Below are 71289 nucleotides of genomic sequence, written 5' to 3'. Positions count from 1 at the left end.
TTTCCACTGGTAGAGACTTAAGCCATTGAAATTCAAAAAATCATTGGAAGAGATCTTTGCCAATGAATTTCTGATTTTTTTGGTAGAGATCTCTCCTAGCAAATATGGAATTTCGCTGGCAAAGGCTTATGGCAACAAAATTGTGAATTTCAATGGTACAGATATATAGTAACAAATTGTTGGAAGATGGACCCAAGCCCTCACGACCAAGGAAGGCTCACACATCCAAGTGTGTTGTACGATGGGTTCAAGCTCATATGACTAAGGACGGCCCATACATCCAAGAGATGTGGAAGACGGGCTCAAGGCCCAGAGGTCAAGGAGAAGGTACATAGTCCCATATAGTGATGGCAGGATGGTAAATAAAGAATCATCTCATAGAGGTGACATTGATGTAATTAGTTGAAGTTCTAGGGGTATTATTATAATATTATAACTTTATCAATCTATAAATTTAGCTTCAGGGGGAGGGTTAGTCCATAACCTCTTCTTCCTCTTGTTTTCCCCCAATGGGTGTCTTTTTTTTTCTCTATGAGCTAAATCCATAGTCCTGAAAATGAACATGGTATCAGAGCATAGATTTTCAAGATTCATTTTTTTCTTGTTTTTTTCATAGTTACAAGAACTTTTTTTTTGTTCCTCCTTTTTCCTGCTACGAGCATTACATAGTGCTGTTTTTTCTCCTATACTTCGGTAATTGCCACCAGTTCAGAAAACCCTGACTCCGCACTAGCTGCCTCCTGTGCTGCTGCTCTTCCATCGGACACGGCAATTTCGTCCGCACCGGCCGTCTCCAGTGCCGCTGCTTTGCCACCTGATGATGAAATTCCGTCCTCACCAGCCGCCTTCAGTGCAGCTGCTCTTCCACGAGACGATGCAATTTCGTCCGCACCAGTCGCCTCCAGTGCCGCTGCTCTGCCACCTGACGATGAAATTCCATCCACACCAGCCGCCTCCAGTGCCGCTGCTCTGCCACCTGACGATGAAATTCCGTCTGCACCAGCCGCCTCCAGTGCAACTGCTCTTCCACCAGATGATGCAATTCCCTCCGCCCCGGCCGCCTCTAGTGCCGCTGCTCTGCCACCTGACGATGAAATTCCGTCCGCACCAGCCACATCGAGTGCCGCTACTCTCTCCAAACCACTTCAAAGAACATTCTTTGAGAAGATCAAGATTGGACTCTCCTTTCGGAGCTCCATCTTGCAGGGGCATGATAGAGATAGAGATAAACATAGATATAGATATAAAGATAATGATAGAGATAAATATAACTAGTGATTGAATTAGATAGACTTAAATTGTAGAGTCCTAATCACCTACAATTTCTCTGTGTAATTCTATAAATAGTTTACACCTGATTAATAATAATTACGGCAATATAATTCTTCATTCCTATATTCTATAGAGTCATCGTGGATGGATCGTCTGCTTGTGGGTGAAGCTCATTCCAGAGAACATTACAGCTGATAACCCTATACTTTATGGTGGATGTCGGCTTTCTCCTTTCTATCCTTGAGAGTTGGGAGTTTCTGTGATGCCTTGTTAGCTCTGCCTCGTTCTGTTTTGGGCCTAGCACAAGCATGTTGGGCCCCAAGAGGGTTCTTGTTCTCGCTTTTGGTGTGAAATCTACGCATCGAATTCCATATGGATTTCTCTCACTTGAGAACGATGGCCTTCCATCAATTTCTGGGACAAAATTACCCGCTCAGAGTAGTCAATATATAGATCGTTGTCCTGTTCCAAATTACTGAAGGAAAATGATTGAGGAAGTGGACTTCTTCTCGGACGATATTAATCATTTGCGAGTTGAAGATGATGAGGATGAGGATGATGACGATGAGAACGTCAAGGACGGATCAAAACATGTAGAGGCACTAAGAGAAGAGCGGAGGCACTGATCATCTTCCCCGACATTGATTAACTCCAACGAATCGAAATAGAAGGTGTTGTCTCTTGTTTTTGAAAAATTCTCTGGCTCATCTCCATCACCAGCTCTGTCTCTGCGGAAACAAATATACGTTATAATATTTCTCTGTAACTCTCTGTTGACTGTCTTACTCTCTGGGCTTGAATTTGATCCGAAGATTGTCGGATTGGTTTATTTCTGAAAGTATGTTTTCTGCTAGAAACCTCCTGATTATCTCGGTTGTCTCTGATTAACAGCATAGTATTTCCCGTAAGCCTTAAACATGAATTTCTAATAACAACATGAAAGTCATTATAAATTAAACGAAAGATAAATCGTACCTCCATCCATACGCTTCAAATTCCTTCTCTCTGTTTTTTGTTTGTGTTCGGCGCTTCCGATCTCTGAGCACTCACGGCGATGGCTCAACTGAAGGGGCTTGAGTGACGGGACATGGGACCAAAAACCATTAACTGAAGCCAACCTTCCATCAAGGTTATTCATGGCTTCATGTTACCGAGGGAGTTGCAACTTCCGGAAGTTGCAACTGCCAGAAGTTTGAGACCACATTAATGAGAACACCGTTTCTCATAAAAACAGTTAACATTCTCCCACTTGGTCCAAACTTCTAATATAATCTTAAACCCATCGATAATCTGAATTTTAGTAATAAATACATGAATCATGGCGATAGGTCCTCTAATGACGAGTATTATCTTCCATGTAATTACTATGTATGTATTACTTATATTTTAACCCTATGTTTACTCTTGGTCCAACACATATGAATTTTCTCAAAATTAAAGTGCACATAAATATGAGAAAAAACATCACATTAATTAAGAATTTCACTGAAATAACATTGTTCATACAATGAAAAATTTACATAATGGATCCAAGTCGCATATTCACAACATGATCCTTGAATTTAAACGGTGGCATGCCCTTAGTCAAAGGATCTGCGATCATTAAGTCAGTGCTGACGTGCTCAATGACCACTTTCTTTTCTTTAACACGTTCTCTTGTGGCCAAATACTTTATGTCGATGTGTTTACTTCGACTTCCATTTTTGTTGTTCTTGGCCATAAAAACAGTAGCTGAATTATTGCAATATATTCTTAATGGCCTAGAGATAGAATCCATAATTCTAAGCCCAGAAATGAAACTCTTAAGCCATACACCATGTGAAGTAGCTTCAAAACAGGAAACTAACTCGGCTTCCATAGTCGACGTGGCGGTCAAAGTCTGTTTGGCACTCCTCCATGATATTGCTCCACTGGCCATCAAGAAAATGTAGCCTGATGTTGATTTGCGGGAATCAATACAGCCAACAAAGTCAGAATCTGAGTAACCAATGACTTCTAAATTGTCCGTCCGCCTATACATCAGCATGTAGTCTTTGGTTCCTTGAAGGTGCCTCATTACTTTCTTTGCAGCTCTCCAGTGGTCTAACCCGGGATTACTCTGATATCGCCCCAACATTCCAACAACAAATGCAATATTAGGTCTTGTGCAGACTTGAATATACATTAGGCTTCCGACAGTAGAAGCATATGGAATGTCCTTCATTTGTTCCCTTTCAAGGTCGTTCTTCGGGCATTGGTTCAAATTGAACCTATCACCCTTCACAATGGGAGCTACACTTGATGAACAACTCTTCATCTGAAATCTCTCTAACACTGTATTAATACAGGTTTCCTGAGATAGACCTAAGATACCTCGAAATCTGTCTCTATGAATCTTAATGCCAATGACATAAGATGCCTCACCCATATTCTTCATATCAAAATTGTTAGAGATAAATTGTTTCACCTCATGTAGAAAACCCTTATCATTGGTTGCTAGCAAAATGTCATCTACATATAAAACAAGAAAATAAATTTTACTCCCACTGACCTTTTGGTATATACATTGATCCATAATGTTTTCTACAAACCCGAATGAAGAAATTACACTATGGAATTTCAAATACCATTGGCGGGATGCTTGTTTTAATCCATATATTGACTTTTTTAGCTTGCAAAACAATTGGTCACCATCACTAGAGGGGAATCCTTCAGGTTGTTTCTTGTAAACCTCCTCCTCTAGATCTCCATTGAGAAATGCCGTTTTCACATCCATTTGCTGCAACTCTAGTCAAAATGGGCTACTAATGCCAAAATAATGCGCAATGAATCTTTCTTAGATACAGGAGAAAAAGTTTTCTTGTAATCGATTCCTTCCTTCTGAGTGAATCCCTTAGCAACGAGTCTTGCCTTGTATAGCTCAATGTTGCCTAATGAGTCTTTCTTTGTTTTAAAGACCCATTTACATCCAATGACTTTAAATCCACTAGGCAACTCAACAAGATCCCAGACTCCATTACTCTTCATAGAATTCATCTCTTCCTTCATGGCATTGTACCATAATTCTGATTCTTTGCAACTCATGGCTTCTGAAAAATACATGGGATCATTTGCGGTTCCAATGTCAGATTCTTGCAGATACACAATATAATCATCAGGAATTGCTGATCTCCTGAGTCTAGTAGATCTTCTTAATGTAGAACCATCATTTTCCTCAAAAGTATGTGGTTCAACTAGTTGTTCAAAAGTGTTTGGCAACTCTTGAACTACCTGATCTACTGGAATGTTGTCAGCATTTTGTGGAACTTCAATGATTGGTTGTTCAACACCAGTTTATACTTGAGGGGTGTTGTGAACAATAACCAATCTATTACTTGAGGTGGAAGGTTGAGATTCTGAATGATACTTCTCAAAAACTATGTTCCGAGTTGGATTTCTCCCATTGATCAAGTCATTTTCAAGAAATTTAGCATTTCTTGATTCCACATTCCTGTGTTGTGAGATGGACAATAAAATCTATAACCTTTAGACCTTTCAGCATATCTAATGAAATACCCACTAATGGTCCTTGGGTCCAACTTCTTCTCTTGTGGATTATAAATTCTCACTTCAGACGGGCATCCCCAAACGCGCATATATGGCAACTCAGTTTCCAACCTTTCCATAATCCAAATGGCGTTTTTGGAACAACCTTGGTTGGAACTCGATTTAATATATACATTGCCGTCTTAAGTGCTTCAGGCCACAAGGATCTAGGAAGATTAGAGTGGCTAAGCATACTCCGCACTATGCCTAATAATGTTCGGTTTCTTCTTTCTGCTACACCATTTTGGTCCGGAGAACCAGGCATGGTATATTGGGCAACAATCCCATGTTCTTGAAGAAACTTTGCAAATGGCCCACGTGCTTGTCCATTCTCTGTGTATCTACCATAGTATTCTCCACCTCTATCTGATCTCACGATCTTAATTTGCTTACCACATTGTGTCTCTACTTCAGCCTTAAAGATCTTAAAGGCATCTAAAGCTTCATACTTGTTATAAAGCATGTAGAGATACATGTATCGTGAGGAATCATCTATAAAAGAGATGAAGTATTTCTGACCATGTGAGTCCATGTCTGGACTACATATATCAGTATGTATGATCTCTAATATGGTTGAACTCCTATTGGCACCTTTCTTTGACTTGTTTGTCTACTTTCCCTTAATGCAGTCTACACAAGTCTCAAAATTAGTAAAATCCAGAGTATTAAGTATCCCTTCATTCACTAATCTTTTAATTCTATCTATGGAGATATGACCTAATCTCCAGTGCCATAATGTAGAGGAATCCTCATTAATAACACCTCTTTTATTACCAGTGTGAACATGCATTGAACCGTAAGTGGCATTGTTTTGTAAATTAATGCTATAAAGACCATCAGACAATGTACCATTCCCAACACAATCAAACCTATAATATAAACTGAAAGATGAGTCTGAAAAGTTAAAAGAATATCCATAAGGTACAAGCCTTGAAACTGAAATCAAGTTCTTGGAGAAACTTGGAACATAAAAGGTCTTTTCTAATTTTAAAACAAATCCACTACTTAAAGTTAAATAGCAAGTTCCTATAGCTTCCACATGTCAGCTCATCTGATCTGTTGAGAATATGTGATGCTCACTTCCCACTGGTTTCCTTAGGTTTTACAAACCCTGCAAGGAATTTGAGATGTGGATTGTTGATCCAGAATCAATCCACCAAGTGTAATTATTGACATTAACCATATTGGACCTCAAACATCATGGAAAGTCAATCTTGAACAAGCACCCTTGGAAGATGAAGACAAAGTGAAGACTAGAGTTTAGGATTTCCTAAGATATGTCAAAACTTAGTCTAAGTAAAACAGATATGTCCTACTCCTTCGATTTGAGGTACAATGTAAAATTGGAACTTGAGGAGATACATTGCATTCATACATGTTTTAAAACTATCATATACATCTTCTAAACACACTAGAAGCACTTAGGATCATTCGTTCTCATGCATTGAAAGTCATTTTAGATAAACTAGCACTGGAATGATCGATCAACATCTGTCAATGATCAATTATCTAGAAGTGCACACATCAAGATTGTAAAGCATAATCAATCAACCTAAGTTGATTGACTCGATCATCCATAACATGGTCAAATCGTGCTATAAAGCATGATCGACCATCCCACTTGGATTAATTGATTATCCCACTCAGACTAATCGATCAATATTGTCCAAGCAAGTGAATTTAACATTGAATGATCGATCAACCCACATGACTAATAGATCATACAAATCTTGCCACATAGAGACATAAAACATGAACGATCATGGGAAGTTCATTGATCAACCTTACATTGCACTGTTGAGGGAATTATGATTGATCAACCTTGGCAATGATCGATCAACTTAAAATTTCATAACCAATAGGAAAATATTGATTGATCATACCATTGATCAATAAAGACACATTCTAACAGAAAAATAATTGTTACACCCTATTGATCGATCATTCACTTACAATGATCAATTAGTGTAAACATTGATTTTTATAAATGGGCAAAAAAGGCTTGTTTGGCATGGGAAACTTATAAATACCCTCACCAAACCTCTCATAGAGAGGTTAATGAGAATATATTGGCATATTCATAAGCCTCCATTCTCAGTTACTTAAAAAACTTCTGAAATTTCTATTGGGAGAAAGAGTGGGTTTATCCTTTGAAAATTCCCATACTCTTTCCTCCATTTGACTCCTTGCATTTACATTATACAACCTCCTATCCTTTCATTGTCCTACAAAGTTAGATGTTTGTATCTTTCAAGGAGATGGTATTCTCCAAGTGTAAAGGGTGTAAGTTTTTTACCTTCCTTTATATTTTTCTTTTGTGAAAGGTTCATCTATAGCCTATGGTAATCTAGATAGAAAGCGCCTAGCTAGAGCTAAAATTTAGCCAATCTCTTAGGAAAATTGATTGTAAAAGTATGTACTTGAGCTACACATGGTTTATAGAGATCTGGAATCTCTTTGATGTAATTCCAGCTCTTAGAGCTAAAATAGTGAATTTTTTCATGCACGGTTATGGGGCAGTGAATACCAATAGGAGAACATCAATAATACATAATTTTGTGTTATCCCTATGGTGTGTGAATGTTTTGATTTTTAAATTGCATGATTGCATGTTTTAAATTTCCACACATTAGTTAAGTTTTAATTTTTAATCCTCAATTCAGCCCCCTCTTGAAGAAGTCACCTAGGCCAACAACAACCTCATGGAATTGTAAGGGCTCTCAAATAAGAGCAATATTAGATGGAAAAGTATAGTAGCTAGATGTACAATTCGTAAGTGTCAATCCATTTGAGATTGGATAAAAGAGTTTGATGGCTAGATGTGTGATTCGTAATGGCAATCCATTGGTCAAGAGAATAATTGCTGGTAGGAATACAACTAGATCATTTAAGTGGAGGAGCTGGTAGTGGTGATGGTGAAGGCATATACAAAAACAAATGATGGGGAAGAATCTAAGTGACTTGGGTAAAATGACAAACGATGACACTGGTAGAGAGGAACAATTAGTTGTATATGGTGATCATGGTTGTGGTACAATGTGAGAATTTGAAATAACCTATATGGAAAAGATAAGTAGAAGATGGGCTGAGATCTATGAAATGAGAAGTCATGCCTGATATGTGTAACAATGCACCTGAGTAAATGACCCATTAGAAAGTCGGATTCACATAAATGAAAGACGTACCTGAACTGGCAAGAGTAGCTATAGGCATTACATCTTGAGCTATAGATGTAGAGGAGGACAGCAATGCATTGGGCGTAGCTCATTAGAAGCACCAAGTAGAATACCAATTGCTTGACTAAAAGATATCTCATCGCTGTCCTAAATAGTAGAATTGGCCCAAGCTGGTTTTCCAAACATGGCAGCATTTGTTGGATAAGTGGTTGGTCAGTCTACAATCTACATGCCTATTTTTACCTTTACCTTCACCGCCACCTCTACCTCTACCTTTACCAGAACCATGACGACCTTTGCCTCTACCACTTCCACCCTGCCATGGCTGTCTTTGCATGCATTACCCGATTAAATATTTTGGAAAATCCCACTACCCCTAGTAATGGCTTTTATTACTCGTACCACTTGAGAATCGTTGTCTTGTGGAGAGACACGGTGGTGGACACTTCAGAGCAATGTCAATAGACACACTACCTACAGAAGACGGAGTGTGCCCTACATCTAGCATTAGGACTGGAGTATAGACCAATGTCTTACCGGCTAGGAGTGATTTTTAATCTCACTTATATTATGCCGGTAGGGCCTCATGGAAGGACGCAACAGTGTAAAGGGAAGTGTTGGAAGATGTGTCATTTTATACAAAAAGATTTTATACATCATTTGCAGCAAGTTGGGAATTCATGATGTTCTCTCACCCCCAGGTTCAGGGGGAGTGTTGTAAGATGAACTCCAACACACATGACCAAGGAAGGCCCACATATCTAAGAGCATTATAAGATGGGTCACATGACAAAGGAAGGCTCACAAAATGGGCCCCAAGTCCATAAGAAATAGGACCCACCATGATTACCACAAGCTAGCATCCTTATCACATAAGTTGGAAGATCAAGAAGGACTCACAAAGGCATCATTATCTTATTGTCACGTCCTATAACTGTTATAGTTTGAGTTATGTTTGTCTTTTATTTATATTGAGTTATTTAATTATGCTAGGACTTATCTTTAAGTGTTTGAGTTTGGGTGTAATTGGGACAAAGGTAGTTTTATTGTAATTGGACTCTACTACCTTCCTCTATTATAAATAGAGGTTCATGTACTCTGATTATAATAAGTTAATGAAGTCAATGAAGTATTTTTATTTTCCATAAATTCAACAATAAAATGGTAGTTTGGATTTGTTCTACTAACAATTAATTCAATACAATTAAAAACAACCCTTCCAACAAAGAATTTATTAATCTACGACAAATGTTTGGGTAAAAAAGTTAAAATTTTGATATGTCATTTCAATACCTTGGATCACAAGTTAGAAGAATTTTTTTATAAAGAAGACAAGTCATGTGGAAAACCTTTCAATGTATTTATTTTTCATGTAATGGTCAAATTTTCAGCTTCAAACTCAGCTTATTTCTACAAGTTTAAATGGACAATCCAACTTAGCTGATCAAATATAGGTTAGAATCAAAACTGATTAGAATGAAAAATTACAATAGCAATAATCTAGAATTTTGGAATTAGGCCTCTAGTGCCCTTGAGTTGAGTTTAAATCACAAATTAGATGTTGATTGATCTGAATCGATCCAAGATTTATTTGAATCGATGGAACAATCACTAAGTTTTTCTTTGGTCACCCTCTTGTCATATTGAGTTTCTAGAGGAGATTTTACTTCTATTGCTTCTTGACACCTCAAGTTGACTCAAGGCTGGGCCAAGGTGGCTCAACCACCCCATAGTCTAAAAATGGTTAGTTGTGTTTTGGTTATGCAGATACTCCCTTTGTAAACTTGAAGTAAGGATTGATTGTCTATCCATTCTAGGGCCTAAAATTGCTCTCTTAAGAAAATCCATGAATCTAAGTTGGTAAATGATTTAGTGTCAAGCTTCAAAGTCTTAATTCCAAGAGAACTTCAAGGCAGTAGTGTGTTTTTGTGTCAAAATCAACAAATTCTACTAGCTTGTAATATTTTCTTTGTATGTGCTTTTCTTCTATTTTCTTGTAGAAGACATAGTTGCTTGGGTGAAAGTTCTTAAGGACCTCAATAAATTATAATGAGCAATTCACTCTTCATTTTAGGTGATGTTGTGGACTCTATTAAGTTCCATGAATGCAGGTTAATCTCTAATAGGTAGCTTATGAATGATGTACTCCAACTTAAAAAAAATTTGTATGCTTACTTGTGATTTATCTATTAAGTTGTGCTAACTCAATTGCTAATTAGTGTACAAGTACAACCTTGTGTTTTAAAATATTGCATCAAGCTGATTGTATTCAACAATACAACATGTAACAACTATATTTGATACCTTAAAATGCTTCAAATATAGTCTTTTTGTATGACAATATATTAGGTCTCAAATGAAAAACATAAAGAAGTGAATAAATTTATTCAACTACCTTCAAAATTTTGAAACTCATTTTTAAACATCTCATCCAAATCTTTGAATAACGAAATATGTCCTTGAAATTCATGAGTAGAGGTTTTAATAATGCATAATCGAATAAGGTACAAAGATTTAAAGTAGTTCATGTTAAAAGACACCCACGTATGTAGGGGTGGCATGACTAATAAATAAGGAGAAGTTCTATAGAGAAGTTATAGAAATGTAATTACACAAGCAGTATTTCCTCTTATGTCTTTTTCCTTTTGAACCATGTAGCCCTAAGGGTATTAGTCATTGTAAACACCTTTCCACAACTGTACATACAACCTCAAGGTATGGGGTAAAGCATTCAAGTCTCTTCCTCTTGGCTCAAATTCGTCCTTATACCTCTCTCTCGTTTCTTCTTTTTTTTCTCCTTTAGTTCTCTCTCTCTCCTCTCTCCCAAGGGCTAGAGTTCATATCTTCTCTCCTTCCCTTGAGATCAACTCCTCTTGTACATTTTACTCTACTTGCCTCTTCTGATTAGTTGTTTGCACAAGATAATTTTCTCTTGTTGAAGAGCAAGTATGAAAGTGTCTTGTACACGACTCTCGTAAAAAGAAGTCTCATAAAAAAGTAATTAATATGGAAAAATGTTATAGGAGTTTCATGGGAGGAAGTCTCACAAGAGTGTCTTAGTTAAAAACATTTTAGTTATTTTTGTCTTTTATTTATGTTTAGTTTTTAATTATTTTATGACTTATCTTTAGGAGAGAAACTTTGGGTGTAACGAGGACATTAGTAGTTTAATTGTAATCTCATTGTACTTGTTTGCTCTATTATAAATCAAGGCTCATTATACTCAACTATAATCAAGTCAACAAATTATTTATTTTTTCAAAAAATTCAATATGGTAATCAGAGTAGGTTTTATGAATTGACTTGGTCAACCCACAGAGATAATGTGGTAATTTTCTTATATATCATCTCTATTAGTTTAGGTTTTTGTTCTTTTTTTCTTCCTCAATGATATTTTTCGACTCTAGTACCCAATTTTAGCTTGACATTCTTACCGCTATAATACTATTTTCATACTAAAAGTTATATATTTCAAGAAATTATTTTGAATCTATTTTCCAATTTAAAAAAAAATTGTCGATCAAAGTTTTCTAGAAAGAGAAATCGACATCAGATGTAGCAAAGGTCAGTTAGATGGGAAAGGTTGAGCAATAGCTGAATGCTTTATTTTTTTTTAAGCATTTTACGCCAGCAAGAATGAGACTTTATATGGATAGTTATATCTATAAAAAAAATATCTTTGAGTTTGGTTTCTTTTTAAATAAACCATTTGTGATTTTGAGCTATATTTTGGGAAATATCTATATTTGAAGTAGCAAAGGTCAATTCTGTCAAAGTCACTCATTTTTCCTATTTTTTTTCTCCTACTTACTTTTCCATGCATTGATGTGAATTGATTTTTCTTTTCTCATGAATTCGTAGTTTTTTAAACATATTTGCCTTCAAATCAAAGAGTTTTGGTCAGACTTAAGCACTCCATGTTGGCATCTATTAATTTGGTTTTGAGAAAAGATTGCATGAGGCTATTTGGCAAGGGGTCTTCTCTCTGGTGTTGGCTTACTTTTCTACATAGGTTGAATGTCTTCCACATTGCCATCTCCCCAGGCCCCCCCTCCCCCCCCCCTCCCTCCTCTTCGGTTGAAACTTCTTTGATGTCATATTGGTTCAACTTGTTTGTTATTTTTCCAGTTCAACTATTACAAGTTACAATCTCCCCTAATTTTTCAAAAAAAAAAAAGGTCACTCTGATCATTGATTTGATAAGCAAGTCCTTATTATTCTCTTTAGAAAACTCATTTTGAAGTAAAGTATTGCATTGTCCCCTCCTTCCATCTAAAGTTTCTAGAGTCAATTTTGAAAGAAGAGTATTGTATGTTTCCTCCTTTTGTCTGAATTATGATGTGATATTAGTTCCTTTAGTATTTTTTAAATTTATCAAATTTCATCACTTCAAAGCAATGCATAGACCCACTATCTACAAAGAATAGGAGAGCAACTAATATCCAGTCAAGTCTCTTTTTCTTCTCCCAATTGGTGATTGTTGTTTGAGTTACCCTAAAATTGTGAGTAATTTTTTTCATGCTTAAAATTAGGCATTTTTCCATGACTGGTGTATGGAGTTCTTGTCATATAGCTGGGAGTGATTTTCTTTTCACATATTTATTTTGTCCAAGTTGGATCTCTATGTCCTATTTATACCCAATTTGAGGGAATAGAAGTAGAAGAAGGAAATACAAAGATAGAGGTATTTTATTTTATGGGACTAAAATAATCAAAGGGGATAGAAAAAGATGAAGAGATTTTACAATTATGAAGAATTTTTTTAGCCAAAGAGGATTGAAGACCAAGAATATTTTTCCTTATAAGCTGAAGTAATCAACTCTAGCTTGAGAGGGAGTGTAGAAGAGTAAGTATGAAAAAGTCCTACATGACACTCGTCTTTGTTAAAAGCGTTTTAGTTATTTTAGTCATCTATTTATGTTCAATTATTTAATTATTCTAGGACTTATCTTTTGGAGTTAGACGTTAGTATAACTAGGACATGGGTAGTTTAATTGTAATTTGATTATACTTGTTTTCTCTATTATAAAGAGAGGCTCATTGTACTTAGTTATATCAATTAATTATTTCTCTTTTTGAAAAAATCAACATTGTCTTATTTAGTTAGATGTTGCTACTAGGTTGTTTGGTGTGGTTTCTAACATAATGAACTTGTTCCTTATTGTTATGGACCGTTCGAATGGTCTTTGGTCAGTCGAACCTTTATCCTTCCTTTGAAATTTTTTTATATACAAGCAATCTTAGTATGCATCATTAGTAATTTAAGTATTTGTTATCATAAAAACCAAGTAGAATGAGATGTTAAGACCATTTTCCTCCCAATATTGTATTTGATGGATTTGAAAGTAAGAATATGCATACAATTGGAACTTTGAAACCCAAGCCCTCAATAATTATTTGAACACATTAGCTAGATATTCAAGTATCAGATCTATAGTTCAAAAATGCCGAATTAAAATATAAGCATGTAGAGACTTGGCTTTTCTAAATATTTACCCCCAAACTTTCAATTTTATACAAAAGTCTCTTCAGTATCAAATTCCAAAATAAATTATGTAGTATGGAAGTATGAGAGCAATGATTCTATCATGTGAGATGTTGAACAAATAAAGATGTTGAAGAAAAAGACCAAAGATACCTTGCTCTTTGGGGGGGATGGTCTATTTGAAAGCCCAAAATCAATCTCCAAATCTGATTTCAAAGTGTAAGAGCCCTTTGGAGAGTTGGTGAAAGTTTTAGGAGTTGAATAATTATGTTTAAGGGCAAAAATAACCTAATTAGACAAGTTCTGTTCAAAATTTGAACCGTTGAACTAGGAAATGGACCTTTTGTCCATTTTTTTAAAACTCATTGACGTCTCGACTAGAAGTCATGATAAAATAATAGGTATTTCCTTTATGGCTAGTAATAACATAAATAGGTCACTAACAGATTTTGGTGACCTATCTTGGCCAAATCGAAAGTTTTAATCTTGTTATGTAGCTTGACTAGAATGTTGCATTCGCATGACTTTGAACCAGTCAAACGGTCATCTTTAGGAGCCACTTTCTTCTTTTCTAGGCATTTCAGCTTCCTTGGCATGTCTGTTCGGATCGTTTGTCGGATGGAAGCTTTTAAGGCTTTTCTCTCACAACACCATTTCGACGGTATATATCTGATTGGACAGCCTTCTTTGTAAACCATGTTTCTTCATTCTTCCCTTCGTACCTCTTCTTGTCTAACCCTTCGAACATTTGGACAGATATTCTTCTAAGATGGATGAGTTTGCTTGTTGGATGTGTTGAGCATTCTAAAAGGTCCTACAGGAATAAACTTAGGAGGGGAGAGGGGCAAATATATTTATCAAGTATTGATGGATAAAATTCAATTAAGCTTCAATAAATTAAGCACACCAAGCAATGATCACTATTCGCAAAGCACAAAAAACTTTTTATAGTGGTTCAAAATCTGACATTGTCTTTGATTACTAATCTACTCTAAATTTATTTTCACCTTAGAGTTAATTCCTTACATGCTTAAACCTAGTCAAATCTACAACACTCAACCTCTTGGATCCAATTATACTCCTACTCGACACTTGGGACTTATGGTAATTAGTACTAGGTAAAATCACCAAGATCTCAAAAGATATTCTACAATTATCAATAACCTTATCCAAGTCTTTATTACCTTACAAATTCAAGGGTTTCTTGCTTTTCATAATGAAGCCTCTTAATATGAAAATATTACAATCAAGATTAATAAATGATTACACCAACTCCCAACCTAAGGTAAATCTACCAATAGTTCAGAAGCTTCAAATATAAATTATACAAAATTAAGAGCACAAAATGATTGCTAAACTAATCTTATGAGGAAGTCAATTAATAAGACACACAAAATGCAAAAATTGAATTCAATATGATTTAAAAATAACGTGGCAAACCTCAACTATTAAGAGTCCAAGTATTTATATGTGTTTGAAAAGACTCGCACCGAAATACTTAGCTCTGTGTAGAGAACTAGGAAATCAAACTTCCATTTAAAGTTGAGAGGGAGCAAAAACTTTATAAAACATGTGGTAGAGCCTCATAGCATTCAAAATTACTTGAGCATTGATACAACCCTTTGGAACGGAGTTGAGTTAAATAGAACGCATGCCACCATTTAAGAACTAGTCATTATGACTGAAAAGTGACCATTCATCATGTAGTAAAAATGTATCAAATTCAAATCCAAAGTTTATATAACAAATCATTACATCCCATTTTTATTTTTGACACGATGGTAGGTCATTCACAAGTTTTAGAGACCAATAGCTTCTAGATCTTTGCCTGACAATTTCTCCTATTTGAATTTCTAGGGAAAGGGGTTGACTTCTTTGGAAGTACTATACTCTTTTAGTGAAATTTGCCTCTCTTCATGTGTTTGACTCAGATTTATGTAGTCGACTCATTTTGATGTGGTCGACTCCTGTTATTTCTTAACAGCTCTTTTGTATCCGTAAGGGGGCAACTCCTTTTGTATCCCAAGAACTCTTATTTTGTTTAAGGGGTCGATTCCTTTTAAGTTCAAAACTTCCTATTTTGAGGGATTGACTCCTTTGACACTATATTTTTATTAAAGGGTTGGACTCCTTTAACACTATCTTTTTTTTGTAAAAGGGTCAACTTCATTGTAGTGATTGACTCCTTTTTTATTATTTTTGTTGTAAAGAGGTCAACTCCTTTATGTGTAGCCGACACCTTTGAATTTTTAAACTTGAACACTTCAGCCTTCCTCCTGAAGCGGTCGGCTCCTTTTTAACTTCACAACTTACTATTTTTTTGTGGTAGACTCCTTTTAAATTTGGTCCTTTACTTTTTCACCAAAAAGAGTTGTCCTATACACATGTTGGACTCCTTTATGCATGTATACTTCAATTCTTCATTGTCTCATATAAGTTCTTGAATCCTTTATGCCTTTTTACTTCAACTCTTTATTTTTCTCATATATGTGCTCAACTTCTTTACCCAAATTTCAAAAAACAAAATCCTTTTTAGAAAAAATTACACTTGAATGTCCTAATTAGTTTGTTGGATTTGTTATCATCACAATTACAACATGTAGAGCATCTTGAGATCTTTCTCCAACATTCTCGCCCTTTTTTATGATGAAACACACTCACTAACCAATAAGGGAGTGTAAAATTCAATGCATGGTAAGTTTGAAAAAAGTTCCCTTCACTTTGCTACCTTTGATTAATTTTTGTAACTTCAACTCATCCTCATTCTGAGCTCTCAATTTTACTTTAGTTCATGATTTTAGCTTCTTCTTTTTTTAAAAAAAAAGTGTAGTCTTACTTTTTCCTCCCCCTTTTGGCATCATCAAAATCAAATAAGTAATGGAATAGAGCTTATGGGATATTGAGACATGATAAGAAGGCAAAATTGTAACAAGGTGTATATAAATAACCATAATAACACATCCATGTAAATACAAATGCTAGTATCATTAGGAGCTATAGACAAAACAAACAAATAGCTCCAAATACAAGAAGATTGTTGGAAGATGGGCTCAAGCCCACGAGCTCAAGACAAGAAGCCCACACGTCAAAGGAGTGGCATATGTGTAAAATATGGTACTTTCCATAAAGATGGCATAGAAGTATAAATATGTGTTCCTTTTATGTCTTTTATTTTATCAAGTTGTATCCCTAAGGGTTTTGTAAAGCTATAAATAAAAACATTGGCTAAGAGGTAGGGCATTGAAGCACTCTCCTCTCTTTCCACAAATTCGTCCAACCCTCATTTTTCTTTTTGACGCAACCCTCTTCTCCCTTAATCCAAACTCTCTTCTTCCACGTTCTTCTTCTTCTCCTCTTCTCCTTCTCTCTTCTTCTTCTTCTTCTTTCTTGTCGATTTAAAGTTCCTTTCATGAGATCCTAAATTCTACATGGTATTAGAGCAAGGAGTTTAGGATCTCTTCATGGAGTTATTATGAAATATGTTCAAGAAGTTGTAAAAGGAGTTCAGTCATAAAGAGATAAGTTCATTATCTTCTTATATACGTTTTTTTTTGTTTCCATTTCTTATTTACATACTCCTTTTTACTGTTTTTCTTTACTTCTTGAATTTTGAGTCACATCAAGTCAAGATAAATCTTTATATGTTGTAAAGATTTATTTCTATGACTAAATTGATGTTACAATCTTGACTCCTTGTAAATCAATTACAAGAGTGATCAAGATCATTTGTTGTTTGCATCTTATTAAGATTGATGGGTGAAATTCAATTACCTATATGTAATTTGGATCCATCTCATTTGAGGTAGAATTCCAGCACATGTTGTTGTATCTTCTCCTACTTTAGGTTGCTCATGGGTTTGTGTTGTGTTGTTGGATGCCCATTACATGTTTGATGAAATGTCAACAGCCATTTACCCTTTGTAGTTCCGTTTTTTTAACTTCAACAATTGAATTTTTTTCTTATGTTGAAGTCTCCCATGAGCTGAAGATAAATCTCTTCCAAGTGTCTTGGTTTGTCATTAAATCTTCTCTAAATTTTTGTCTATTGCTCGTTTGTGTTGGAGTTTGGATTAAGGCCTAATCAGTTGCATCTACTTTCTTCTCTTTGTTTTTATGAATACAAGAGAAGTTGAGTGATGGCTGGATGTTATTATCACTTTCTAAAGGCACAAATTTGTTGATAATTTGGTGCTTGCCCTTGTGAAAGAAATTGGTTCTTGTTCTCTTTTGTTGGTGATTGATTTGGTCTACGGGTTCTTCAAATTACATAGAGTAATTGTTCTTTGAAGAAGGTTTTTTCCCTTGACCTCCATATTTTACTTGCCTCATCATGGAGATTGGATACAATAGTAATAAGAGTGATATACTCCGTATTACTACTATTCCACTTAGAGGTCTCTCCAATTACATGAGCTGGTCACAATCAGTTCGGAGGGTTCTTATTACTCGTGACCTCTTGAGCCACGTTGTTAACTTTCCTCCTCCGATTGATGATGAAGATGCGTCCTACCACAAGTGGGTTAAGGATGATAACATGGTGATAAGTTGGCTCATTAATAGCATGGAAGAGCAGGTGGCCAACAATGTGGTCCACTTGGAAACTGCCAAGAACATATGGGACACTTGTGCCAAGCTTTACTCAAGCACTGCTTCATTACAAAAAATATATGATGTCTTACAAAACATGCTGCATACGAAACATGGAGATAATATTCACGAATTTTTGGCACGGTTTCGTGGTCTTCTTCAAGAATGGAAACTAGCTCAGCCATATTTCATTGATATTTCCGTTCAAGAACGACAAAGAGAAGCTTTGGCAGCAACCATTTGCTTATCGAATATTAAACCATACCTTGAGGTGGCCAAAACTCAACTTCTAAGTTCTTCTGCTCTTCCATCCTTCGATGATATTAGTGCTACATTACTTAGGATACTAGATCCATCCCCTCCTTCTCCTATTGATGCTCCATCGATGATGTTCTCTGGCAATCGGGGAACATCTTTCTCATCCCGAGGATGGGGCAGAAATATGAGAGGGGGTCGAACTATGAGAGGGGCTGAAAATAGAGGTGGTAGAATGGGTCAGAATTCTTTTCGTACTGAGCCTCAACTTTGCACTTATTGTGGTCGTCAGAACCACCTTGTGGCATCATGCTGGAAACTTCATGGCAAGCCTGATTGGGCCACAGCTAACCCAGTCTCAGTTAACGTTGAGAAAAATGAAGATAAGGCTGAATCATCATCCGAAAATGTGACTCTTACGGCTGAAGACTATGCTACATTTCAGAAAATGAAGTCCTTCATGGAATCATCTATTCCCTCATCATCTACTGCTGCCACAACTATTGCCTCAGGTATGCTTTCTTCCTCTTCTTCCTCTTCCTCTTGGATCATCGACTCCGGGGCCTCCGAACATCTATCAGGTAACAAACACTTGTTGCAGTCCTTATCTCCTTGTTATCCTCATAAATTCGTTACTATTGCTGATGGTACCCAAACCAAGGTCCTTGGCAAAGGTTCCTCCTCTCTTACTTCATCTATTCCCCTTCAAGATGTTTTGTTTGTTCCTCAATTTCCTTTAAATTTGCTCTCGGTTTGCCAATTGACCAAATAATTAAATTGCTCTATCACCTTCTCATCGTCTTCTTGTGTCTTTCGGGATCTCACTACAAAGCGGGTGATTGGTGGCGGCCATGAAAAGGGGGGTTTGTACTACTTCACTCTTCCACCATTAGCTGCATTATCATCCACTACACCTGAGGCCCAACTTTGGCACAACCGACTTGGTCATCCATCTACCCTTTCACTTCGTTCTTTGGTTCCATCTTTAAAAGGACTTTCTAATATCAGTTGTGAGGTTTGTCAATTAAGTAAACATGTTAGGAGTACATATTCTCCTCGTCTTACAACTACAAGTACTGCTCCATTTGAGCTAATACATTATGATGTATGGGGCCCTTTATGTGTCTCAAATATTTCCCAAGTTAAATATTTTGTCATTTTTGTTGATGATTTTACTCGAGTGACTTGGTTATTTCTATTTAAAGAGCGTTCCGAAATTCTTCCTTTGTTTAAAAATTTTCATGCTATGGTCTTGACACAATTTGGGAAGAAAATTCAAACCCTTAGATCTAATAATGCTAAGGAATACATGTCTCATGACTTCAAATCATTTTGTGAGAGTAATGGGCTTATTCATCAAACATCATGTGCATATACATCTCAACAAAATGGTGTTGCTGAAAGGAAGAATCATTATCTTCTTGAAGTTGCTCGGGGCCTCCTCTACTCCATGAAGGTACCCTATTTCTATTGGCCTCATGCTATACTTACAGCATGTTTTCTCATTAATAGGTTACCTTCATTAGTCCTTCATCATAAAACTCCTTACTCTGTGTTATTTAATGGTGAAGATCCTTTTTCTCTTCCTTTGAAAGTGTTTGGATGTACGTGTTTTGTTCATGTTACATCTCCACATAAAAATAAACTTGATCCTCGGTCTATAAAGTGCAATTTTTTGGGATACTCTCGCACCCAGAAAGGTTATGTCTGTTATAATCCTACCCTTCGGAGGATGTTTATCTCTAGGGATGTGACTTTCTTTGAGGACACTCCCTTCTACTCCTCCCATGATGCTCCTCCAGGATGGACTTGTCCTTCTACTACTCCTTGTCCGCTTGTGCCGTTCAATCTTGAAGTGGATCCATCCCCTGATGCACCGGCCGTACCTTCACCTGTGGAGTTGTCAGATCCACCCGAGGTAAGTCCTTCTCCTCCTATGTATGGGCCTGAATTTGATACTTGGCCTATTGCTTTAAGAAAAGAACATCGCTCCTGTACCACTTCGCATCCTATCTCAAATTTTATGTCTCACCATCGCTTGTCTTCCGAGTGTTTTCAGTTTCTTGTGTCCCTTTCTTCTTCTTCCGTTCCACAGTCGTATCAGGAGGCCCTGAGACATCCAAGATGGAAGGCGGCTATGGATGAAGAAATGCACGCCTTATATGAAAACCAAACCTGGTACTTAACATCACTCCCGAAAGGTAAAAGACCGGTTGGTTATCGATGGGTTTTTTCGGTGAAACATAATCTGGATGGATCGATTGCTCGTCTTAAAGCTCGACTGGTTGCTAAGGGCTATACGCAGTGCTATGGGATAGATTATGAGGAGACCTTCTCTCCGATTGCAAAATTGAATTCGATACGCATCATCTTATCTATTGCTGCTAACTCCTCATGGCCCGTCTATCAGTTGGATGTTAAAAATGCTTCTTTAAATGGTGATATCAGTGAGGAAATTTATATGGTTCAACCACCTGGTTATGTGGTTGAGGGGGAGTCAGTATGTCGGTTAAAAAAGTCTTTATATGGGCTTAAGCAGTCCCCTCGGGCTTGGTTTGATAAATTTAGTCAAACACACCTACGGTTTGGTTTTCATCAGTGCTCAGTTGATCATTCCGTATATTATAAAGATACGGTCAAAGGGAAAATATTACTGGCCATATACGTGGATGATATTATCTTAACCGGTGATGATGCTTTGAGCATACAAGAGGTGAAACATATGATATGTCAGGAATTCAAGACTAAAGACCTTGGTATGCTTAAATATTTTTTGGGTATAGAAGTTCTTCAATCCAAACATGGGATAATATTGTCTCAAAGGAAATATGTCTTGGATCTCCTTGAAGAAACAGGAATGAAGGGTTGTAAACCAGTTGACACACCTATGGATACAAATGTAAAATTATGTGCGACAAATGAAGAAGATATTGATATTGGCAAATATCAAAGACTTGTGGGAAAACTGATTTATCTCACGGTAACTAGGCCAGACATATCATATGTTGTAAGTGTGGTGAGTCAATTCATGCACAAACCACAAATTACCCACTGGCAGGCTTTAGAGAGAATATTACATTATCTAAAAGGAGCTCCAGGAAGAGGATTGCTGTATAAAAAACATGGGCACTTCAATATAGAAGGCTTCTCAGATGCAGATTGGGCTGGATCTCCTGATGATAGAAAATCTGCATCAGGATATTGTACTCTGGTTGGGGAAAACTTGGTTACATGGAAAAGTAAAAAGCAAAATGTGGTTGCAAGATCTAGCGCCGAAGCAGAATACAGAGAGCTATGGCCCATACCGTTAGTGAACTTTTATGGATTAGGACCCTTCTTACCGAACTAGGTTTTTATAAAAAGGGGTCCATGAATCTGCATTGTGATAATCAAGCAGCTATTCATATCTCTTCAAATTCAGTTTTTCATGAAAGAACTAAACATATTGAGGTGGATTGTCATTTTATACGGGAGAAGTTTCAAGCAGGAATAATCTCTTTCAAACATGTGTCATCTTAAGAGCAAGTAACTGATATTCTCACTAAACCCGTTACATCTAAAATCCTATCGTTTATATGTGGCAAGCTGGGTATTTATGATGTATTTTCTCCTCCAGCTTGAGGGGGAGTGTTGGAAGATGGGCTCAAGCCCACGAGCTCAAGACAAGAAGCCCACACGTCAAAGGAGTGGCATATGTGTAAAATATGGTACTTTCCATAAAGATGGCATAGAAGTGTAAATATGTGTTCCTTTTATGTCTTTTGTTTTATCAAGTTGTAGCCCTAAGGGTTTTGTAAAACTATAAATAAAGGCATTGGCTAAGAGGTAGGGCATTGAAGCACTCTCCTCTCTTTCCACAAATTCGTCCAGCCCTCATTTTTCTTTTTGACGCAACCCTCTTCTCCCTTAATCCAAACTCTCTTCTTCCACGTTCTTCTTCTTCTCTTCTCCTTCTCTCCTCTTCTTCTTTTTCTTTCTTGTTGATCTAAAGTTCCTTTCATGAGATCCTAAATTCTACAAAGATCAAAGCAAAATCAAATAGTGCCTATGGCGTGGTCTGAGATGAATCTGGCATGGCTCTAGTAGGCAAAGGTGGAGATGGTAGAACCAGGGTGTCTATGTGTTGCAAGCAAGCTCTGAATTGAAGTAGGAAGTTGTTGGGTTGCGGGGCTGCCAAAGGTGGGAGATTGTTGGACCTCGTCAAAAGTGTAAGTGATAATCATTGCATTGATCCTTAGTCTCCACTTCTCCATCTAGTAGATCAAACTCATCAGCTCTACCTAGTCCTTGACCCCCTTAAATTTTAAACTCTCCTACATCCACATCTACATACTCCCCCATATGGGGTCTATAAGGGAGTGTCTAATCTAGGGCTACGCCGTGATATCGATTCAAAGCAGACATGCCCCTCTCTAGTGTGTCTACTCTGGTATATAGGGAATTGAGGGAGGTAGTGCCTATCTCTCGGAAGTCTCATAAATCTATTGCCATCTGAGTGAGGGTCGGCAACATGAATCTCTCAACTAAAGTATGATCTCCATCTGTGATGACCTCATGAAGTAACATATCCACCTCATCATCTCCCACATCCTCTAAGCTCTCGTCATTAGAGCTGCTACCAACCCCATCATCTCTTCAGGTGACCCATTTGTGTGGCAGTGGAAGATCTTCTCACTAACACACCCTTGAGGACCACAGTACTAATAGAGTTGTAGACCTTCCGTAACTAAAACTTAGGAATCATATCATGCTTTCGTAACAACTCGGTAATGATCAAGCTATGTGCCAAATTTATGTCTTTCCTTAGCTGGTTAGTGTAGATGGCATGGAGAATATAGGCTCCAAGGCCAAGCTTATGTCCCTTCTTGATGTAGTATAGTTTATCCTATCTACCAAGTTAACCTTTTTTACATTCTTACTCCCTATACTATATCCCACCATGAAAGACAGCATTCTATCTAAAACACTCATAGCACTTGGGTCAAGGTTCTTCTTCCAGCATAATTCTTCTTTGATCTTAGAGGTAGTGACTCCAAATGTGTTGAACATGAGAATGTGTGGTAGAATGAGTTGTCACTCGTGACCAAAAAATCATTAAGGTCGTCTCTGATAATCCCAATTGTCCTCCGAGGTATGTGGGATTTTATCAGTTTCTCCCTAGGGGACATGTCAACGTGTTCATGCCACATTCACTACTGAATAATTTTTCAAAATAGTCATTCCGATGAGAGGGATTACCATAGAGTGTCCCAAGAAGAGTTTTGTATCTAGCCTAAAATTATGATATCTTCTTCCCAATGTTTAACCAAGTTGTGGCAGATGCAACATGAGATGTTATTGTAAGACGGACCGTCACTTAAGTGACCCATCCGTCGCCGGTTTTCCATTGAAGGTGGTCGTCGGTTACAACCTTACGGTTTTCCATTAGTTTGGTAGTCTCCTTTGATGGAGACGAGGCTATAAGAGGGGGTTTGGTCTAGCAGAGGCATGCATGAACGTTGTCATCGATGAGCTTTTGCGATAAATGAGACAATGCCATTCACTTTGTTCACCGGAGACGATAGACGCCACATGCCAAAAATTGACACCATGTTAGGAGGTATGTTCATGAGTTTCAATTATGTTTTTATTGAAGAATTCATGATATAAAAATCCTAAATGTAGTATCAAAGCTCCCCTCTCTGTGTATGCTCTTTGGTGTCCATTCTCGGGCCTCCGTGGAGAGCCATTGGCCGGTGTTGTGCGTCGATCGGCATCGTCGTCGGATGACAACAGTCAACGTCTAATGGGAGGCCGATGTCCGATAGAGGACCTATGGTGGAAGCCAAGTGTCCCCTCTACGCGTGGCTGGAGGTTGAAGACGACCTCCAGCAACGCGGAAATAAAAAAAATGAAACTTAGGTAAAGTTTCATTTAAATAACGAGTTGACTCAGTCTAGTTGCGTAGGATCGAACTGGTTGAGACGAGTCAGACAGGTTGAAGTGACTCTGACATTTAGGGTCGAATTGGGCTGGTTGGGTCGAATTGAACAAGCTCGCCCGTTCCAACTCGCTGAAGTGAGTCGCCTGAGTGAAGACCGAGCTGACTTGGTTCTCAAAATCAAATTTGGGCTAACGGGAATTCAAACCCACGTGCTGGAAAGAAATTTTGCGCCAGTGACCATTAAGCCCGCCTGGCTTTATGTGTTATGATTGGATACACATAAAATATATATTAAAATTATATTATTTTGTTTTTATGCATATTTTTGTTAATTTTTTAATTGTGAAAAAAAATTATTTAGGTTTTATGCATACTTTAGTTTTTTATGCATATTTTATGTTGACCTAAATATAAGTATTATTAATTGACATTCATTTTAGTCAATTATTTTATGTCATATTTTTTGTATACATTTGAATAATTGAGTAATTGCTACAACATTCTTAATAATGCAAATGTCTAGGGACATTAAGTTTAGTCACATAAAGTTAATGACATAAAAAATTATGATTAATCATGGAGATATAATTATTTAACCCTACAAGGTAAATATTCTATTTAATTGATTAATCAGGATGGGAAAGAATATTAAAAAAAATTATAGTTTGCCTACAGGCTTAGAATATTCCTTTACAAACAAATTTATGGGTCCCATCATAAAGAGACATAAATCGCATATGTGTTATAATCTAAGCCCACAAGAAAGATTATAACGACACGGTGATTTATTTGTTTGGATTATTTACATGGGTAAATATTCAAAATTTTGCTTAATTACATGTTTAGTAAGCTTGTTGTCTATTTTGCAGTGCTTCAAACTTTGTATGTCCCAAACTTTGATTCCTCTATTATTCCCCTAAATGGAGAAAATTATATTGAATGAAAGGAGAAACTTCTCCTCTTATTAGGGAGTATGGATCTTGACTTGGCACTTTGAATCTAAGAATGCAAGGTTCCTTGAGAATGAAGAGATTAGTGGGAGTATCTAACCTCGAAACTTAGTTTTTGAGGAGCATACAAGTCCTCCAACTGCTTCTACAACTTCGCATAAATTGGTTGTTGTTCATGATAATCATCAAGATTTGATTATTCAAGTACAACCAATAGTTGAAGAACCATTTCATCATGAGGATACTCCTATAGATCAGGTTACTCAACATTCTCAACCTGAAAATATTGAAGTACCATTAAGAAGATCTTCAAGAGTTAGGAAACCTGTAATCTCTTTAGAATATGAAGTGTACCTGGAAGAGTCTGACATGGACATTTGTGTTGAAGATGATCCTATTAAGTTTTCATAGGTCATGAGTGGACATAAATCCATATTATGGAATGATGCCATGAAAGAAGAGTTGGATTCAATGGCTAAAAACCCAGTTTGGGATCTTATTGAATTGCCTAAAGGGGGGAAGGTTATTGGCTGTAAATGGGTTCTTCAATCCAAAAGAAACTCTTTAGGCAATATTGAAAGATATAAGGCAAGACTTGTAGCCAAGGGATTTACTAACAAGAAGGAATTGATTATCACAATACCTTCTCTCCTGTTTCAAATAAGGATTCATTTCGGATAATTATGGCATTAGTAGCTCATTATGATATGGAGTTACATCAAATGGATGTCAAAACGGGTTTCCTCAATTGAGACCTAAAAGAAGAGGTTTACATGAAACAACTTAAAGGTTTCATTTCAGAGGGAAATGATCACTTGGTTTGTAAACTTAAGAAATCTATATATGGACTAAAACACACCTCCCATCAGTGGTATTTAAAATTTCATGATGTTATTTCTTCATTTGGTTTTACGGAGAATATCATGGATTAATGTATATACCATAAGGTCAGTGGGAGCAAAATAATTTTCTTAGTCCTATATGTAGATGATATTCTACTTGCTTCAAGTGATTTAGGATTACTTCATGAGGTCAAACGATTTCTCTCGATGAAATTTGATGTGAAGGATATGGGCGTAGTTGTTTATGTCATAGGCATAAAGATTAATAGAGTCAAATCCCAAGGGACATTAGGATTGTCTCAAGAACCCTATATCAACAAAATTCTATAGAGATATCGTATAATTGTTCATCTGGTGTTGCACCTATTGTCAAAGGTGACAAATTAAGTTTAGAACAAGGTCTATGAAATAATTTAAAGAGGGAACAAATGAAAAACATTCCATATGCTTTCGCGGTTGGAATGCTCAGATTTACATAAGACCTGACATAGCATATGCAATGAGAATGTTGAGCAGATATCAAAATAATCCCGGTTTGGACCATTGTAAAGTTGCAATGAAAGTCATGCGATACCTTCAGGGGGACTAAAGACTACAAGTTTACGTATAGACGATTAGATCATCTAGAAGTGATTGGATATTCAGACTAATTTTGTTGGCTGCCTTGATTCAAGAAAGTTGACATCGGGATACGTCTTCTTATTAGCTAGAGGGGCCATTTCTTGGAGAAGTGCAAAACAATCTTTAATTGCTACTTCTACCACAGAATTAGAGTTTGTAGCATGTTTTAAAGCGTTATCACAGGCTATATGGTTGAGGATTTTTATTTCAGGGCTTCAAATTGTTGACACTATTTCTAAGTCATTAAGGATTTATTGCGATAATTCCACAACAGTTTTTTTGGCCAAGAACAATAAGAGCGGGAGTCATAGTAAACATATTGACATAAAGTTTTTAGCTATTCGAGAACATGTCAAAGCAAACAAAGTGGTTGTGGAACACATCGGCACCGGATTAATGATCGATGATCCGTTGACAAAAGGTCTGCCACCCGTTGTTTATAAGGGACATGTTGAACATATGGGACTCAATTATATTAAGTAATTTATGTAATTGAGATTTTCTTTATGTTTGTATCATAATTTGTCAATTGAAAATTTTCATTAAGTTCATTTGTGTCTTCTCTTATTAGGTTGTATACATAAAGTTTAGAGAATGACAATATAAGATGATCCCAAATGAGCATTATGAAAGTTCATTCATAAAGAAGTGTGCCACATAAGGTTCTCATGCAAATGAGACAGTTGCATTATAATAAGTGGATACTTGCTCTAAAGGACTTACCACCATGATTCATGTGATTTGATCTTCTTTGTTTGAGTATTAGGATATTATATCTATGAAAAACATTCTTGAAGATGTATCAATAATCAATGATATATGTTAACTAGGCGTATGGGTCAAGTGGGAGAATGTAAGACGGTTCACGAACCGTCACTTAAGTGATCCATCCGTTCTCGATTTTCCATTGAAGGTGGTCGCCGATTACAATCTTACAGTTTTTCGTCGGCTTGGTGGTCTCCTTTGATGGAGAAGAGGGTCTGGTCTAGCAGAGGCATGCATGAACGTTGTCATCGATGAGCCTTTGTGATAGACTAGACAACACCGTTCACTCTACTCGTCGGAGACGATAGACGCCGCATGCCAGAAATTGACGCTATGTCAGTAAGTATGTTTATGAGTTTCATTTATGTTTTTATTGAGAAATTCATGATATAAAGATCCTACAATTGAAACCTCTGTGTCCGCAAACTATACCGGTCGAGGCCTCTAAAGAGGCTGGCATGGGTTGAGGAAGAGGTTGAGATGGCATACTTCCTTTGCTCCTGCGGGTAAGAGGAACCATGTCCTTTGTGCCCTCATATTCATTTTTTGGGCGAGCTCAGGTAATTCCCAATGGCTAAAGCATTATTTGTTCTCCACCTTCATGCTTAAAAATGGATTGGGAGGGGAAGTACAAATTTGAGAAGAAAAACACTCACGTTGGAGAAAGAGATATTTGATTATTATTTTTTTAGTAAAGACGTGCATTATATACCCTTAATAGAAGGAGCCAACTCATTGATATAGAATCAACTCCTTTGGGTCATAGTAACTTGCTATAAAACCATAGATTGTCAAAGTGGTCAACTCCTTCGGTTCACAATAACTTGTTATGAAACCAAACGCCCACAAAGTGGTTAACTCCTTTTGTTCACTCTAACTTGTCATGACTCCAAAGGTTGTCAAAGTAGTCGAGTCCTTGTCCAAGCAATTTGTCATTGGACTTTCAGCATTCAAATAAGGGTCAAGTCATATTTTTGAAAAACTTTTTGAGGGAAGAGATTTTGTGAAAATATCTTCAAGATGATCTTTTTTAACAAAAACATTTAATTTATAACCCCTTTTTGGACACAATCCCAAAGAAAATGATGTTTTATTTTTATATACTTTATTCTACTATGATGCACAGGATTCAATGACAAATTGATGGTTGAAGTATTATCACAGTAAATAGGGATAGAATCAAACTCTTGGTTTTAGTCTTGAAGGATTTGTTTCATCCATAATACTCTGCCTTGGTTTTTTTAAAGAGCCACACAATTTTTCTTCTTTGAGAACCAAGAGACTAGGCAACTCCCTAGAAAATGATATGTGTTTGATGTACTCTTCGTATCATTGAGATTTTCCACAAAATTAGAATCTAAATATCCTTCCAAAGAGAATTCATTAGTCTTAGGATAAAGCAAACCAAAATGAAGTGCTCCCCTAAGATATCTAAATACTCTCTTCAAAGCTATTACATGGGATTATTTTGGATATGATTGAACCTAGCACGTAAACAAACTACATATTGGATGTCGACTCTACTTGCTATCAAGTAGAATAGACTTCCAATCATCTCTCTATACTTGGTTTGGTCAACACTCTTCACATACTCATCCTTGCTCAATTTAGCTATGGAGCTCAATGCGGTAGTCACACTTCTCTAGTCGTCTATGTTGTATCCTTCAACAATCTCCTCATACATTTGGTTTGAGAGACATAAATTCCTCTATTGAGCTATTTCATGTGCTTGCCCAAGAAGAAATTAAATTCCCCCATAATACTCATTTCAAACTCTCTCTGCATTAGGTCTGAAAATTCTTTATAAAGTGACTCATTTGTAGACCCAAACACAATATCATCAAGATAGAGTTAAACAACTAGGATATGTGATCCTCTATTTTTATAATGTAGCATCTACTTTCCCTCTAATGAAGTGCAATCAAGAATAAACTCAGTCTTTCAAGCCATATAAAGCCTTTTTTGAGTTTGTATACATGATTTGATTTTCGAAGATCTTCAAAATATGGTGGTTGAGCTACATATACCTCTTTTTCTATATGGCCATGAGTGTCATGTTTGCCATTTCCTCTTCTAATTGCTCTTTTCCACTTTCCAAGGATGATCCCTTTTTGTCCCAAGTTTCTCCTAGGAAAGACTTCCTTGATTGCCTCTGTCACTCATCTGTGCTTGCTTCTTTCCTTCTCTCTTTTTTAGTAGAAAGTCAGCAATGAATTAATATTTATTGCCACATATGTAACATTGATTGTTTTCTTTTTTTAACTTTTTGATTGCTTACTCTTGGCAAACTTTTTTGAAATTTCTAACTAACATAGCAATTTCATGATCATCCAAATCAACATCATTAATGGAGTTGTCATTGTCCTCACATACCAATACATTTGCCTTTTGAGGCTTAGGTTCTTATTTATCATTCTTCTTGAGACTCATTTCATGAGTAAGAATATTACCCATTATTTCTTCAAGTGTAAGGATCTTGACTCCCCTAATTTCATTAATGACAGTAACTTTGGGCATCTATTCATTTGGTAGGCTCTTAATACTTTATCTAGTTTTTGCTTTTTAGTGAAGGTAGTATTAGCAGGGCCAGTTTGCTTAGGATTCCACTGAATCTTTCATTCATTATTTTAATTGTTTCTCTTGGTTCCGTCTTGAAGTTTTCATACTCACTAAGTATGTAAAATTTTGTCACCTTGACTTGTGAAGTACTCTCATGAGTTACTTCAAGTTTATCCCACATTTCTTTGGTACTAGATTTTCCAATCTCTCTAGAGTATCAGTTGCACTTAAAGAGTACAAGAGCAAGTTTAATGCCTTATCGTTTAAAAAATACTTCTTTCTAGTTTGGCAATGTACTCATTCGGGAATTTTTTTTTTTTTTTTCCTTATTTTGACATGTAGGAAAATGAATCTCCACAAATTATGAAAGAATATGCGTTAAATCTTATTTTTGAAATTGAACATAATGGTGGGTCACTTACATGTTTTGGAGACCTATCTTCTAGATTTAGGCCTAGCATTTCTCAAATTTAAATTTTTGTGGAAAGGGGTTAACTCCTTTGGAAGTGGTCTACTTCTTTTATGAATTCTACCCCTCTTCATGTAGTCAACTCCTATTGATGTAGTTAACTCCTTTTCTTTCTCAGCAACACTATTGTATGCATAAGGGGTTGACTCCTTTTTATGTAGTTAACACCTTTTGTATCCCAAACACTCTTCATATGCATTAGGGTTAACTCTTTTTAAATTCAAAACTTAATATTTTGCAAGAACGACTCCTTTGTAATGGTCGACTCTGTTGTTATTACTATTGTTGTAAAAGGGGTCAACACCTTAATGGGTGGTCGATACCATTGAATTTTTAAACTCAAACACGTCAACCTTCCTACTGAAGGGTCAACTCTTTTTTAAATTCACAATTTACTATTGCTAGAAGATAAGGTCGTAGTATAGTAGCATAATATAATTTTTTTCCCTCCTTAAGGTAAAGGGTAATGATGTAATTATAGCTTTTCTCATTATTATAAATATACATTGAGAGGGAGGATTAGGCACATCACCTAAACCTAATCCTCCTCCCCTCCTCTCACTCTCACTCTCTTAGCCGACCTCTCTTCTTCTCCCTCTCCTCTCACTTGATCATCTCTTCTTTCTCTCTTCTTCTTCTAACTCTCTTCACCTTATTCTAGTTCATTTATTACTCACTACATGGGATCCTAAATTTAACAACTATTTTTTGCATTCGACTCCTTTTATATTTGGTTCTTCACTTTTTCACAAGAAGGGGTCGACTCCTATACATGTGCTCTACTCCTTTTTAAACATAATTAAGTAACAAAATTAATTATTTCTCTCTTCCTCTCCCTATCCCCCAGTCTTCTCTCTCCCACTTAGACTTCTCTCTCTCTCTCTTCTTTCTCTCTCCCTCTCTCTCTTCCAAATAATACAACTCAAATAATCTACCACAATTATAATTAATATATACCCTATATTTTGGTCCCATTGCCCCCTACTTGCTGCTCAATCCACCATGAATCATTTTTTCCTACTATCTTTTTTCACTAGCTCCTATTTAATTGTTAACTCTATTGAGAAAATGAATAGTTCTTATTATATTACGAGTATTATCAGTCATCAAGCCATAACTAGATTGGTATCGACCCATAACTAGGAAGGTATGTTCCCTTGCTCGGGTGGGTAGGATCAAGAGTAGCAGATGTGGGTGCAGAAGATGCAACCATTTGGAAGAGTAGAAACAGAAAGACAAGGGAAAGAAGACAGTGATTTCGTTAACCTAATTCACAATTTCCGACTTTGAGAAATTTGCGTACATCACTTGCCATTACCAGGAGAAGTGGTTGGAACTTCCCAGCCATGAACCCACCCACTTCATCAAACCTTCAAATTTTTCAATCCGAAACTCAAAAAACCTACATTTCTGCCATTTTTCTCCATTTTTAAGATACGTGCATAACAAAACCAGCCAAACAAGAAAATCTCGGAAGACCCAAATTCCATGAGTTTGGTTTTTCCATTAAGCGGGGAGATTGGTTATCATGGGGGGGGGAAGCATTCAAACTGTTAAAGACTCACACGACCAGCTTTGTTGCTTATTTTAAGGGAAGCTTTGTTACACGAAGCTCATTCAGGTTTGCTCGTTTTAACCTTTTTTTTCCCTCCCAATCACACTCACCGTCTTTGTCTTTCACTTCTACGTGCTTTTACTAATCTGTAATTGATTTTACTTGACCAGCGTTTCGCCTGCTTTAGAGTAGATTGCTATTTAAACTGAACATTGGTTTCCGTCTTGGGGAAACACGAGGGAGAGGGACGCACTTCTGCATGTCAGCATAACCGGGAGATGCAGGTGTCTGGGGGTTCAGTTTACGGATCGGCCGGGTTGGATGATTCGTATCGCCCTCTTCCGTTTCTTTACTTGGGATTTCTGGTGATTTGGTTTGTTTCGGCTTCAACTTGGATGATCAACACCTGGAGAAATCGTCATTTTCAGGTATTGTTTGCTTTTGACCAGTTCTGCCTCTGCTTGCTTTCTGATTCGGATTTTACCCTCTACGAAAGTCGAAGAATTTGACGCGATAACGCATCGTTTCTGTTTTTTATTTGTTCCTTCTTTAGCTGTTACATAGATGCTGGTCTCTGTGCCTTCTCTTCTTCGACTTTGAAAGAGTTCTAATGTACATACCGGCCTATAAATTTTCGCTTTTCTTGTTTCTGGTTTTCTCATGTGTACTCGCACTTTAGCATTCTGATTGTTTGTGCGTGTTCCACAAATTCATCAAGAACTACTCTAAGGTGAACTTGATAGCAATGTTGTTGTTTCATTTTGTTGATTCTTTATTATATCTCCATCGTTTTGATGAATACTAGAACAGGCAAACAATTTACAGTGGACGCTCGCTTCCGTTCCCCTGGTTAAAGCTTTGCAGCTAGCCCTCTCGTTTTTATTTTGGTGAGTCCCTGACTAACAACGACAAACCATGGAAAGATTAATATTTATCACCTTCATTGAAGCCATCAATCGTCTCATTTGCTCTTGAAATTTGTTTTTCTCGGTCCTGGTAACATCTTCAAATAGTTCTTCATTTGCTGCCACTCTTTCAGGTACTCGTGTTTCAATCGTCAGATATGCTCTCTATGGATGTCTTTTGGGGTGTATGTAACCGGAGTCCTCTTTCAGACTGCTTCGCTTGTATCCTTTCTTCTTATTTCACATGGTTACTGTATCGTTTGTGAACGTCTTTCAATTCCAGAACGACGCATCACTGCTTCACTTGGATGTGCTCTTTACTTGATTCTTGTTGGCTACAAAGCTGCTGTTCCCTACTTCACTGTTAGGCTGCCTGATTCCCCTCTTTTCTTGTCATTCTTCCATTAAATAATCTGAAGCCATTGTTCGACAGTATAACAGAAGCTAATTCCTTTACAATTTTGTGTGCTCCAGGTACTGCTATGGGTAAACTATTTTATATCATTCTATGTCATCTTCCACCACATCGCTCAGAATCTTTCAGTATTGCGCGAGCAAATGAGCTTCATAGAGGATGAGGACATTCATATAATGCGTGATGCCACATGCTCAAAATATCTCATGTTCAAGTATGTGATGCTTATTTGAGTTCTTGTAATGGCCGTCGTAGAGAATACTACCAGAAATTTTGACCTTGGTGCAGTTTATTTTCTTTTCATTTGTGCAGAAAGTTCCAAGGTGCAATGCAGATGCTAGCCGTGGCACAGATTGTGGTATGAACACTCTTCTGATGTCCTTCACCAAACAATACGAACCAACAGAATTTGGATACTGATTATGTTATACACTTCAATCTGATTTCCAGACTCATATGAACTTGGATTCTGCGACAGAGAGTCACTGGTTCACTTTGTTAGTCCGCGAATCGGTGCAGCTTTCCATTCTCCTATACATAGGGTACGTTCTCTTGAGCTTAGTCATAGCTGAGCCATGGTACAGAAAAACGCCACGCTAATATCTTCCAAAATCTTTGTTCTTTGTCAGGTGGACTTTCAGGTCACAGGAACCCTCACCGCGCTTCTCACTTATGCCTAATGTGAAGCCCGAACCACAGACAACAGTGCCACCGGTCTACAGCATTGTAACTCCTTTCCCCAGAACACCTCTCTTGATTGCAAGTCATATTTCAGCTCTCAAAGACATTAAGTTGCCTCTCAATTAGTTACGGCTCTCCTAGGGTCCCCTCATCTGGGATCCATGGGAAGAGGATCAAGTTGGCCCTTGCCAACATCTTGATACACTATGTCCCTTCAACCCTTTAAGCGAAATGTGGCAAAAGGAAGGAAAACCCATTGACCGACCCCATCGTCTCTACCTCGTAGGAACTACAAGATCACCCCAAGGACAGACTATATTACTCTGTTGGAACTTACAGTACTCCCCTGAACTGGTAAGTCTTCCCCTTGCTTAATCTGATAGTTCAGTGATTTTCTGTTGCAGGAAATGGATGTCTCTGACTTTAAAGATTTGGCCTCAAATGAATGGCACATTGGAGTGGTAAGTTACCTTCTCGAGTATCTATCATCTGATCTCAAACAACACTTATCCAAAGGCAGTTTAAGTCAAACCTAAAGCAGTAATACAGGAAACAAGAAACAACCAACAGATTAAGTTACCTTCCTCTAGGGTTGGTGCAGGAAAAAAATAACAAACTATGTCTTAAATTGAACTTGCACCTGCACTAAAGATTTTAATGATAACTTCTACAGCAAACACCCTTTCCTCGAGAAAACACTAGAAAATCAACGAGCCCCCCACTAATATTAGTGCAGCATCCGCACGCATTCAGTAATCCTGGACTACGAGGACCTTCCACTACAAATGTTAGATCTGCATTCATGTCCTCGGATTTGTGTTGGCAGAGTCATCAGGTTCAGACACTATTGAAGTGAGAGACAAGGAGGTTTTATGGTCCAGCAGAGGTAAGTTGCAGGAAAGCTGCAACACAGTTTTGTTATGAATTGTTTCATGTTGGAACCCGAAACATTGGGTTGAGATTTTCCACAAGATGGCCTAAATGTATAACTTCCGTTAAAGAGTCACTATGCTGATAACATCCATACATCAATGTCGAAGTGTATATATGCTTCGGTGCTTCGATGGCCTTCCTTTGCTGTTTGATGTGGTCTCTAAGTAGTAATGCTCTCCAATACATTTCTCTCCTCTTCAATTGTTCTGGTAACTGATTGACCATTGACGCATACAGCAGTTCATTATAACCCTCCATTGCAGAAGATGAATTGATAGAGTAACTTGGCAGTTAACTTCAATTTCATACGCCTACTAGTGAACCACCCAAGATTTCCTTTCAAAACATCCATAACTCACAGAACAAACATGCAATAGACATTAGTTTCCATCCCTTTGATTTCTCCTTTCAGAACATCCATATTTCACAGAACAAACATGCCATAGACATTAGGTTCCATCCCTTGGTTTTGATCGACTCAGGATGTTGCAGAGCTTAAAGTTGTTAATAGTTAGGCAGGAACGAAAATGAATCTTCTCAATCGCCTTGCTAGTCTTTGGCCCAGCATATGGGCTCCCTGTTCTTAGTTCTGAAGCAATACTGCACGCCTATTTTCAATACCTCTCATGTAAAATCAAAAGCACTCGAGAAAGCTATGAACTTTATCACAACTAAAGACGAATCAACCATATAAGACAAATAATTCTATTAAAAAACTATTCTTATTATTGCAACATATAAATTTCAGAAATGAAAATTATGTTAGTGCTGTTTAGGCAATTTCATAGAAAATAGAATGGCTTTTTTTTCTTCCCAAACAAAGACTACAACACTCATCCATTGCCTCTAGTCTAAATCAAGCTAGAGAAATTACCCTTTCCCTTTCTTGTGTTTGATTATAAAATCATCATCATCATCACTGTAGTTTAATGCTCTTTTCTTTGGCTTGACTTCACCATTCTTTGACAATGGAGGTTTTTGCGGAGTCTCCACCCTCTCTACTTTTGGAAATCTCTCCGTAGGAGATTTGATAGGAGTGCCCATCCTAAGTTGCTTTTGCTTTTTTTGCTTTTTCTCAAAAGCTCTCTTCGCTCTTTCTGGTGATAGCAAGCCATGCTCCATCATCCTGTGCATTAAATTGATTCTCCATTACAAATACGACAAACAGAGGACAGCAGGTAAATGATAACATAAGTTTTTGAGAAGTCTTTGTTTTGGAAGCTAACTGAAAAACCATATATAGGCTTACAGCTCTATAAAACAAACTAAGGTAGCAAATGGATCATATGACAAAAAGGAAGATCCTACCAAAATGGTTTTTCTTTTTTCAATGTGATTGATATATTCAAAATGGTCACTGGCAATAAGAGGCCACTTGGACTTGGTAGACAAATGACATCAAGGACTAAACTAGCACAAAAAGTTTACAGCAACAAGTATGTCCAGGTACTCAGAGAAGTAGGGAGTCATTGCTTATCATTCAGGAGCTTGCTCAAGACACGTACACTGAAAGTTTCACCATTATTATGAAGCATGTCACTCCAAACCAAAACTGTATCTGAATATGCTATCTAAACCCTGTCACCCATCTTAAAAAAATGAGTATATTAGAAATCTAAATCCAATAAGTCAGTGTCCATTCATTCACACCATCCTCAAAGGTCTTAGTTTCTTTTTCTTCTGTAATACCCTAGTCAACTGAAATTGCCAATTCACTCTCAACTTTATTTGTGCCTCAACTAATAAATTAATCTCCCCTGGATAACAGCATATTTAAGCACCAACTTCCACATCAAATCCTTGTTTACTGGCTTTCTTTAATAAGAACATTAAAAGCACCTATATGATATGTTCTTGTAATGATCATATTACACCTCTAAGAAGCTCAGAGCATAAAGCCAAAGGAATATAAGAATCTCAAAGCATGATTTTCGTGTCTTTCATTCTTTCAAAACCTAATCTTGTACATATATTAGCTAAGCCTTTTATCCAAACAAACAAAGAACCAGAGTGGATGGTTTTATGCTAATTACAAGTTCTTCCCTCAAGTTGAAACCCATTATTCAGATGCATGGAGTAAAGCAATAAATTCATTCATATAATTGAGTAATCCCACAAGTCATAACAATTAAGATGCCAGAATTAATACCGGTGTGCCTCAAAACTGTTTCTAATATTCTCATTACACTAAGATATTAATTGATAAGAAAAAGAGGCACAGGTTCAAAACACACTCATTTAACTATAGAAGAGATACATCATTAATAAATTGTACACTAATTAATCAAATAATTTTGAAACATTCATAAATATTGCATTGCCTTAATCATTAGATGAGAAGCAAGGAGAGAAGAAAATAAACGTATTCCAATAAAGCAAGATAAGTGAAGCAATTTACTTACTGAATCAATAAAGCTGAGTTTGGGAGCAAAAGCAACTTCAAACAACTACAATATGAAACGCAGAGAAGCTAGAAAATAGTAGACACATCGAAAATAATCTTTATGAAAGAGGGTAAAGATGGCCTAAATTTGGAGAGTGAATTTTTTCTAATAATCCAAAGATTCTGACTGAACTAATAAGAATACAAATCCAATTTTGACCATAAGATCTGCGCAAATGGAATTTCCTTCAGTTTCTCTACCGTCTAGGTAACAGATGCATATGCATCAAGAACACAAATTGAAATGGTCTGCACATCAAAATTTCAGTATAGAGGTTTTTTACTTTTATCTATAGTAAAATGATAGCATTTGTATTTTTTGACAAGTCTATAGCATTTATGTTTCAATAAGAAACAATAAAATTTACGTTCCATGGAAGACTCAAGATTTTTTCTTACAATTGACTCTGTGTTGATGCCCAGTTCAATACCTACGGATTGTCAGGACTTCTACCTAAAATTTCCCTCTTCTATTATTTTTTTCAAAATAGAGCTACAATATTTCAGCTCTCTTCAGGTAGTTCAAATTTGATAATGATCATTATACCCAAAGTCTAAAGCTGGCAGGATAAGAAGAACGAATAAAGTAAAATTTTCATCTCAGAAAAATTCAATAATGATGCCATAATTGAACTTTGAAATGCCAAAAAATGGACAATGAAATCAAATAAAAATAGAAGAAAACGCACCAAAACTCAGCCATTTCACTTGATGGTATCTGCCTGGATAATGACTCATAAAATATCCTTAAGGGCTCCCTCTGGAACAGAAAGTTGCACAAACAAAAGAAAAAATAAGCTCAAGCAATACTTCCTAACAAACAGAATAATGGTAAAGTGACCAGATATTTCTGAAACCTCTTCAGGAGCATCATATCTCTGGCCGGGCAATTTGTATTCTTTCTTCTGTCTCACTCTAGTAACTGTGGTGGTTTTAGTGGTAGTTTGGGACGACGAACTTACAGCATATTTCTCTTTCACCTGCAGTTCAAAGACATCCAGACCTAAATTTTAAGTGAAATAGCAGAAACGAGGAGAAACAAATAACAAGAAGCATAGAAACCTAATCAGTTGAGACTAAGGAATAAACAAGGATTATGTTCTGATATTTTGTCTTTCCAGTGCTCAGACGAATCTACAAAGACCAATTACCAAGAAAAAAAAACGACATGCAACCAAAAACAGCCAACCAGATCTATAGAACAATCATAAGAAGTTGGTAAATTACATCCTCATAATAAGTCAAAAAAAGAAAAAGGAAGATAAAGACTAGCATTTCAACCTGCAGAACTCCAAACAACCAGAAAAATCAAAGGCAAAAAAAATTAAATAAATAAAATTAAAATTTTAAATTAAAAAAAAAAAAAAACATCAACACTAGATTCGTACTTCTACCGGTTAGAAAAACATATACAGATACACAAGGACAACATAAACAAAACCAAAACCAGAAAACACGAGCGCTAAATTCGCAATATCAAACAGAAAAATTACGAAATAGACGGACCTCTGCTTTCACAACCGCTGTAACAGATTTCGCAGTCGAATCAGAAACACGTTTGGAAGAAGCGTTCTCTACTCGCTTCTTATTACTACTAGATGAGGGAACTCCCTTGCCCTTCAAAGAAGCCGCATCGTCTTTGAGATGACCCGATTTCGCCGATTTAATTGCTGCAGACATATCTAAACAGATCTTATAAAACCGAGAAAATCCCTCACATTCCTCCACAAATTGTCTCGCGAACAGTCAAATATGGGCAAAAACCTTTCTAAGCGGTCGAATTTGAATAAGCAAAAAAGAATCCACTCCAACCTAATCAATAACGTCCATGGAGGGGCGGGGGAGATGTTTACGATCGTACGCCTAGTAAGGTGCACAACCACTAAACGTACACTAACTGTTAAAAGAGTAGCATTGGGGTTCTCATGAGGAGGGAGAGTGGATTGTTCTGGATCGTTAGACCAGTTATGTCCGCTTCGGGGATTTGCATAGGCGCAGGAGGAGGCACCTGGACAGGTCTGTTCACGTTTGAGATAAGACAATCGACCGACGGACTCTGTGGGCGTCGGAACGGATTCGATGACCCCAGATTGGGGATGCCGTTTCCGGTTTGGGGATTGGCGATACCTTCCCTGTGCTGGAGTTGGAGCCTGGAGGCACGAAGTCACTCAGACTGGAACCTCAATTATCTTTGCTGTTATTGTTATCCGTCTGGAAATCGTATCCCCATAAAAGTAGTTCAGTTTACAAATTACTTTACAAATTAATCTAATATAAAAAATCAATTCAGTTTGATGATAGAAATAACAATTAAATACACCTAAATCTAATTGGGTTTAGGTCCGTAACTTTTTTTGGCTCCAATTCCAAATAATTTAATTATATTATGAAATACAGAATCTACCAAACATAAACCCTAAACCCATAGAAATACCAAAATATGGGCAAAGAAGCAACCCGATAACCATTGCCAAACTGAAGCTAAACGGGACCAGTATACTGAGGCTTCTTCATCTTCCTAATTTCCACGAGCAAAGTCAACAGAGCTTCACACATCTCAGATGCATCAGGCTCCACTCGATCCTTCTTCCATGACGAATGAACCATCCACGCATGGTCAAGCTTACGATCTGGCCTTACTACAACTGAGCCTGGAACTTCGGCGTCTCGACGAATCACCAGTCCATCACTCTGCTCTCCATAGCGGAGTCTCAAGTGCAGTGCACATACGGCCATGGCAGCAGCTACAGGGATGACCACAGGGATTCTTCGGCGGCCTAAATCAGACTCTGCCTCCTGTAGATTGAAATGGCTGAAGGGAAGCCAAGGAAGTTCAGCATGAGCAATTAGAGACAATGTGGCAATAACACTAGGGGTAACACTTGCTCCAGTGTGAAATGAAACTATTGGGATATCTTTTGGAAGCTTGTGGTTCATGATGAACTCCCTTCTTTTCTCGTATGTGAGATCTTCAAGTGCCCGCATATCACCCTACAGAAATTACAAATCTTCTGGTCATTGGCCTCCCTTTGGGTTGGTTTTCACTCTATTGGAAAGAAAAACAGTTTGACACTTCTCCAGAGCACTAGAAGAAGGCTTCATAAACTTCTACGATGGAACTTTAGTTGTTCAAGTTGTCCTCAATTTTCTGTGCCTCTTTAAACCAAGTCGAGCTAAACACCATAAGAATAAACTGCACTCCCACAACAAATGAAGCTGATATTTGAATAGACTCTCAATTCCCACCATTGGCACTTATATCAAAGACTACTATTATCTTCTTCACTTAAAACCTTCTTTATATATAAGGTATAGTCTTTACTTAAAGAAGAAAAGTTTCACTGTCCAGTTTTTTTTTCTGTAAGTGCAAACATTTGTAAAAGATATCATTCAACACTATAATGCTGAAAAATTCCTTAGTAGAACAATTGAGTGCCTTATGCAGCTAAGAAATAATACAACAGCTTTTCTACATTGTGTGATAATTATAGTTTGAGAAGTACCTTTAACACTCTGCATATCAGGAGTTCAAAAATTCTCCTAGTTTCTTTGTCAGCAATCTGACCATCACGGAGGATATCGGACGCAACAGGGGTCCCACCAAAAGGACTTTGTACTAAAGCTAATCCAGCAACCTTATGTTTCAGGTCACACCAATACATGGACAATGCCGCAGCAGCATCAACCCCACCTTTGCTATGGCCGAGAAGCATAACATGCTTGCCAGAACCCCAGTAGAGTTCCTCAATGTAATATTTTAGTTCCCTGGCATTATGTTCTACTGATGCCTGAGAGAAGTATTGGACTCTAGTTACTGAAAGTGCAAGATAAGCAACACTTAAAATGAAAAGCTGACACCTGAAAGCTCTAGCTTGTGGTCAGATTTTTATACTGCTGAGCCGATGTGTCAATCAAACTTTTCCAATTCAAAAGAAATTCTGCACCTACTACTTCATAGTATCTATATTAAAGGTTCCAAGTCTTTACCTCACTATGTATCTTTGCAATATGGCAAGCGAGACCCATTTTTGAGAAAAACTTCTTGGTGCCCACAAAATATAATGGGCTGTGATTACTAAAAAGGCCTGTTAAATCACAGTTCAAAGGTTGCTTTGCACAGATTAGAATCGTCCATAAAATAGCTGCTCATATCTGTAGCAAAAAGTACCTCACCTGGAATTAACAAATACACAAACGAATTTGGAAGTGTGTGTTCACCATTCCTGGAAAGCATGCAAAGATACTTAGTGCAGATTTTCAGGGCTGGAAGAAAACCTAAAAAGTACTCTGTATCAAAATACCCAACCTTCTGTACTACAAGAAAAAAAGAAGACTTCTGCAAATTTCAACCACAGGATTCAGCCTCCACGGAGGTCAAATTTACAAGTAGTTGGGAACATTTGAAAGCTCTATCATATCCGTCTGCGGTGTTTAAACTATATCATTCACAAGTTAAATTGTAGCACATTATACCTTATGTTACCAAGAAGCTCCAAAAATCTAGGAGTGCCATCCTCCACAGGCGGCACTCCTTGCACTCGCTGCAGCCACCCAATATCTTCAGAAGACCCATGAAGTGTCGTCCTCAGGCGATTTACAAAACTGAAAAAGACAAATCAGGAATCACATCACATAGGAATGAACCAATAAAAAAGGAGATAAGGGGCAGAAATATGCACCATACAAGAAATATTCCTATCAAAGAACATGAAGGGGGTGGGGGTTAGTGCACTGAGAAAGTGGATCACTCAAGAAAGACAGTGAAATTTCATCCTAGGGTAATCCACTGTTTTTTTTATGTTAGTGGGTGTAAAGAGAGAGTAAATTAAAGGGGGAACACTTTTTATTCAAAATGAGGGTTGAAAGTTCATTCAAGGATAATCCACTTTTCATAAAGAATATATTTAGCATGCATAAAAGAAAAGGTGGCGAACGTAATTTTTTGTTTTAAAGCTATGGTTAATGCAGAGATTGACATCGTTTTACACCATCTCCCTTAAACACTCACTAGAGTGAAACTCCTCCCATTAGGATGGAATTTAACTTTATCTCTTTTATAACTAAAAAGGGGGTTTCACTTTCTCTAGGTCATGTGCTTTCCACCCAAACTCTCTATGTGCATTAATTCATTTTAAACACTCATTCTAGAAAATTCACTTTCTTCCCGTACTTTCTATGTGCACTAACAAGGACAATGTTAGGGACCAGAATGTAACCATAACAAGTAAACGGCCTGACCAAGTAGTAAGTGATATATATGACCAATTTTTTGGTAAAACAAAGATAAACCCCTTACCTCTGCACCCAAATTTTTGTAGTTCTCAGATGAATGAATAAATGTCTAATACAATGAGATACCAAGCTCCCGACAAATCTGATACAAGATAAAGTGTGCATGAACCTGCAGCCACATATCACATATGAGCAAAGAGAATAACTAGAGGACATTAATATAATCTGTGGAATATAGAAAGCAGGTTTTGAGCAGTTGCCTAAATGACTGGAAGACACAGACTTACTTCTGAAATCTTGGACGACCATAACAACCAGCTTGATTTATTGCTATGGTCTCGGAAGTAATATTTACAGAAAAATCTTCCTTGCGGTGAATCTCCCTAATGCTACCATCCAGACAGCTTGTGCTGAAACTAGGACGCTGAGATGAAGGTGAGCAGTCCCCATGCTGAAAAACACAAGAGGTAGCACATTTTCCACGAAAAGAAGCTTGAAATGCTTGTGATAATATGTCAGTGTCTCTGAACACAACCTCCTCTGCAATATAATATCCCATAATGTGTTCAATCAGATTGGCAAAAGGGTCATGAATATAAACAAGGAGGAGCCTAATGCTAGGAAGAAAATACATACAGAAACTCACCAAGAAAATGAACTAATCTGCGGCTTATCTGTGATGTCAAGGTTACTAAACGAATAAAAATATCGTCTAGAGCCGAACCAAAGACAAAATGAGGGAAAAAGTTCATTGAAGGAGCTTTGACACGGGCCTGACAAGCGCCCACAGTATCACCATGCATATTGAAACCAGAATTTATTAGATAATCATACTAGAAACTTTGAAGGCATAGAAGACCTAATGAATAAAATTGAGAAATAAAAATTACAATAAATAATTTTTAACCAAGTGAAAACTTCCAGGATCTATGAGTAAAACATCATCACTGAACAGGACATTGCCATATCTTTCAACAGGACAATCATGATCTTATTCTGAGCTAGTCATGTCTTAAGTTTTCTTACAAAGTATGTTATGATGAAAATGGAATTTAAATTGTCAATTTTAAAGATACAAAATGGAACGGAATAAATTGTGAGAATCAAAATTCCCAAGAACTAACAAAGAAAAAAATAGTTTATAATTTATGGGAACAGATAACAAGTGGAAAAACTTAAGAATCAATCAACTAGAGGAAAAGATATGAACTATTAAAAGATTATGCCTAATGCTTATCACATTCAGCTTTCATTACTAGGAACCATCTGGCTCAATAACCTAGAAAGATTGGCCCAGTTTATTAGTAGGACAGTAAACATTGGCTCAACCCAAACAACTTGCACCCTCCACCAGCATTAGGAATTAGTCTACCAGTTGGTCTATCTGTTTCATTGTAGAATTATGTGCATCATAGTAGTAAAACCAAAAAATCCCCAAATGGAACATATCGGAGTGGGCTTTACTCCTTTCCCTTAATTTCAAGATCAAATCTTACAGTATGAGCTCAAATGAAAAAAATCACAGGCTGTAAGGGTTTGAACAAGATGTTATTTGAGCACTTGAGAAGAAATGCAAACACTGAAAGAGCAGGCCTAAAGGACAAACACTTAGATTGTATCCTCTAACTCTCCACATTCTATAAGTGATACTTACCACCTCAACCCTTTATTGACACTTCAGAAGCTCTCCACTTTTAATGGGATATTTCCATTGAGTTCAAACTTCATATCTACAATGAGATATTCTCCACTTCGGTGAGATATTTCCATTTGAGTTTAAGAAGCTTTACTGTCCATTAAATAGCATTTGGTGTTGTAGACATTTTCTGTTACATAATTTCTTTAACACTACCCATCCTTCAAGCACTTTTGTTTTGCCATTTTCCAGCCACCCAAGATTCCAAACACCTAAGAAGAAAATGATTTTGCTTCAAAGAATCAACTATATAACATAGTAGTGGGACAAGGTCTTAAAAATGTGCCACATATGATGTTGGATTAATCTCAGTTCAATCCCAAAATGATTAGCCATTTAGGATGGCCTATTGCTATAACTCACAACAAACTCAGAATTGGGCTTGGCCCATGTAAGTATCCTGCTCTTATACCACTATTGGATTGAACTCAGTGTCATCCCAAAATGACTAACCACTTAGGATACTTATTTTTCAACCTTTTAACCTAACCACACTTCTTAACACTTAAACTGTGAGATTTTTCCCACTCAACACATGAGAATTGGCAAAGACTTCGTCAGGATTCCAATGACTATCATCAAATTATGAAAAAGAACATCATTAGGAAAGTGAGTTTTGCTTCTTCTAATCAAATGGAATGAAATATTCAGTAGTATAGAGAACACCCAACCAAAAATCAACAACAGCTCTATTATCCAAATCCAACTAATAAGATCCTCTATACATTAATGATTAAGTAATGTGCATTTCCATAAGAATAAATAATAAATAAACATATGTGCAAGATGTACGTAGGGAAGAAATGGGTTATTTATACCTCAGGTTCCAGCGGAAGAGTAAGCCCACAATACAAGCCGAGTAAATCAGGACACTACCTAACAGATAAAACACGGTACAACGTTAAACAAAATGATCTGTCGACAAAGGCATCAAGGCAATATCACATCAACGAATTGCTTTAGACTCAGCAAAGCTGGATATTTAAGAGAGTCGCTCCGCGGCCAGTCAAACATCACACGTCTATTTCTTATTATCAAGAAAGAAAATGAACAATAAATGCCAAGCCAAAACTATAGAAAATAAAGATCGGCAATCCAACTCATATTCAAACAATTAAGACACATCAAGCTCAATATTCAAATAATCTAAGAACAGAAAAATTCCGTGCAAAGATCCCAGAAGAGCATAGCATCATTTACCGGCAAGGAGAGGTAGTCGAAAAGACGGTATTAGACACACAGCAGAATTGCAGCTGACAATGCAACCATCCCATTTACACTCCGAATGAAGTCCACGAAAATCGCGAACAGTCATAATTTATAGACATGGAACAAACAGGAACAAGGACAAGATGTGAAGAAATAAATAAGAATATTGTTTTTATTCAAATAGGAGGCAGGAGCAACGCTCCATTTATTGGGCATGGAGCACGCAGCAGAGGAGCATCTTTTCTCCTCATCTGGACGAAGCCGACCATCGTTATCCAGACCCATTTTCTCACAGAGGTAGGGGGCCAGCTGAGACGAGACAAAGCCACGTGCGGATAAGCGATATGACGTGGAAATGAAGTGATGGGAGCTTGCTTCGGGACTTTTGGAGAGGATGGGCGAATCCGTTTTTGGAATTTGGAAAAGAACCGGTTCCCGGAGACTAGCAATTGAATAGAACGCAACAGACACGCAAGTTAAGGAGATGTTAAGAAAAAGTACACGAGAGAAAACGGGAAAACGAAAACAGGGCAGAAGCAGGGATATTGGCATTCTCGACGCAGTTAATAGGAGCATCGGCAAACAACGTAAGCCGTATCTGCAAAAAAAAAAAAAAGAGGGATTTCTTTCTTCCATCAAGTTTAGGTGGGTCAATTGAACCAGAGTAGCCGGGTTTGGTCGGAATCAATGCGAGGACTCAGTAGTTGACCAGTAAAGAGTTAACCCGATGACGAGCAGCCTGCATGAAACACTTGTCAACGAAGAGGCTCTCGTGTTTGATCTCTGAGAGCAGGTGGCGTCTTCTGAACCTGAAGGGCCGCTTTCCCCGTGAAGAAAATTAACTACTCGCATGTTCGCCTTTCTTCGAAGGCAACAACTGACGAAAGACCGACCCTCGTAGCAGAAGCGCCGTCTCTGTATCAACTCATACTCGTCGGCTGATCCTAAAACGATATTGATCAGAGAGTCAATGTTAGATTTATCACCATAGCGACCCGCAACATGCATTTGTTACACTTGAAACTAGACTCGCAGCATTCATTGCAGCCTCTTCAGCGAGATAGTCCACAACCTGTGGGTCTCCGGATACACTTCGCTTGAAGACACTTCGCTTGAAGAGGGCGGCTCGGAAGCTGTTGCTGGGCTGTTTCCTTGCACCATTCTTAAAAGTTGGATCAAAATCCCCCTGTACTATAAGTCGTGTAACTGACATTCCAGAACACAATATAAGATAAATGTCTTCAAGACCCTGTTTTCAAATGGAACAGATACCATAATCAGTATAAATGTCTTCAACACCGACAATTGAACAAGACCCTGTTTTCCAGCAACTTAATTGTTATACACTGCTATTAACAGGAAAGGAAAAATTCTCTCTCACATACTGAACAACATTATAATGACACTACACAATTTTCCATTTCCAGTTTGTCTCCTTTACATCTGTCTTCTGGCTTTGTTTAGAACTAGCTCCAGAAGAAAGAAAAAAACACTCTTCTCAGCCGGCTCGTCAAGGTGCTCTTTTCCGTCCCTCCATAATGTCACAACAAAAAAGGACCGAGGCCTTCATTATCAATTATGTAATTCTTATCTGATTCAGTCTATTGAACCAAACAGAGTGAAGAATCATGTGAAACAGATCATACTTCACTGGATTCGGATTCCACAGGAAATGCTTTTGGACTTTCTTCACTCTCATCTGCATGGTAAGATACTTCTCCTTTGGGATTGAAAGGAGAATATCCTTAAGTTTTGGAATATCTTTTTCTGCAACAAAGACAGCAAACGTTTCCCAGTCCAATACCTCAAACAAGGGAGGAACAAAATTGTCTGATAGTATCACAGGAACACACTCATAAAAGATTGCCTCGACTATTCGTGGACTGTTCACTTCATAGCCTCTTGGGCAGATGCAGTACTTACTTGTCTTCATGTGTTCAATGTAAACCTTTTTTGTCTCAATTCCAAAGAATTTTGGGCCAAAGATTTTCATGTCGGGATCCTTGTTCTCCCAGTACAATAAAAGGGCTTGCCGGAGATAGCCATGCACACCTCCAGCATAAAAAGCAAGAGTTGGCCTCTGATTAACAGGGTTGCCTCCAAGACCTTCAAGAGGATTCCCTGATGAGCGCACATAAGTTTCTGGAAGAGATACATCTTTGCCCAACTTGAAGCCTCCGGAGAGATCTGCATTACAAAGTGCTCTAATAGTGCTTTCCAACTGGTGCCTTGTTTCATATGACGCCTGAGAATGTAACAATTAATGAGAGAGATGAAACAGCAAGTTAAAAACTAGAAGAACTATTCTTGCTTTGAATGGATCACACATATCAATATTTGATTTTCTGTTGCAGATATGGTAACCAGATAAGCAGCTACTGTCACCTCAGAAATGCATCCAATAAAACAAAATAAGCATAGACACTTCATAGGAGGAAATTAACTTTCAATCCCATAGTTCTTACAGACCTAAGTGATCTTGCATATAACCAACTCAGAGGGAAAGAAGGCATACCCAATCATGGCAAGCAACCAAGAAATGATCAGCACCCCTCGTTCTATTCCAGAAAGGATATTTAGCAGCAAGCCTATCTACATAGTTTTGCAAGTAGTCTGCTAGATATTTCCTATTGCGAGAATGAGATACATACAAGGTAAGCTGCAGCATACGTGTACTAAAAGGCAAGTAGAACAGGTGGGCTTTTCTAGGATCTTTCACGGTAAAGTGTCTGTTTCTCTCCATTAGTTTCATAAACCACCCCTCAGACGCATAAATACCCTTGAGTAATGGTTGATGGAATATGGGTTTTTCTCCATCTTTGTAGACATAAACCTTCAGCATGCGTTCCATTAATTCATAGCTCCTGACAATAGAAAAAATTTGAATTAAAGTGCTTACTTTTTAAACTTAGGAACTGTTGAACTTTCAAATATATATGAAATGCTAGCTAAATTTATGCCTCCAAGATGCAACACAAAACAGCTAAACCTAATTTTCATATGGAGATATGACACAAATTTGCACATATTGACCTTTTAAACATGGAAATGTTCCGAAAGACAGGAGAATAAAGGTGAGGATCATCCTCAAGAATAGGAGCATGTTCAATTTCTGCTTTAGCGGATAAAAGCTCCCGTTCACGGGCTGAAGGCCGCCGCAGTTTCTATAACATAAGTACAATCAACGGTGTTACAATGGCTGCTTAATAAAAATACATATTAATAGTTATTTAATTTCAACAAAATTTAAAAATTCCAGATTCCTACCTTTGAATGAGAAGATGTGTACTGTTGAAGCAAAATATGGTTCATTTGTGATATGGATATTGGAGGCAACCCTCCTTTCTTTTTCTTCAGTACAGGTATACCAGCTAGTGAAGAATTATCACTTAAAGAGGTTGACACATTTTTCTGAAACTTTAAACGAGTACCCTTGAGTGGCAGTTCTGTCATTGAAGATGTTTTTGAGTCAACAGGAGTATCAGGGTTGCTTGGTCCTGCATCCACGTTTGCCAGCATAGAGTGACTCTTTGTGGAAATTGAAGGAGAAACTTTACCCGGAAGAGACATGATAACAACATTGGCCTCTCCTTCCGTTCTCTCTGACGCAAATATGCTATCATGTCTAGTACCAATTGTAGCAGCAGCATTTGCTGGTCTACCAACATCAGGCAATGGAATCTGAATCCCAAAGTCTGCCCCTAATGAAGAATTATGAATTAAATCTCTGTCCTTGTGAACTTCAAAATCACCATCACGATCTGGACCCTTCTTGAATGGAAAGCCAAGACCTGGTCGCTTAATTTCATGAATCTCCCTGGGATTTTCATCTGTGCTCACAGTCTCAGATTTATTTGAAAAACTAAATTCCAATGAGTCTGTAGCAGTTACTGGATCATTTAAAAGAGGATGGTCTCCGAAGCCTACAGACTTGAGGGAAGAGTCTCCACTCCCGAAACTATTTTGTACAGCTACTGCAACATTACTGGCTGGCATGAAAGATACCAAAACACTTCTAGGAAGTGAAAATAACTGGAACAGTAAAATAATGCTTGCTAGAATGACTACCACAACAACTAATCTTCTGGCTTCTACTTGATAAATCTTTTGCCACATAGTGCCATGCTCCATATCAAGAGAGAACCAAGCTATAAGTTGTTCACAGATACCTAAAGGGGAAAGTTGAGCTTCTACTACCTTAACCAACGCAAAGTTAAATGAAATTCATATGTTATTCAGTAACAGAAAAGAGGTGGAATCCCAATCATCCCAGAATTCATGGAAGTAGTTAGTTTGATCTTAAAACTCTCAGAACAAACCCTTATGATTTCCTTTCAGCCATAACTGTAAGATACCTGTATACAACAAGGAGCTGAATCAACCACAATCTCCCAGGTCTGAAAAATTAAAAGTGAGATTTGAGAAGATATTCAGAAATTGTATAGAATAGTTACAAGAGTTTAGCATACATTATGCCTGAGGCCAAATAACTGTGGGAGTATTATATAAGCCAGGAGGATGCTAACAATGGAAAGTTTTCAAACTTATCATGATGCATGAGCATGGATACAAAAGCATACAAAAATTCAAATAGTTTCAGAAATACAGTATCCTACACTGAAGAAACCTGATCTTAAGTGCCAACAATAACATGTACAGCAGGAACCTGAACCTCCAGAGGAACTAAAGAAAGATTATGAATTGATCATTGAAAGTTTAATCCCAGGATAACATCTTTTCATTTAACTGATACCGATCCATTCTAAATAAATAAATAAATAAGAGAGGGAAAAAAAGAAAGATAGTGAGGCCCCTCTTTATAGTGTAGCACAATAAAGACAACCATATAATTGGAGAACAGAAGAGTAAGGTTCAGTGCATTTCCATGAAAGATGTTCCAGGTTCGTCAAAATTGACGGCCAGTATAAGAAATTAATAGTGGCCATTTAGGAATTCCTCAAAAAAAATTAGAACAGAAACCTAAATGCTTATAGTAACATTGCAGATTCGACAAATATAGCATGTCACACAAGATCAAGAGTGCTAAATCATGATAGCAGATTAATTATCCCACCAGCATGAAGAGAAAAGGTTGTAGTGTTAAAAGCTTATTAACATGAAAAAGGAGGACAGAGAGCAACAGTGATACAACTTCAAAAATATAAGATTTAAGACCAAATATATAAAAAAAAAAATGTTCAAAACTATATGAAAGTAAAGAAGGTCCATGTAAGTGTTCTAGTTAAATGAAAAAGCTGAGAATCAACAAAAAGAACAGTAGATCCTTAGTGACAATCCCTCTAACAAACAAAAGCTAGCAGGATTTAGGAAAGAGAAATCGAGATTCATAGAATACATTTGACTAAAACAATACTTGTAATAATAATAATAATAATAATAACAATAATAACCACAAAGTTAGTAATAGCCATTAAACTATTTCAAAACTCTAAATTTTCGGGGGGGGAAAAGGACAAGGAAAAAACAAAGTCGGCACTTTATCAAGAAGCTTGAAACCACTAAGCTATCAGGAACGGAAAAGCTAAACATAAGGAAGTAAAAGATAGTTCCAAGTAAAGATTTGATACCATAATAAAAGATCAAAGTGCTCCCAAAAAGTGGCCGACTTAATTCATGACATAGATGAAATGCAACTCGTCAAGACATGAGAGCCAACCTGAGGAGCATAAGATGAGCATAACAGACACTAAATTTGGTGTGAATGAAGAGCAGAATGCAGAAAAGTCCAGGTAATAAACTTCAATTTAGTGAAAACAAGATAAAATGGCATTAAATCCCAGTTTGATGAGCATCGAACTTGGATAGCTAAGAAAATAGACCTAAAGCTACGACAAAACATAAGACGGAAATTGATAGAAGGAAATAACACGTTTCAGATTACTGCCTCCTTTTTTTCTACCGAGCAACGGTTAGAGGGTATGTTAATGAAGTACCTCTCATTTTGGATTTCTCCACGGCTGTAAAGGAAAAACTCCTTCAAGCTCGATATGGCTACTCTGTCTTCACTCTTCACTTCCTGGCAGCGGCTTCGGTCGTGCAGAACATTTCGGTAAATTTATGGCTGTTAGTGGACTCTGTAATAAGTGAAGGTGAATCTACTTTCACTAGGGAAAGTGGCCCAAAAATCGTTAGTGCACTGTGAAAGTTGGAGTGAAAGTGAATTCACTCCGCGAGACCGGTGAATTCACTTTCACTCGACGTTGCGTCTGCCTCCGCGAGACCGGTGAATTCACTCTCCTCTACGCGCTTCCTTTTCTTCGCTCGCTCTACCTCTCTGCAACCGTCTCTCTTCCTCTTTCCCCAACCGCCATCTGTTTTTCCTCTCATTCTTGACAGCATTTATCTACTGCGAGCCACGTCTCCTCTCCTGCTCCCTCTCGATTCGAAGGTATGATAACATTTCTATGAAACTGTTTCTTATTTCTGAAATTGTCTATTTTCTGAAATTAGATAGTGGGAAACCTGATTTTTGGGGGGAATTGTTTGTTCCATAAAATTAGATAACTGCATTCTTTTTCTCCTTTTACATGTTGGCGAGGTTTATCCATTTTGTGGCATTTTCTTTGTTTTATTTCTTCTCCATTTTGCTGATATTATTTCTTCTAAAATCCTCACGCAGTTCTGATTCTGACAAAACAACCTCACGCATTCTCGATGTAATCCACCCGTCCTACATATAAAACAGCCAACACATTATATTCTGCATTCGGAACCTCACATGTCCTTCATTCCGAGCAAGGATCCATCCTTTCTCAATTCTGATCTTCTTACATTCACCCCTGATCCAATCTCTTTCGATCGAATGCGTAGAGCTGATGGTATGGGCAGGTTCGTGGGCGGGCAGTGTTTGAGCTTGGTTTTGTCTTTTTGTTTTAAATCTTTCTTTTTTGTTTTGGGATTGAAGTGTTTGGCTTGAGGTTGCCAACCTGAATTCACAACCTTGCTTAGAACTCCTTGCCATGCAATTTCCCTTCTTTTTTTTTTTTTTTTTTTTTTTTTTTGTCTGTTTGAAAATGGCTACTGTACTAAGCACTGATGCACGATGTGATTCCGGGAGGTGTGAGGAAAATTTGTCAGTTGCTGTAAATCAGAACAATTTTCAGCTGCTATTAGGAAATGTGACTCGCTTCTATTCTGTCTTCTATGATTTTTATTGAAAACAAACGAGCTCCGGGTGTTTTTGTTACGTAGTTATTTTTAATGTCCCTTTTTGTACGAGATAATCTCATTTTAATTATCTTGAATTATCGTAGTAGATTTCATGAACCTCTGGAAAGTGCCTTTCAAGGTGTAACTATTATTCTTTTGAGCATCGTCTTATTTGACTCAACTTCTAAAAACAATGGAAAGAGACTAAACTGTGTAATACTTCTTTTACTGGAAAGAGAGCTTGATGAAGATCCTGCTGCTTGGCGGTTGAGTAATTGGAACAGCAGGAACGATTAACCAGTTTTCTTCCCCTTTTCCTCTTTCCTTCTTTCTTCTTCTCAATTGGCCCCTCTCTAGATCGACTGTACTCACCATCTCTTCTCTGTCCATCTCTTCTTTTTTTTTTTTTTTCCTTTTCTGCAATCTTTTGCCCCTCTCAATCAGCCACTATTGCCATCTCTATGTCTCCCATTTCCACTCTTCTTTCTCATTGCTCCCAATTTCTTCCTGCCTGTCTCTCTCTCTCTCTCTGCAGCATCATTTTCTGGCATTTTCTGGCACAGGTGTATCCTCTGTGGCAATTGGTGCCACTAGGAAGGGTCGCTGGCAGTGCCAGTGTAAGAAGTTCTTCCTCGATTTGTTGAGTAATGTTTGAAAAAACTCCTTGATTTCAACTGAATGGAAGGATTCCAACAACTGTGACTCCAGCTGTGACATCTCTTCTGCAACTGCGACTCCAGCAGTACTCAGGGACCTTTTTCTCTTTTAGAATCTGAGTATTCATGAATGGACTGTTTATACCCAAATATCCCAATTTTCATCAACTAGTCTCGTTTCTTCCTGTGTGAATGGGACTTCTTCTGGAACTTTATTTGATCTTCTATGTTTTGATCCTTATCTTCCTATTTTTGGTTCAATGTAAGTTTGGTTTCCAGTGGCGTTGGTTCTGAATTTCTAATGGATACCATGGAGTAAATGGATACTACTGAATGGGAGGACAATTTATCCGTTGAGAGCACCGCTACTCAGTGCTCTCGAACTAGATCCTCGAAATGAACGCAGCAACTTTTCTCAAATAGAAATACCATGACATGACATCTCATGCAAGCACCACACACTAATTTATCGCTTGGTAGTCACTTATGCTTGAGTTCTTCGGGGTTAGTGCACATGACTCAGGACATGATCTTCATGCGCATTACGCAGGTCATGTCCTGATGTCGTTAGGGAGCGTCCAAATTCATATCATGTACATGAATATACATGAATCAAGAGTTCATGTCTCAAGAGTAACGGGCGGAAAGTGATTTTCGCCCGATTTTGAGAATCATCTACATGACTCTCGCGCGGGGCTGTCTCTCGGGGCTCTCTCTGCCGCACACCCTCTCTGCCATTGCATTCCCGCAGCCCTCTCTCTTTCTCTGCTCCCTCTCTCGTCTCCTTTCCCACAGCCCTCTCTCATTCCCGCAGCCCTCTCTCGTCTCCGTTCCCGCTGCCCTCTCTCGTCTCCGCAACCCTCTCTCGTCTCCATTCCCGCAGCCCTCTCTCATTCTCTGCTCCCTCTCTCATTCCCGCAGAGCACGGGAGGTCGAGCATTTGCAGAGCTTCTCGGCCTCCCTCTCTTCTCCCTCTCGGCGTACCGTCGGAGCGCCGCCTCTGTCGGCATTGCCCGCCGCCGTCGCCGGCCGTTGCCTTTGCCTAGCCGTCCCCGTCGCCATCGCCCCGCTGGCTCGCTGCTGAGGAAGACGAAGATGTTTAATTTTTCCTAAGTTTGGAAAAATTAAACTATCTTTATAAAAATTATTAATTTATTTATAAAATAATTATTTTTATTTTAAAATTACTATATTAAAATAGTGATTTAATAGTTATAATTAAAATATTGTTAAAATAAATATTTGATAAATTATTTTGGCATAATTATCCGATTGTTATAGTTAATTAAACCAATGGTTTTAAATTTTGTGATAATATATTATTAATTAATAATACATAAAATATATTATGTACAAATATATAGTGTGTTAAAGTTATGATTAGATCAATTTTTTCTCTTAAATTATTCATTTTTAGTTTAAAATATATCATATGTTATTAATAAATTAATAACTTAATGTATTACTTTTGTTTTTTTATTTATAATGTTATTTATTTATTATTTGTAATTAATCATATACGTATTTCATTGGCTCATGTAATTACCATATTAATGTACAATAAAATATCTAATTCAATTAATAAATATATTAGTATATTTAATTATACATTCAATAACTTATTCGTGTAGTAATAATGGTTGTTTTACCTAATTTGGGGTTTAAGGATTATGTTGTAATTAAGTGCACTGTAAAGGTTTAGAAATTCTCTTGTTTTTTATGTTTTTCTCATGTTGGGGTACTAACACTGGAAACTGTTTTCCAGTGCACATGAAGTCATCAACACTAACACAAATTCTTACCTGATCTTCATGTACATGACATGACATGATCTTCATGTTGGACATGACTTGATCTTCAAGAATCCACTTTGGGGCATTAACCCCCCCCCCCCCCCCCCCCCCTAAAGGAATTTAGGATACCTAGTTCATCTAGTTGTGCTGTTTTTTTTCCATTTCCATCTCAAATTTAAATATTCAATGCTATGACTCTACAACTAAAACTGTAAAAGTAAAGGCTCCATTCACCCGCTACATTGTCCTACTCAAGAAGCTGAACTGGTTTTTTGCCATGGCACTAAAGAACTGTATTTCATTTGACTAAAACAAACTCCTTATTGAGGGGTACAAGGCAATTTGGTTGATATGTCAAAGATAATGCATTCATTTTGTAGAAATCGTGATTTTGGCATTGTTATGCTTCATGTGGAATATAATATTTAAAAAAAAAAGAATAATTAACAACTTATTGCTTGAAATCAGGTGGAAGAATTGAATTCTTTGGACTTGGACTCACTAAACAATCTCCGATAATTTTTCATCTTTTTGCACTAGCCTTTTCTATTTCTTTATCGCTTTGTAGTGTCGTTTAAATTTTGAAATTTTATGTACCCTTTAAAATTATGCTTGATTCATTCAATAATTTTTATGACTTTTAGATGTCTGAAGGGAGGCATAGTAGATCCAAGAGAACATATGACTCATTGAATTTTGAGGAAGATAGTAAAATGTTTAATTTGCTCGTTGAGCAAGTCAATTTGGGTAACAATTTGCCAAATAGAGTCTAGAAACATGAAATTTTGACTGATTGTGTCAATAAGTTTAATGAGGACACATTAAACAAAAAAACGAATGAACAGTGTGGCAAGAATATATCAAGGCTAGTAAATGTAACATAGAAAGTTATGTTTGTTGTATTATTAATTAGGATTTTAAGTTTTCTAAGAGATGATTTTTTTTGTAGGGGCACAGAGAAGCCGATAAGTATAGGCGGGCAGATTGTCCACTATATTAAAAATTAGCTTTAGTTGTTGAAAATTCTATTACCATGGGGACAACAAGTCAAACATGTGTTGAGTTAGAAGAAAACCTCCATCATACTACACAAGGGGCAATGATTGAGGAGATAGATGAAGATGATGCAATGAGGGAGATCCCTGAGCCATTGCCTAGCAGTATGGAGTCTGAAATGAGGCTCGTCGAAGAGGCAAAGCATCATCAAATGTTCAATGTAGAAGTTCTTCTACTCGTCGTAGGAAGAGATCCCAACGATCTCCTAACATTGTTGAAATGGTCGTTGATGCCATTAACAATATGGCATCAACCCTTGTGAGAATTTTTAGTCCCATAAATGTAGATGCAAAGTTTCATAGTATAAAGCTCTTCTAGAAGTACCTAACTTGCCCAGAGAAGTCAAATTTTGTGCACCAAAGTTACTTGACACCAAAGATAAGAAGGATGTGTTTGTCAAGTTGACACCAGAAGAACAATATGATTGGCTAATATATAACTTCAATGAAATGTAATAGACTTACACATAGTTGTTGACAGTGTTAACATTGATTTACGAGACACATTTGATTTTGTATAAATGACATTGATGAGTATTTGTGGTTAATAGTGAATGTGTTGGTGGTTAATATGTGAAGTGCTTAAAACATGGATGTGTATGTGGATAAACGTTTATGTGAATGTAGGCAACAAATGAATGTGTTTTTTTTGTTATGACAAGAAGGTTGATAATTATTTGTTGATATGATTTAATATTTGTGTTCAATACTTGGATGATAAGACTTATTTAATGGTACAAGTTGTGTTTTATCGTTCAGACATAGATGCTCATTTGTGCTTGAACCTTGTTCTCATTATTGAATATCTAGTATTGTAGGTACATAATCCACCAGATGGGAAAAAAAATTGTATTTGTATAGCTAGTTACACAATTGTACTTTGCTCTTGTAATAGGCAAGCGCAACGTTCTTATGGTATGGGTGGTCCACGATATGTTAAATCAAAATATTTTTCTCAAATTGGTTAAAATCTTGAAAAATAATGGACTCTTATTTAATATAAGACAATATCAATACAAAAACAATTTGTATATTTTTGTCTCACTATTGGTCAACAATAATCATACAGTGTTACCTTAGAGATATTTAATAGATCATATTAGACCATTAGTACTTATTTTAATAAAGTGTTAGATGTTATTGTCAGACTACAATCCTAACAACCTTCAAGATGTCATTCAAATATTTTGAATAGGGACAATATTTTTAATCCCATTATGAAATAAGATTTTGTTAATTACCCCTATAACTATCTAAATGAGACGAGCAATCTATTTTGTTTCTTTTCAGCGCAAGAATTTCATGTATCTTTTTTTATTCAATATTTATTTTTAAGTTAAAAGGATCAATTATTTTATGTAATAATAGTAACCTCAATAAATAAAGACACAAATTCATGTACAAATTTCTTTCAATTATATTTCCCATTCGACTATTCCCACTACAAATCCAGGGAGTAAGAAATTTGAGACGGTCGTCAAATGCTCCACTCCCAGCATTTGCAAGCCCCCCCCAATTAGAAAATGTAGGCTTATTGTGTTCTTATCTGATTTAGTCTGTTGAACCAAACAGAGTGGAGTATCATGTGGAAAACATCATACCTAATTGGATCAGCGTGCCAAAGAAAATGCTGTTGCACTTTTTGCACTCCCATCTGCATGGTAAGATACTCCTCCTCGGCTATTGACAAGAGTATATCCTTCAGTTTGGGGATATCTGCCTCCGCAACAAAGACTGCCAAGGCTTCCCAGTTGAAGATTTCAAAGAATGGAGGCACATAGTTGTCTGATATAATAACAGGAACGCACTCGTACAGAATGGCCTCCACCACCCTTGGGCTGTGGACTCCATAACCCCGAGGGCAAATGCAGTATCTGCTCTTCTTCATCTCCTCAACGTAGTCCGTTTCACTCATGCGTCCACCCATGGTTGGGCCAAAGATTTTCATGCTGGGGTCTTTATTCTCCCAGTAAGTTAGTAGGATTTCCCTAAGTGGCCCGTGTCTGCTTCCAGAAAAAAACGCTAGAGTAGATCTCTGCTTAGCAGGTAAGCCCCCAAGATCCTTGAGAGGATCGCTCAAATTACGTACAAATGTCACAGGAAGAGATGCATCTTTTCCTAATTTGAAGCCTTCTGCGAGATCAGCATTACAAAGGACTCTAATGGAAGTCTCCAACTTGTTTCTTGTCAAATATGGTGCCTGAGAAATGCATGCATTTAGTTGGATGCACAGACGCATTGCTTCGACTCCTCAAGTCAAATTTTCATGTTAGAAACTGAAGATCCTTAAAGAAAAAAGAAGCATACCCAGTCATGACATGCAGCAAGGAAATGATCGGCCCCACCAGTCCTATTCCAGAAAGGAAATTTTGCAGCAACCAGATCCACATACTGCCTCAAATATGCTGCCATATACCTTCTGTTTAATCCACGATCAGCAAAGTTGAACCTTAGTGTACGTGAACTGAAAGGTAAATAAAACAGGTGAGCCTTTCTAGGGTTCTTCACGACAAAGTGCTTATTGCTTTCCATTAGTTTCATAAACCATCCCTCAGAACCATAAACTCACAGTTAGTTTTGGCTTATGAAATATGGGTTTCTCTCCATCCTTGTAGACGTAGACCTTGAGCAGGCGTTCCATCAGTTCATAGCTCCTGCAAAATGCTCTTTCATGTTATCATAGCTAGAAACAACTCCACCACAAGATTTAGACACTTAATACAATGCATGCGTAAGTTTAGAAACAGAACCATGAAACTATAATAAGTAACCCCACCACCACCACCCAAAAAATTAAATTGTTGTTGCAGCTCAATAAACTTGATAATTTATAAGACAAATGATCCTAAAGGATGCAGTATCCAAATCGATCTACCAGGCATGCAAAGGCTGATATAGTAAGTAAAAGAATCACTGCAAGCAGGAAAATATTAGAGTAGGTAAGATGCCTTAATAAACCCACCTTCTAAACATAGAAACGTTCCTGAAAAGAGGAGCATAAAGATGACGGTCATTGATTGCAAAAGGGGCATTCTCAATTTGCAACTTTGCAGATAAAAGCTCATGATCACATGCTAATGGCCATCTTGGTTCCTTTGATCCCAGAGTAAAAAAATTGATAGAGCAAAAATTAGAAGCATACCAGAAGTTTCAGTACAGTCAACAATGTTCCACTATCTAATTACCCAAAAAAAAAGAAAAAAAAAGATGAGGTTCCATCATTCCATTCCCATACCATTGAATGAGAAGAAACATGATTTTGAAGCAATATATTACTCATCTCAGATATTGTTTTGCGTGGCAACCACCCTTTCTTCCTCAACAATGGAAAACTCTTCAGAATTAAGGTATCATTTAGAATTGGCGAAACATTTCCGCAAGGACCAGTAGTTATATCCTTGAATATACTTTTCATTGCTTGTTTGCCCAAAGATGATGTACCTGTAGCCATAAATATGAGTAGAAAAGTTAAACATGCATCGAGTTCTTCTTTGAGGGCCCTTTTCTTCCTTTTATTTATTTATTTATTTATTTATTTATTTATTTATTTATTTATTTTTATTTATTTAGGAAAGCCTTTTCTTTTTCTACGGAGGTAATATCTTGTGGACACAGATCATAAATTTTAGTGCAATTAGAGAAAATTTGAGTTCATTACAAGATCCACTAATTACCTTCTATTAAATGAAATACTGCTGTCATATTTGCAGCATTATTACCTGCACTGCCAGAACCTTCTGTTAAGGAGTCATTTCCCAAGCATCTTGCCTTGTCTATGGTAAATCCATCCTCTGAATCCTCAACTTTAACCTTTGTCTCAGTCAATGCAAAATAACCTTCCGAATCTTCCTTCTGCTTAAATCTTTGAACCCTGACAGGAGCCTCAACTTTACTTTCTGAGTCCTTCAAAAATGGTTCCTCAGTAATAGTGGCAAATTTAGTGAGTCCTCCATTGCTCGAGGTGTTTTGTCCAAAAACTGGAAGGTTGATTGCAGGAATGAGAGAAGAAAGGACATTTCTGGGGCAACAAATAAAGACTGAAATACTACAATCATGCCGACAAATGTCCTAACTAGAGAAAATTTCAAGTCATTACCAGAGACATATATAACCTTCTATTAAATGGAAATACTACTTTCATGTTTGCAGTATTATTACCTGCACTGCCAGATTTTTCTATTAAGGAGCCATTTCCTAAGTATCTAGCCTTGTCTGCTGTAAATCCATCCTCTGAAGCTCCAACTTTCTCCTTCAATGCAATATCCTTCTCTAAATCTTCCTTCTGCTTAAATCTTCCAACCATGACAGGAGTCTCAATTTTACTTTCTGAATCATCTAAAAATGATTCCTCATTAATAGCAGCAAATTTGGTGAGAGCTTCCCCATTGTTCGAGGTGTTTTGTCTAAAAACTGGAAAGCTGATTCCAGGAATGAGAGAATAAAGGACATTTCTGGGGGCAAGAAATGAAGATTGAAATACTATAATCAGGCAGACTACGATTCCCATTGCCAGAGTCAGTCTCTTTGTCTCCATTTGATGAAGCTTTTGCCATAAAATAACAGGTTCCATACCCGGAAAAGCTCCAGCTACTCTAAGAATTGAGAAATATCTCTAAGACCAGAAAGTTGTTACAATTCTTTCTGCCTGAAAATTTACAGCAGTCTAAGATTAATCAGAAAGAAGAAGAGAGTATCAGCTATCATACCAAAAAATACTATCATCTTATAGCAGTCTAAGATTAATCAAAAAGAAGAAGAGAGTATCAGCTATCATCTCCAAAAATACTATCATCTTCGCTCCATTTGATCTGTCAGATGTTACTAGTACAGATAATTAACACCTTAACAGCAGCAACCTAGACTAAGACAAAGTAATCAACACCTGCAAGTAAATGGAAGCTACTGATTCATTTCATTGCAGTTGATAAAGCTCAAATGCAGCATTAATTACTAATTTACATCTATAAAAGTACTCCTTAACCACACAGGTCCACCCAAAACAAGAATGGCAGCAGCACACGTAATATCATGAAAGCTACTGTTTCTTTGGAAAGTAAAATTTCATTGTACATCAACTTTTTTTTTTTTTTTATTTCTTCCTATATGGCTTTATAGCACAACACAAAAGTAAGGATAGAGGGTTTCCAAAGAGGGAAGATCTAACTCTTGTCTGCTCAAAGAAAGAACATATTATTCCTCTGGAAGCCAAAAAGGAATTGAACAACTTGAAAACTACCTTAATGAATTGTAATGGAGCAATTTTATGATAAAGCTACATGGAAATACACAAATAAACTACTTTATCAATAAAATAATTTCAATAGTTCTACGCTTCACCAAACCTTTCAGAAAAGGATATAGGGGCAACATCAAGACAGTAAGACAGTAATCAACAATACATACAAGGGAACAGAAAAGGAGTTGCTTCTATGGTGAGAAAAAGAAACACCATAAGGAATTGCTGGATGTTAAAAAAGGAATTCAATTCAAGTAAATAAAGCCCTAAACTTAAAATTCAGGATAACAATAAAACTTGCAGAATTAAATTTTTGAAAGTAGGAACAACATAAATTTAAGCATTTTTTTTATCTCACAGGCAAATGTAACAAAGTATTCCTGACCAATTTGGGTATGAAAAAGGTAAAGGAACACTTAAAAGCTATCATTGCAGAAACGGGGATTCAATCTAGAAACGGATCGAAACAGAGCATGCATGCCGAAAAAATCACCATTCATAAGGTAACAGCAAGCACAATCGAAGCGTCTCTAAAACTACGAGCTAAACATTCCAAATAGGCAAAGATAGAGATATAAAGTTACATTGAAATAACTCAAACAGAAGATTTTAGACAAGAAGACCACTTGTCTCGTCTCTGAGTTTCAAAGAGAGACTTACTGAATCTATGTACTAGGTGTTAAAAACCACCTGGATTGTTCCACCTGCAGAAAATCAGAAGCTGCTTCTTGGAGCTTTATACTTCGAGTTACTGGAGACAAACTTCTTCCGGTGAACAACGTATAAGTTGCAATTTCCATCTAAGAATGATTGAAACATTTGACTTCGGATAATATAAAATTCAGTAGGAGGTAGAAGCGACTGCACTTATACGTTGAGGTGAAAATCCAGGTGGCGGGCGTCTGTGAGAATTGTTTAGGTGAAAATCCAGGTGGCGGGCGTCTGTGAGAATTGTTTAGGTGAAAACGAAAAGCCACAGATCGCATCACCTGATTCAGATTTCAGAGCAAATACTGCTGCGTAAAGCTTGAAAATGAGATGACACGTTGACGATCGGAAAAATAACGCTTTCTTTCGGGACCGCGCGAATTGTTAATAGTTGTACGGAAATTTTTATATCCTTGGAAATATTCTTTTTATATAATACTAATGATAGTTAATATTATATTATCATTAATATTATATTTTATTACTAGTTTAATGATGAGAATTTGGATACGAGTTGATTTAACTATTGGATATTTGGAAGGATCTTATATATTTAATTAATCTTAATTTAATTATTAATTATTAATTTATCACAGTAAAAATCTATCTTAGTTTATTAAAAAAATTTAATACAACTATCTTATAAGAGTTAATAGATTAATTTTATATAATAAAATTATTATTATTATATTAATATTTTAAAAGTAATAATTTAAATTGTGTAAAATAACAATTTTATTAATTATTTTGATATTATAAAAGTAAGTATATATTTAATTATTTTATTTTATATAACAATTTGATGACTATTTTGATATTAAAAAAAGTAAGATTTTTTTAATTATTTAATTAATTTAATTTTTAAATTATTTATTGATTTATTTTTGTTTAATAAAAAAATTATAAAAATTAAATCTATTAAAATATTTTATAATAAAAACTTGCGCTATCTCAAAATTTACAGGACAAGACGTAATATACAACAAAAGACAATGATACAAGACGAAAGGCCCAATAATACACTTCGTTATGAGATTGATATTTTCACACACCTTCACTCGTTCCAATTTATTGTGATTCTGAACCTGACGAAGATCACCATTGAGCACAGACTGTTTGCATTTGAAAGGCTCCTTGTTACCTTTCTTGGTCAGCTTTTCTTCTTTTAGGCCCGCTCTGTCCTCACCACTGCCAAACTTATGATCCAAGAAGCTTTTCAAACCTGTATCTGATTCAATCTATTGAACCAAATAGAGTGAAGTGTCATGTGGAATATGTCATACTTAACAGGAGAACTGTGCCAAAGGAAATGTCGTTGCAATTTCTTTACTCTCATTTGCATGGTGAGGTACCTCTCATGTGGTATAGACAGAAGAATGTCCCTCAAGTTGGGAATATCCTTTTCTGCAACAAAGATTGAGAATGCTTCCCAGTCTAAGACCTCAAAGAAAGGTGGCACAAAATTGTCTGAAATGATCACCGGAACACACTCATAAAAGATGGCTTCCACCACTCGAGGGCTGTTCACTTCGTAACCTCTGGGACAGATGCAGTACTTGCTGTTCTTCATGTATCGGATGTAAGTCATTTTGCTTCGGACACCTCGAGGCATCCGGCCAAATATCTTCATGTTCGGATCTTGGTCCTCCCAGTACTTTAGTAGGACTGGCCGAACCCATCCATGCATGTTCCCAGCAAAGAATGCAAGAAATGCTCTCTGGGAAGCAGGTTTGCCTCCAAGGTCTCTGAGAGGATCCCCTGCAGATCGCACATACGTCTCCGGAAGAGAAACATCTTTCCCTATTTTGAAGCCTTCATATGGATCAGCATTGCAAAGGGCTCTGATAGCACTCACAAGATGCGGTTTTGTTTCATATGGTGCCTAAGAGGGAATAGATGATCACAGAAATTGATAATGCTTGGAAGAATTACAACTCGAAATTCCTATAACATAGTCACTAAATCATTTTGGTATGCAAAAACTTCTAAAGAAGCACATGCTCTGAAATTCAAGTAAAAGATTCTTTTGAATAAATATCTTGAAAGATAGTTAAGAAGATAAAAAATAAACTTACCCAGTCATGGCAAGCCACAAGAAAATGATCAGCCCCACCAGTTCTATTCCAGAAAGGATATTTTTTAGCTATAGTGTTCCCATATTTCTTTAAATATTCAGCCATATCTGGTTTGAGTAGTCCACGCTTGTGTAGAGCAAACTCTAGCAGGCGGGAGCTAAAAGGTAAGTAAAATAGGTGAGCTTTTCTAGGATCCTTCACAGTAAAATTTTCATTTCTTTCCATCAACTTCATGAACCATCCTTCGGAAGCATAGATTCCTTTGAGGATTGGAGTGTGGAATATTGGTCTTTCTCCTTCTTTGTAAACATAGACCTTGAGTATGCGTTCCATCAATTCATAGCTCCTGCAAGATGTAGAGCGGTATTGGAATTATATGTTAGTCACACAAGCATTAAACCTCTGTAAAAATTTTGAAGTGGTTAGACTTATTTCTCTTGCCTGCCTCAAAAAACAGCATAATAAGCATGTCTGGCATTGAAGATGAAAATTTTAAAGAAGTCAGCCAAAAATCCCCAAGTTATGTAGTTTGGATTTCATAACTGAAATAGGAAAAAACAAAAACCTTCATTTCTCCATGTCATAACTAATGCAAGTTGTTTCAGCTGCCTCAACTTTTTGACTGATAAATATAATATCTCAAACCCATGCTAATTTTGCATTGGCTTCCAAGAATAGTTCAAGAATCAGAAAGCATTCAACCGGTACAAACATGTTTTGAATTTTCTATTCCAACAACAATTGCTTAGCAAATACCATTTCAAACTCTAAATTCCCCATTGGAATGCTCATCAGGCTTTGTTTGATATAATCTATGTAATCCTGCAAAAATTAAGTACCATGAATGGAAAGCTTTATCTTCCAACTTCCCTGTTACTTAGGATGGTTTGCTGCAAAGAAGTACAATTCTAGGCGTTGTTTTAGATAAACCTAACATTTGTTTGTAGAGAGGAATTGTTCATTTTTTATTTTTTTATTTTTACATATTTTCCAACTTCGATGTCAAGTTTTAATTTCAAAATAATATTACCAATAGGCAATATTTGTGTAGATGTATCAGATATGGATCTAATAAGACATTACACTCTCTACTTGACAAGGACTTGAAGGAACCTGATTATGACGCATAGAAAGGACTTCCCTGTGCAATTCAGCCGTCTCACCAATTGCTTCTAACTGGCATCGCAAGTAGAAAATTGCTCTGAAGAACTTAACAAACTCAGCATTGTCTAGTTCTTAATGAATATTTACAAAGTCACTCATTATCATTGACTTTGAAATCACGTGCCAATAGTGATAGGATTGCTTATAACAAACTTAGTTTCCTTCATATCAATCTAAGGAACAAAACTTTAAGATACAACAACAATAGAAACATGAAACCAGTAAAAAAAAAAAAAAGAAACATGAAACCAGTAAAGAGGTGGAAATGACTCCACAGCAAGAATTGCTGGCACATTCCTGGCTAACATGATTCAAAATTGTATTGACATGGCTAACCTCATTCCTCTGCAGTTTTCATTAACTAATACATCATAAGCTGGGAAGATCCTTCATGTAGGATGCAAGAGTAAAGCACCACAACATTTAAAAAAAAAAAAAAAGGATAGACAAAAGAAGGATTCCAAAAGAAAAAAGATAAACAAAACAGTTCTAGAAAGAAATTTGGTGATAGAGTTTCAATCTGAGCCTGTTTCGGTCAAACCAGTCTGTACAATGATGAGTTTTGTGGTCTTACACAACAGTTTGGTTCAATGAGGGGGGAATGTAGAGTGTAAATAGGAATTGTTTATTTGTAACTGCTGAAGAACTATGTCAGTGATAATTTACCATTGATCAACACATGAAGACTTTTCCCTACATTACTAGGTCAAGCATAATGAGCTAACTAAAATGCTTCAGACAGATCATGTTATGGTGGCACTATTTGGCACACTCACCTTTTAAACTGGGAAACATTTCGAAAAAGAGGAGGATAAAGATCAGGGTCATCTTTTACAATAGGAGCATTCTGGACCTGCACCTTTGCAGACAAGATCTCCCTATCACGCACTGAAGACCACAGCGGTTTCTGAAAATAAAAGACAACATAGAAGGTTAAGATTTCCGGTGTTTGTCCAACAACATGTATCCAGTACATAAGAGTTTTAAGCAATCTAGATGCTGACCATTGCACGAGATAAGTGGCTTCGCCGAAGTATGCGGTTCATCTCTGGGATTGATCTAATTCGTGAACCCCTATGCTTCATCTTTGATATTGGAATATCAAATAACGTCAAATTTGCCTCTGAAGCAGTTGAAACAACCTGTGAAATTTCTGCATTTCCACCCCTCGATAGCAATGCTATTGCTTCTTTACCAGTTGGAGATGTGTGAGGGGGCATGAGTATGACAGGATTACTGGAATTTACATTCAAGTTTGATGTGACATTCATATTAGAAGCTGTCGTTGCCAATAAAACCGATGAGGGTTTAGTGCCCTTCTTTGATCCAATTTTGGTCTGCTTTGATGTGGGAGTAGTTTCTGACTTTTTAAGACTATCAACCTCTGACAAAATAGTACTTTCCAGTTGTTTACCACTGTAAATTGCAGTACCATTAATGGGAGTACTAACTTTTGGTACAGAACCATAGCTTTCAGGATCTCCAGACTTCTTAAGCTCCGGTTCCCTAATATGCTCCAGTAAGAGAAAGTTATCCATTTTGACATCTTTCCCTGGCTGAAAATCATTATCAATGTCTTCATCTTCATCTATATCAAAGTCCTCTAGATCTCCTTTCTTCTCAAACAGAAGTTCATTCCCTGGCTTTACATCCATTTCCTTGATTGCATTAGTTCTCTTTGATTCTCCCTCCAGGTACGGAGACTCAGATTTCCTCATTACATGATTAACTACTGACGACTTAGTAGAGACACTTAAAGGGTGAAGCTCACTGGATCCTACATAGTTAGGAGCAGATGCTCCACCCAGAAAGCTGCTTCGACCAGGCATAGGAAACTTAACATTAACAGCAGGAGACACAGAAACCTGAACACTTCTATGGACCAGCGTGAAGGACTGAAAAAGTAACTCAATACCTGCTATTACTGCCATTAAAAGAACCAATTTTCTTGTTTCCATTTGACAAAGCTTTTGCAAACGAACAAATTACTCCATTCCCGAACTACTTTAGGAGTGAAGAATCGCTCAAGTTGCTGAACACTTGAATTCCCAAGTCTTCCAGCACCTTGCAGTTCTCTGTAACCAATAAATGAGTTAGTCTGGGAAATTATTCTACCCAAAGATACTCAAACAGTTCAGCCTTTAGATTCTGAGTTTTGCTTAAAAGAACTCAAGCAAAAGATAAACGACAGTTAATAGAGCAAAAAAATAAAAATAAAACGATAGATGCTGAGGGCATTCACTGCTCAGAAACGATAGAAACGATCAATAGGAAGCTGAATTTCCCTAAAATGAAGTAATCCTTCCATGGACAAAGAAATATGGAAGAAAAAGTGTATCTCGGCTAGAAATATTAGTGGTTTACTATGCAGCAAAAAAGAACAACTCCATTTTCATAAAAAGAAACTATAAAACGGAGCTTGTAAGGGAGAGAGAAAATTTTGACAATCAAGAAGAATCTTGAGTTCCATTCATTTCACATGTAGCTCTGCAGACGGAAATTCTCTAATCTGCATCCTTCACCCGCAGACAGATACAGTCTTCTTGGCGGCGGAATCGGGAGGAGAAGCTACTCATAGAACTTAAATTTAAAAAAACAAAAAGACGAGATGAGTTATGGATTCAGTAGCATTAACCAAATAAACCCGTAGACAGAAAAGTTGAGAAGGATGCGACCCACAGAAGAACGCAGTAGTGAAGGAAGGGGAAAGGTAACTTGTATGTATTAATCCTACTTACCACCAAGCAAACCCGTGCATTGGACGCGATGACAATACTAAACACCTATGAACTAACAGACTAACCAAACTTAAAAGACAAAAGTAAAAAAACGGAAAAATCCGCTAAATCTCAAGAGAGTTCGCAAAAGTTTGATGCGAATCGCTTGTGCTCATTAAAGCAGATGAAGTATCTACCGAGCTTAATGCCTAGCAAAGGAAAATGAACTAATAGTAAAGACATCAACTCAAGATCACAAAAATTTAAGAACAACAGAAAAAAGGGATTCAAGGAAAGAATCTTCCAAGCACTTAAATTTTGTCTTTTCTCACTGGCTTAGACTAAAACATAACATTTCAACATCGTAAGTACCTTGCCCTTTAACATTGAAGGGACCTCTGGTTCAGACCACGCCATGATCGAACTGGAAGGAGCTCCACGGAGCCCCCGACCATTGCTGTCAGTGAAGGTGCAGGCACGGCTCAACGGTGCTGGTAGGAAACCGAAAGAAAACTCGCTGCCTCGTTGTGTTGCAGAATGCAGCTAGTTTGTGCCATTCGGCAGTTCAACTTTTGACTTGTCCATGGACCAAAACACCCATGTCCCTGTCGGCGGCCAATGTCGCGGAGGGTGCCCACCTGGATCTTTTGCTAGCTTCGGAAAAGGATTAGTAGAAAAAACAACGACGCTTCCAAATCACTTGTGTTTGGACCACTAAGGGAATCCAATATTGAGCTCGAGCCAGTGGGGTTCGCAGGCAGAAATCCAATGATTCCATGCCAGAGCAGTCCATTGAGCTGTCAATATCCATCAACTCTTGATGCTCGTTAATCTCCTTTCTCCAGCAGCCTTACTTTTAAGTAACTACATTATACTTTCTTAAGGTGACAATACTAAATATTAATGGGGACCTCTCTGTGATCGGTGATTACTGCTTCTGCATCGTCTTCAACTTTTTTTCTACGGCTCTGTCGTACCGGTTTCGTACCATCGGTGGCTCAGCGGAACGGTGAGACGAGGGGGATTTTAAAAGAGAGAGAACAAGTGAAGGGCAAATTTAAAAGAGATTTTTCTTCTATCAAAAGCTTTGGGACGAGGGAGCATATAGCAAAGAACAGACAGATTGTGATACAATAATTGAAGAAAGAGAATCCCGAAACATTTGATAAACCAATTTGAGAACGCTTGAAATTGACGCTGCCGTTTGGTTAGTTCTTTGTTTTTTTTTGTGTTTTTTTTCTGGAAGCAGACAGTCATGCAAATAGAATAACGAAACCACAATAGTCTAATCCAGCCTTTATTTGAGTACCTCCATTATTTGAGTCCTTCCGCTTTTGTTTACTGCGCTTGGCGTACAAAGAAAATACCAGTCCAGTCCTATTATGTGTGGCAGTAAAAGAGACGTGAGCAAAATTTTTAAAAATATATATATTAAATATATTTTATATAAAATTGGACATGACTTCTACTTAAAATTAGGCATAAAGGTGGAGCTTAGCCCGAAAGTTTCTATGTTCGAGTTGATCTTGATTTAAATATTTTAAACTCGAGCTCGAGTCGACCCTAGCCTCGAGCCTAAAATTATAATCGAGTACAAGCCTAATAATTTTAACTGAGTTCGAGCTTAACCTACATTTAATACTCTACATAAAATATATGTCAAATAAATTATATATAAAATTATACATATATTTTATAAAAAGAATGATAGGGGAGGTTTGGGATTGAATATCGATAATGGATTAGAACGCACTAATATTAAATTTTTTTACGCCAAATGTTGTATAGCTTATTTTGAAATTTTTTTAATATGGCCTCGTTAGTACCCCTTGTTGAAAATTTATATTCTAGGCAAAACTAGAAATATTTTTCCTAGGATACATATTTCTAAAATAAACCTTTAAATAAAATCCAATTACTATTAGTGACTTACTAGAAAATTACAAGAAATATTTTAAAATTTTCTTAGGAAAGTTAAATGGAACTCTTATTGCCTCTTCTAGGGAAATAAATAAAAATTAATAATTAATCTAATATATTACTATACTTATAGATAAATTTTTAATCAAATAAAATGTCAAACACAAAGTTGTTATAAAAATTGCTTCTTGCTAAAAGTATTACAGCATCAACTGTCAAATACTTATTCAAAAATTTTCTATACGATTTTCACAGGAAAATCTTACTTAGAAAATTATATGATTTTTTTAATAAGAATTTCCAATTAGAAAAATATTTCAAAAAAAATGAGGCACTAATAATCCCTAGAAACATATATTCTACTAAGAATGTTTTTTCAACATTTAATAAAAAAACCACTAATAGTCCCTAGAAACATATATTCTACTAAAAATGTTTTTTTCAACATTTAATAAAAAAACCACTAATAGTCCCTAGAATTTTTTATTTTTTTCTCTTGTTTATGATCTCACATGTGCGGATATTGTTTTCACGCGGGGGGGGGATTATTTGTCCCTCGGTGATAGAAGCAGCGGCCACAAAATCGACTACGACAAAACATATATTCTACTAAAAATGTTTTTTTCAACATTTAATAAAAAAACCACTAATAGTCCCTAGAATTTTTTTTTTTCTCTTGTTTATGATCTCATATGTGCGGATATTGTCTTCTCAAGGGGGGGGGGGGGGGGATTCGGTGATAGAAGCGGCGACCACAAAATCGACGACGACGAAAAGGCAGAAGGCGGCCACATCAACGGATGGGAGGGGCTCAGCGGTGACAAGGGGAGGAAGAATTTTCCCCCCTCGCTCTTACTCCCGCTCCGATCGGCGCTCCAGCTCTTGGTCCCGCTCCCTGGTCCCAAATCCCACGTCGCTCGTTAAATTAACGAGCCAACTCACGAGTTTTCGAGTCGAACCTTGATTCGTTCGAGCCGATCTCGGATCTCGAACTCAACTCGAGATCCAGGTATAACGAATTGAACCGAACTGGAACCGAGCCACTCGCAAGCCAGCTTGGTTCGAAGCTACCCTTATTGAGGAGGATGGTCCCGACACAGGAATTAAATGTAACTCCTCCATTTCAAGTGGGATTAATGTGCCTTAAAATCATGGGCTTAAATTGGATTATGCACCAACTTCGAATAACACAGTAAAAAGAGTCATCCACTAGGATTGGAACCATAAGTTTCGGCTTAGCCACCCCCAAAAAGTCACA

The 71289-nt window shown here is 37.0% G+C and overlaps 5 protein-coding genes and 1 pseudogene across 7 annotated transcripts; 1 reads left to right on the top strand and 5 right to left on the bottom strand.

Annotated features, from left to right (window-relative positions):
• Window positions 1–32301: 32301 nt before the first annotated feature.
• LOC137937358 (uncharacterized) lies at window positions 32302–34880 on the top strand. The gene is made up of 9 exons (XM_068782428.1): window positions 32302–32451; window positions 32834–32910; window positions 33063–33291; window positions 33403–33557; window positions 33656–33701; window positions 33794–33885; window positions 33973–34069; window positions 34429–34485; window positions 34698–34880. Exons 1-9 carry the CDS (start codon window positions 32302–32304, stop codon window positions 34878–34880), a joined length of 1086 nt encoding a protein of 361 aa, XP_068638529.1.
• A 766-nt stretch (window positions 34881–35646) lies between these two features.
• Window positions 35647–39588, bottom strand: LOC137936513 (uncharacterized). Its single transcript, XM_068781235.1, has 4 exons — window positions 38907–39588; window positions 38258–38380; window positions 38090–38160; window positions 35647–36083 (listed from the first exon to the last, which is right to left on the bottom strand). The coding sequence occupies exons 1-4, from the start codon at window positions 39078–39080 to the stop codon at window positions 35828–35830; spliced, it is 624 nt and encodes a 207-aa protein (XP_068637336.1). The 5' UTR covers window positions 39081–39588; the 3' UTR covers window positions 35647–35827.
• On the bottom strand, window positions 39589–45564 carry LOC137936512 (uncharacterized). Its single transcript, XM_068781234.1, has 10 exons — window positions 45529–45564; window positions 45147–45204; window positions 43279–43405; window positions 42920–43172; window positions 42697–42801; window positions 41874–42002; window positions 41574–41623; window positions 41388–41485; window positions 40904–41188; window positions 39589–40391 (listed from the first exon to the last, which is right to left on the bottom strand). The coding sequence occupies exons 3-10, from the start codon at window positions 43382–43384 to the stop codon at window positions 39882–39884; spliced, it is 1536 nt and encodes a 511-aa protein (XP_068637335.1). The 5' UTR covers window positions 43385–43405; window positions 45147–45204; window positions 45529–45564; the 3' UTR covers window positions 39589–39881.
• A 1061-nt stretch (window positions 45565–46625) lies between these two features.
• On the bottom strand, window positions 46626–51575 carry LOC137936931 (probable glycosyltransferase At3g07620). 2 transcript variants are annotated; one of them, XM_068781906.1, is made up of 6 exons: window positions 51492–51575; window positions 51126–51214; window positions 48805–49892; window positions 48571–48701; window positions 48053–48401; window positions 46626–47782 (listed from the first exon to the last, which is right to left on the bottom strand). In XM_068781906.1, the coding sequence occupies exons 3-6, from the start codon at window positions 49666–49668 to the stop codon at window positions 47114–47116; spliced, it is 2013 nt and encodes a 670-aa protein (XP_068638007.1). In that variant the 5' UTR covers window positions 49669–49892; window positions 51126–51214; window positions 51492–51575; the 3' UTR covers window positions 46626–47113. The 2 variants fall into 2 exon arrangements, with proteins under 2 accessions (XP_068638007.1, XP_068638008.1); XM_068781907.1 differs by lacking the exon at window positions 51126–51214.
• Window positions 51576–57608: 6033 nt separating this feature from the next.
• On the bottom strand, window positions 57609–62167 carry LOC137936619 (probable glycosyltransferase At3g07620; annotated as a pseudogene).
• A 921-nt stretch (window positions 62168–63088) lies between these two features.
• LOC137936053 (probable glycosyltransferase At5g03795) lies at window positions 63089–68635 on the bottom strand. 2 transcript variants are annotated; one of them, XM_068780571.1, is made up of 5 exons: window positions 68484–68635; window positions 66399–67469; window positions 66171–66301; window positions 64231–64576; window positions 63089–64037 (listed from the first exon to the last, which is right to left on the bottom strand). In XM_068780571.1, the coding sequence occupies exons 2-5, from the start codon at window positions 67350–67352 to the stop codon at window positions 63372–63374; spliced, it is 2097 nt and encodes a 698-aa protein (XP_068636672.1). In that variant the 5' UTR covers window positions 67353–67469; window positions 68484–68635; the 3' UTR covers window positions 63089–63371. The 2 variants fall into 2 exon arrangements, with proteins under 2 accessions (XP_068636672.1, XP_068636673.1); XM_068780572.1 differs by lacking the exon at window positions 68484–68635 and having other exon boundaries at window positions 66399–67206; window positions 67310–67513.
• Between the last annotated feature and the right edge of the window lie 2654 nt (window positions 68636–71289).

This window comes from Aristolochia californica, unplaced genomic scaffold (assembly GCF_029961685.1).
Source record: "Aristolochia californica isolate CCGP_79_NKW_82.1479 unplaced genomic scaffold, dmAriCali1.0.hap1 SCAF_7, whole genome shotgun sequence".
In the NCBI taxonomy this organism is placed as follows: domain Eukaryota; kingdom Viridiplantae; phylum Streptophyta; class Magnoliopsida; order Piperales; family Aristolochiaceae; genus Aristolochia; species Aristolochia californica.
Note: the sequence above shows the minus strand (reverse complement) of the source record. Positions and strands in the feature narration are given on the sequence as shown.

Excerpts from the sequence above, each read along its gene's own strand:
- LOC137937358 (XM_068782428.1), top strand. The coding sequence starts at position 32,302 with ATGCAGGTGTCTGGGGGTTCAGTTTACGGATCGGCCGGGTTGGATGAT. Across the intron at positions 32,452-32,833 it reads GGAGAAATCGTCATTTTCAG|GCAAACAATTTACAGTGGAC; the intron begins GTATTGTTTGCT and ends ATACTAGAACAG. Across the intron at positions 34,486-34,697 it reads ATGAATGGCACATTGGAGTG|CAAACACCCTTTCCTCGAGA; the intron begins GTAAGTTACCTT and ends TAACTTCTACAG.
- LOC137936513 (XM_068781235.1), bottom strand. The coding sequence starts at position 39,080 with ATGTCTGCAGCAATTAAATCGGCGAAATCGGGTCATCTCAAAGACGAT. Across the intron at positions 38,161-38,257 it reads GATATGATGCTCCTGAAGAG|AGGGAGCCCTTAAGGATATT; the intron begins GTTTCAGAAATA and ends TTTCTGTTCCAG. Across the intron at positions 36,084-38,089 it reads AGTGAAATGGCTGAGTTTTG|GATGATGGAGCATGGCTTGC; the intron begins GTGCGTTTTCTT and ends TTTAATGCACAG.
- LOC137936512 (XM_068781234.1), bottom strand. The coding sequence starts at position 43,384 with ATGAACTTTTTCCCTCATTTTGTCTTTGGTTCGGCTCTAGACGATATT. Across the intron at positions 42,003-42,696 it reads ACAAAAATTTGGGTGCAGAG|TTTTGTAAATCGCCTGAGGA; the intron begins GTAAGGGGTTTA and ends TGTCTTTTTCAG. Across the intron at positions 41,624-41,873 it reads GAGCTTCTTGGTAACATAAG|GAATGGTGAACACACACTTC; the intron begins GTATAATGTGCT and ends CATGCTTTCCAG.
- LOC137936931 (XM_068781906.1), bottom strand. The coding sequence starts at position 49,668 with ATGGAGCATGGCACTATGTGGCAAAAGATTTATCAAGTAGAAGCCAGA. Across the intron at positions 48,402-48,570 it reads AACATTTCCATGTTTAAAAG|GAGCTATGAATTAATGGAAC; the intron begins GTCAATATGTGC and ends TTCTATTGTCAG. Across the intron at positions 47,783-48,052 it reads TGGTTGCTTGCCATGATTGG|GCGTCATATGAAACAAGGCA; the intron begins GTATGCCTTCTT and ends TTACATTCTCAG.
- LOC137936053 (XM_068780571.1), bottom strand. The coding sequence starts at position 67,352 with ATGGAAACAAGAAAATTGGTTCTTTTAATGGCAGTAATAGCAGGTATT. Across the intron at positions 66,302-66,398 it reads GCCACTTATCTCGTGCAATG|AAACCGCTGTGGTCTTCAGT; the intron begins GTCAGCATCTAG and ends TTTTATTTTCAG. Across the intron at positions 64,577-66,170 it reads AATGTTTCCCAGTTTAAAAG|GAGCTATGAATTGATGGAAC; the intron begins GTGAGTGTGCCA and ends TACATCTTGCAG.